Source organism: Sorghum bicolor, chromosome 10, assembly GCF_000003195.3.
Source record: "Sorghum bicolor cultivar BTx623 chromosome 10, Sorghum_bicolor_NCBIv3, whole genome shotgun sequence".
In the NCBI taxonomy this organism is placed as follows: domain Eukaryota; kingdom Viridiplantae; phylum Streptophyta; class Magnoliopsida; order Poales; family Poaceae; genus Sorghum; species Sorghum bicolor.
The window spans coordinates 44,735,538-44,807,626 of NC_012879.2; the positions used below are offsets into that span (position 1 = coordinate 44,735,538).

Consider the following 72,089-nt stretch of genomic DNA (forward strand, 5'->3'; position numbering starts at 1 on the left):
GCATTACATAAAATCATGAAGACCCAAATCATATGTAGAATTTAATATGCGCAACTCAATCAAGTTATTTAGGTTCTGCGTGTGCAACTACAAGGGTGGTTTCCTAGTATATGTCACTCACCATACAAGGGTTTTGTTTCAGAAAAATTCCAGGTGTGATTTTTGGTGTTTGCGAATTTTTAGGGTTATTACAAGTAGTAGATGGAAAAAGAGGATAAACAGAGTAGTAGATGTGTTTTTTTGAAGATGAGGCGTTGGATCTCTTAATCGGCCAATCCTCTCATTTATATATCATTTACATAGGAGTGATTTTATTTTAGTAAAAAAACATCTCTCGGACATGATCTTCAAGTTTCCAACGGCCAAAAATAGGTCTAGACTGAGTTAGACACAACTGGGTGTTGAAATAAATAGGAAATCCAACCTCACTGGTTTTCTCGTAACAAAGCAGCCGTGCAATACGGCGCATAGAAAACCGGTTTGAGCAGATCAAGCCCGGCCGAATCTTCCTTTTCTTTATTGAACTCTAATTTTGTTGTTCCAAATATTCTTCCTTTTAATCTTGACGTTAGGAACTTGAGATGATAGAACCCACTCTTGTTGGCACACTTTTGCTTGTCAACACATCCTATTTTCATTTCAAATCATAGGCGATTCTAAATTTATGTGTCCCTACCCTACATATAGTAGTTGCAAAAGAAGCCAACAACATCGCCACCGCCGCTCCTACCTCCATCATCATTGGTCCCCTTCCCTCCTTGCTCCTCCGGTGATAATCATCGGAGGCTGAAAGGAGCGGGGATCCATCATTTTTAATAAGTTTTTTACTAGATCGAGTCTTTAGGGTTAGGGTCTCTCCATGTCAAGTTTTTTGGTTTTGGGATATATTTTCTCTTCCTCTTCTTTGGCGACGGTGAGATGGTAGGATGAAATCGTTTTCTCTATGGCGGCTCCGTTGAAGATGTGGGTAACAACTACGGCGTCGACATCATCACCGATTCGACAACATAGAGACTTTTATTTTTAGATGGCGACATCAAGACAAAGATGATGTCGCCAACATAGAATAGTTTTCTGCGGTCTCCTCTCCGTTTTATTGTAGTTAGATCTAGCCACGATGAAGGACTAGGAAGAATAAGTTTTAGATTAGTCTTTCTCATTCTTTGGAGGCAGAAAGAAGAAGAAGACACCACCAGAAAGAAGTTTCTCAACTCCGCCTACATGAACGTTGGCCGTCGTTGGTTGGGCATCAGCTCTTAGGCCTTTTTGCCGAGTATTTGTTGTGCGGTCATCCAATCTGGAGCTATTTACAGCTTAGGTATAATTTAGATGATTTTTTTAGATATTTATCTAATAAAAAATGCTTATAATTAATGTATTTATATATCTAACTATTATCTAATATAATCTTCTTTCATTGTAAAAGAAAATAGGCGATACTTACGTATCAACGTATGGGCCTCTCTGTATTATATAATAAATAAATACTTGCATTGGGATATGAGAAGATATATGGGATCCTGTCATTTTAGACGGCCACGTTTTACTTGCCTTGCTTGACAACCGATGCAAAACCCTGAGATGATTTTCAACGTGATGGTCCTCTTCGGATCCCATAAACTTTGGACAACTTTAACTCCTGAGACTTCAAAAAAGAGGTCTCAAATGGTATCTAAAGTTTAGACCATTTTACAAAACTTTAGACCACACAAAGGACCTAAAGCGGTCTAAAATTTTAACCTTTAACTTTAGTAATCAATTAGGCCTTGTTTAGTTCACCCAAAAACCAAAAACTTCTCAAGATTTTCCACCATATCGAATTTTGAGACACATACATAAAGCATTAAATATAGACGAAAACAAAAACTAATTGCACAGCTTACCTGTAAATCGTGAGATGAATCTTTTGAGGGTGTCTTTGGTTGAGCTGTGGCTTTTGGAAAGCTGTTGTGGGTTGTGAGCTGTAGAAAAGCAGCTGTGAGAAAGGGGCAGGCGTACGGAGAAGGGTGCGGCGGGAGGAGAAAAGAAAATATCGAAACGTTATTTTCTCATAATCGATGGCATGGTGGGTAATTTTTTATCTCAAAAGCCAGTGAAAATAGGGGGAGAGGTATTTTTGGATTTGTACTACAGTGAAAGCTGCTTTTGGGGAAAAGCTTATCTGACTTTTGGGCCCTTTGATTGGCTTTTGGCTTTTGCAAAAGCAAAAGCAGGTTGAAAAGCCCAACCAAAGAGACTCCCGTCCATAATTAGACAATAATTATCGAATAAAAACGAAAGTGTTACAATACTCAAAATCTAAAAAAATTGGGAACTGAACTAGCTTTAGATCTGAGAATCCAAACAGATCCGTAGTCAGAGTAAAAGTACAAAAGCGCTCGCTATCAAAGCATCCTTTTTGTTCGTATATGAATTGTTCCTAAATCATGTTGGTACAAAACATTTATCCCTATTGAAAATTAGAATCTGCGGGGAACCTTTTTGAACTCAAAATACATGCTCCCTTTCCTTCAATACTGTCGCTTTTGGTTTCTATAACATAAGTTTAACTGTATTTATAGAAAATGTTGTAACATTCATATCTCCAAATAAATATATTATGAAAATAGAATGAACGATCTATCTAATGATATTAATTGTGTACTATAAATATTAATAATTTTTGTATATATTTAGTCAAAGTTGTTTCTCGGAAAACGAAAATAACATTTATTTAGGAACATAGAGAATACATAGATACTTCACATCCATCAATACAAAATTCTCTGTGTCAAGACTCAAGAGGAAAAAGAAGGTCTCGGTGTTGTTGACACTCAAGTTTGGCTCCAATAGTTCGTTTGTCTTATCAACCGTATTTTTTCTACCAGCTAGCAGTGTTTTTCTCTCGAAATAAATCAGCCAATAGTAATTTAGCCATAACTTTTCAGACCAGCGAACAGGTATAGCCGAGTTAATTAACTAATGCAAAGGACTAGACTATGTATAGCATAGCATGCGCTTGCTATCCGGCTATCAATTGTCATGAACAAATTATATTTAGAGTACAAGACCAGGACTTCAACGACTGCACGTAGAGAGAAAGGATGGAGCTATGTAGGTGGATAAAGAAACGGATGATGCATGCCGATATCAAAATTAAAGGAGTTATGCTCAGCTACGGCAGAGAAGTTGGAGTCGGATTAGTATATGGAAATAAAAGATCGGAGATGCATGTATACGTAATTGCTTTGGAAGTTCTGTCATGTGATTGGCTGAGTAGAAAGGGTCACATGTTGTTTACGAGAGTAGCATGTATTCTATTCGGACTTTGGTTTTTGGCCGAATAGAGTTTAGGAAAATATGTTTGTAAGGCTTGATGTTTATGACTCTGCCCAGGAAAGACCAGCCACCCTATAAATACAAAGGGTGACGGTTGATTGACAACACACAATCGACAATACCAATCTATTATATTATTTTTATATCTACTATTTTCTCTTTAGTTTTTGCTTCTTGTTCTCCGTTGTCGTCTACTTCGTTGCGACAGCAAGCACAAGGTCCTAGGGGTGGTCAGGCCAACCTCGGGCAGCCCATCACCATCGTTCTCCCTGACGGGGTCCCTCCCGGGAGCGTGGGGTGTCGGGTTTCAAGAGTTTTCGCCGACGTGTCTTGCGTATCGTGCTCCGACGAAACTCCTTTTGCAACGTGTCTTGCACATCGTGCTCGTCGTCGGGGGCACACGTGATGTGTTCGTGTGAGAACAGCTATCAAGAATGATTTCAGAGCTCAAAAGTGCTTCGATGGTTATGTGGTTTCCACCTTTTTTATGAAGGCTGTTAAACTGGAAGGCTACGTGTAGTACTTCAAGATGAAGCCCGAGATGCTCGCTGTAGCCTTGTTTAGTTTTAAAAAATTTTGCAAAATTTGAAATTCCCCATCACATCGAATCTTTAGACGCATGTTTGGAGTATTAAATATAGACGAAAATAAAAACTAATTGCACAGTTTGGACGGAATTGACGAGACGAATCTTTTAAGCCTAGTTAGTCTATGATTGGACAATATTTGTCAAATACAAACGAAAGTGCTACAGTGTCGATTTTCTAAAAAATTTTGGAACTAAACAAGCCCGTAGTTGAAGCCTTGTCGAGTTGAGAAACATGTAGGTGATTAGTGAAGTGTTTTGTGAAGTTCTTAAGCTAGTTAGACCCCCTATATTAGAGCTATACTTTAGGTTTAGCTTTATTGTTAGTAAAGTTTGCATACCTCTTGCGACTCGGTGCTTACTCACGTCACATTTGGCTCATTAGTCTTACGATCACACAAATCGTGCTTTTGGTATGGTTGCCTTATACCTAGGGAACATGTGGGTCTCGATGTTTTGATCAAAACATGATGGTGAACACAGTGGGGAACAACCTAGGACAAGGTCTAGTGAAGACCCATATATGTGTGGGGAAGACTCGTGAATTTTATGGAGTTACCTGACCGGGACCTTAGCCATTGCGAGGGGCTCCAATAAGAGCTAGGGAAAGAGTGAGCTTCTCAATACCTCAGGTAAAATACAGTCATCAGTGAGATTTTACATCTTTATCTCATTTAAGATTCTGCACTTTGCGAACTGATCATAGATTAGTTGATTAGGTTCTGTGTGGTCAAACCTGCCCACCCATGTTCAAGTCCTTGACTTGACACAAGTACTCGTATTTTCCTAGATTTATTTCAGTATTTAACAACACTACACTTTTACTAGTAAGCGACGTCCCCATTAATATCGAGACACCTATGTTGACTTTGTGATTTTTAAGATCTACCTGCGTAGTCTTTTGAAGACGCTTATAGGGGTAGAGTTTGTGTGCATATTTTCATAGGGTGAATGTGTGTGCGTGTTGAGCATCTGCTTATACTGTGTAATTAAAAAAATATTCTACACCTTATATGTTTTCATATAAGTTGTGTGCTTACTTGACTAGTTTAGCTCCCAATATTTCCTTGTCAACGATTTGTCAAACTGAATGATTGCTTTGTATTCCCTCTATCGAAGAAAAGATACAACTATGAGTTACATGCCAAATAAATTTGATCATGTTTATAGTTAAATTGTATTCATATTTATGGCTCGAAATTAGGTTATCATGAAAATATATTTCATAGTTATTTTAATAGTATTTATTTGATAGTATAAGTATTTATGTCTTTAATCAATTGGTTGCTGATCTTATGAAGGTCGATGTGAAGATTAATGATGAAGACAAGGCTATTATTCTTTTGTGTTCGTTGTCGAGGTCTTATGAGCACTTGGTTACTACACTGACGTATGGGAAGGAAGACATCAAGGTGGAGGACATTGTTGTTGCATTACTTGCTCATGATCAAAGGAGGAAGAATAATGCAACGGAAGAGTCTTTTGGTGATGCTTACCTAGTCAAGGGTGATCGTAGTGTGGAAGATAAGAGGGGCAACAAGAAGAAGGGGCCATGGTGTTATAAGTGCAAGGGTTGCGGACATGTAAAGAGAGACTGTCCAGAACTAAAGAAGGATGGAGGATCCATAAGTGTTGTGATTGCCAACAAGAAGAAATATGACTCGGATAGTGATGGTGACATTCTCATGGTGTCAAGTGAAAAGTCTTGTGAAGCGTGGTTGTTAGATTCAGCTAGCTTGTTCCATGCAACATCTAATAAGGAGTTATTCTCGTCATACACTGAGAAGGAAAATGGTTTGCTTACTTGGGAGATGGTTCAGGCTATCTTGCTGTTGGAGTGGGTGACATCAAGTTCAAGTTGTATGATGGTGAAGAGATACTGCTTAAGGGTGTGAAGCATATGCCGGGGCTAACAAGAAATCTGATTTAGCTTGGTTTACTGCATGAAGAAGGTTGGTTGTATCAGGCTGTTCCTGATAAGAAGACCTTGAGAGTCCTACATGGAGGCAAGACAGTCATGATTGGTAAAAAGTCAAGTGCACACCAATACAAGCTTAAAGGAAGTGTTTGAAAGGTCCAAATGGCTAGAGGGGGGCGAATAGTCAATTTAAATTTTCTACAAATTTCAACTAGAAAAGTTGATTAGTAAAACAAAAGGCGAAGCTATTCTAGCACTAGCACAACTAAGCTATGCAAGCCACCTACACAAGTCTAGCAAGAAAGCTAAACACTAGTTACAACAAGAAAGCACAACTAGAAGCTTGATACACTCCTAAACAAGATAGCTAAGCTAAACAAGCTACACAACTAGCAAGGTATGCACTTAAGTAAAGGAGAGAGGAGAGATTGTTATACCAACGTCGTGGAGTATAAATGTAGCCAATCAATCAATCATAATTACAAGAGACTCCTCGGCAAGAGATGACACAAGATTTTTTACCGAGGTTCACTTGCTTCTCGGCAAGCTAGTCCTCGTTGTGGTGATACACCCACTTGATGGATCACGAGCTAATTGGCAATCCAAAGCCAAACCCTCAGCGGGTGCCGCACATCCACTCACAAGATGGGGATCCTCCAAGCCACGAGCAATCCACTAGAGTAGCCAATTGCGATCTCCCGCGGGGAAGGCTCAAGAACCCCTCACAAATCACTTGGTGAAGCTCGAAACAATCTCCAATCACGAGCTCAACACCACCGCTTCTCCAAGCCGTCTAGGGCGTCAGGAAACACCCAGAAGTAACAAGAAATCCGTAGCAAACTCAAGAATCAAGTGCCACTAAATGCAACTCTCAAAGCAATGCACTTGAATCTCACTCAATCTCACTAGGATTAGCAATCAAGCAAGGAGATGAGTGTAGGAGGTGTTCTCTAGCTCAAAGTATGCCTCAAGTATTCAATTGTGCAAGAGAGAGCCTCCCAAAGCCGGCCACCATCTATTTATAAGATCCCTTAAAGAACTAGCCGTTGGCCACTTTCACTCGGCTGAAAACGGGGGCACCGGACGCTACCAAGTGAGCACCGGACGCTCGACCCCCTGCGTCCGGTGCTCTGGGGTTGGCCACATGTCCTTCTTTGAATCTCACGCGTCAGTCTCTAACGGCTATCTACGAACCACCAGACATGGTCAAGTGAGCACCGGACGCGTCCGGTACTCACCGGACCCATCACAGAGAGTTCTGCAAACTGTGACCTCACCGGACTTGGAGCACCGGACGGTCCGGTGCTCACCGGACTTAAGCGCAGAGAGGGTTGCAAAACCCCCTCACACTGGACGCACACCACCGGACGCACCCAGAGCGCCTGGTGCTCTCAAACAGACACCCTCTGTTAAGACAGGCCTCACCGGACCCATGAACAAGGAACACCCTGCGTCCGGTGCAGTGCGTCTGGTGCTCAACCCTAGCAGGGTCAAGCACTGACAGCACACCGGATGCTAAGGCCAGCGTCCGGTGCCTCCGTACTTTGCGTCTGGTGAGTGTTTCTTAGTGAGAAATACTCCCGCGACTTCTCTAAATTTCCCACCGGCGCAATAGAAAATATACACTTATTTTTCTCAAAAGCGCCGAATCCCGCCTCGCAAGCTCAGCGGGAGGGAGAGAGGAACCCACACCCCTCTCAACCCTAGGAACTCCACCTCCTTTGAAAATGTGCTAACACCAACAAGTGTTCACCACCAAAGTGCATGTGTGTTAGCTTTTCACAAACATTTTACCAAAGGAGTTAGGTTAGCACTTTACTAGATCCTAATGCATATGCTCAAGATAAGGACCTAGTAGCACTTGATTTGAGAGATGACCGTGATTTCCCCTCTTGATAGTCGGCTATCTATCCTAAATCCGATCAATCACTTCTCTACTCAACTTAGACCGGCAAAAGCAAAACCCTATGTTTATACCTTTGCCTTGTTCACTTTACTCTTTGCCTATCACCATGATCTTCACTTCATGCTTCATCTCTTTTGTGATCATGTGGCCACCTATCCATGGCACTATGCACCTTCATCACATGTGTTGCTATGCCTAACTCATATCACTTAAACACAAGGCATTAGCAACTTGGTGTCATTAATTAACAAAATCAAACTTGGGCTTTCAATCTCCCCCTTTTTGGTAATTGATGACAACCATCACAAAGATATGAAATGAAATCATAATGAACTTGAATTGCTTGTCCAAGGCATTTTAATCATGAGATAAGGTTGGACAAACATTTCAATTTTGGTTTTGGTAGTACTAGCTCCCCCTACATATGTGCTTCCATGAGTTTGGTTCAAGTTTTCACATATGCATAAATTGGAATTTTGGGAAATTTATTACTTCCAAAATGATGCTAAGGTATATAGAATGGACCTTTGAAGCGTGATACCAATCGGAGTTGCCAATATACCATCCTTAGCACCAATGTAGCTAGACATACATCAAAAACTCAAGATACCTCGTGAGATCACATTATATGTCTAGATACCACATGAAACTAAAAACTCTATGCTAGAATTCAAAGCATCATTCAAGTTCTATTTCTAGCAAGCACCAATAAAAAAAGAGTAGTAAATTTAAAATTACAATGCAACACCTCATTATGTTAGTGCACATTCAAATGCAACAAATGGTTCATGAGCTTGCTCCCCTATTTGTGTGCTCAAGTTTTAATTTAAGTTATCTCTCCCCCTTAAGCACTTTCCTCCCCCTTTATGACTTTATCTTTGTTTCTCTCCCCCTTTGTCATCAATGACCACAAAGGTTCAAATTTTAATGAGAATTAAGTCAATCAAAGGAGGGGCAAATTATGGTTCAATCTAGATCACTTGCCTAGAATATGTAATTCGGTTTAATCCAAGGACAAGCTTTTTCGCACCTCATAAAGTATAAGGGTTATCTTGACCATGTTGAATTACACATCATAAGCTCACATTCTAGATCCAACACTAGGCTTACAAGCTCACAAACATGTCATATGTTACCACTAGATCAATCAAACATAGAGGCAATAGTGGTACCATACATACATCAAAATCTTTTGATTTTCATGAATGAGCCTATTTGTCATGCAAACATGTCTATATGTTCTAATCATGTCCTTAGCAAAGTATGAATGCTATGTCAACCAACTTTACCTTGCTTTGTTGGAGGAGAGGCATGTCATATGTAAATGTGGGGGGTGCACTCATCTCAAGTTGGAGAAGTCAAGTATGTTCAATTCATTCCTCAACTTGCAAAATCTCTTCTCATCAAGTGGCTTTCTAAAGATGTCGGCTAGTTGATCTTCGGTGCCAATGCTTTCAATGCTAATATCACCCTTTTGTTGATGATCTTTTATGAAATGGTGCCTTATGTCAATGTGCTTGGTTCTTGAATGTTGAACCGGATTTTGTGTCATCTTAATTGCACTCTCATTGTCACATAGCAAAGGCACATTCTTGAATTTGATTCCAAAGTCATTCATGGTAGCTTTCATCCAAAGCAATTGTGCACAACAACTACCGGCACTAATGTATTCGGCCTCAGCAGTTGATAGTGCAACACTATTTTGTTTCTTTGATGACCATGAAACTAGAGACCTTCCTAGCAATTGACAAGTGCCACTTGTGCTCATTCTATCAATCTTGCATCCACCATATTCGGAGTCCGAATATCCAATCAACTCAAAGTTAGACCCCTTAGGATACCATAATCCATCATCATGAGTGCCCTTGAGATATCTCAATGTTCTTTTGGTTGCCTTCAAGTGACTCTCTCTAGGTGAAGCTTGGTATCTTGCACATTTGCACACACTAAACATCACATTCGGCCTTGATGCGGTGACATAGAGCAAACTTCCAATCATGGACCAGTACAGCTTTTGATCTACCATGTTGCCACTTGCATCACTGCCTAATTGATCATTTGTGCCCATAGGTGTGCTCATTGGTTTAGCTTCTTGCAACCCAATCTTCTTGATCATGTCCTTGATGTACTTGCCATGACTTATAAAAGTGTCATCCTTCATTTGCTTGATTTGAAGACCAAGAAAGTAACTAAGCTCTCCTATCATGGACATCTCAAACTCATTGGCCATCATTCTTCCAAACTCTTCACAAAAGTCTTGATTGGTTGATCCAAAAATGATATCATCAACATAGATTTGCAACACAAACAAGTCATTGGCTAGTTTCTTGGTGAAGAGGGTAGTGTCAACCTTTCCCATTTTGAATCCTTTAGAGAGAAGGAAATCTCTCATACAATGCTCTAGGTGCTTGCTTTAAACCATACAATGCCTTCTTGAGCTTGTAAACATGGTTGGGTTTCTTGTCATCTTCAAAACCGGGAGGTTGTTCAACATAAACCAACTCATTGATGTATCCATTGAGAAATGCACTCTTCACATCCATTTGATAGAGCTTGATGTTGCGGGCACAAGCATAGGCTAATAATATTCTAATTGCCTCCAATCTTGCAACCGGTGCATAAGTTTCTCCAAAGTCAAGACCTTCAACTTGAGTGTAACCTTGTACTACTAATTTTGCTTTGTTTCTTACAACTACACCATCTTGATCTTGCTTGTTTCTAAAGACCCACTTGGTATCAATCACATTGTAGTTCTTTGGCCTCTCAACAAACTCCAACACTTGATTTCTTGTGAAGTTGTTCAATTCTTCATGCATGGCATTTACCCAATCAGAATCTTTCAATGCATCTTCTATCTTCTTTGGTTCTTCAAATGAGACAAATGAATAATACTCACAAAAGGATGCTAGTCTTGATCTTGTTTGTACACAACTTTGAATGCCACCAATGACTTGATCCAATGGATGATCCCTTGCTATGCTTGTCGGTTGGAGTATTGGGAGTTGATTGCTTCCACTTGCTTGATTTTGATTTTGATTAATATCATGAGAGCCGCTAGTACTAGCTTGATTTGTATCAATTTGCACTTCTTGATTGATCATGTGAATGTCACCATCATCATCAACTTGCCTTGGCCTTATGTCACCTACATCCATGTTCTTCTTGCATTTGCCAATTGATCTCCTCTCACATCATCAAGATTTTGAGCTTCATTTTGAGATCCCTCGGTTTCATCAAACTCCACATCATGGACTGTCACAGAACCGACCAAATTATAAGAGTTCAAGTGTAGAAATGATCGATCTAGCAATCAAGTTTCTAGACTTGAGCCATATAATCCCGGTAGTCAACCGAAATCACGAAGGACTTCAAACCAACTTGCAACAAACCAAGATCGTAATAGTTCAACATAACACAGCGAATGTTACATAGTCATTCATTGCCATCGAAGCGGCATCACATCGGAGTACTTAGTTTTTACAACATAAGTTTGAAGTAGCGGAAGCAAAATAGTTTATACACACATTCCAAAGTTCTTGTTAATGCCAGAGTCTCATCACGTCCATCAAAAGCAACGGGGTATGAAGTCGTTAGAGAACCGTGCCCAACGGTTTAGTCTTCATCCCCAGCAAGATGGAGACAGGTCTTGCAGAAACCATCATAAAAGATATCACCTGCAACAGGTGGGAATAAACCTTGAGTACGAGGATGTACTCAGCTAGACTTACCCATCTAGTAAAACATAAAAGACACCAAGGATCATGCAAGGCTGAATAAGAAGTATAGCGGGCTTGACTCAACAGTTGCAAAAAGCTTGAATGATAACTACACCATTGTAAAAGCATCATATTAATCCTCATTAGCCTACCACTAGATTAGCACCTAGACTAAGCACATCACTTGATTATTACAAACAATAATAACCATATAAAGTTTCATCATATGTTCTTCCTTACTATCCTCAACATCATTATCAAGAACCATTGTACTTAGTGAATGCTACGTTTGCCGCTGCTCTGCCAAGTTCTCACTATCCGGGAGAGACGGCGATTCGAATCGGTTCCTATCCAGCTGAAGGGTTATTCCTAGCACTCACCCAAGCATCCCCCGTCGGAGAGCAAGCGGGTCACCTTTGGTACGACTCAGGAATCGCGGCATCGATCAGCGCCGCACTCCTAGGGCTACCACTCTGCCAGGGAGGTCAGGACTTTTAACTCACCTCCCTTTGGTCTTACGCCAATGGTCCCCCGCACACCGCACTTCCTCCGGTAGTGCGCACTTTATACTTGCCGGTCTTCCGACTTGAGTCATACTACTAGGCTTCGCGGTCAGAATGAGTTATCCGGCCAACTAAGTGTCAGGCATGCGTTCAACATGACAAGAGGACGTACAACGATCGGTCCTTAGCTGCCACAGACAGAGTTACTACGACCTTGCAAAACTCCGCTCGGCTTAAGTCATTTTAATCAGGTTCTTTTTCACGATAGCACATATAGCAAATCGTGATCCGACACAACCCTATTTCGCGCAGGTGACAGGATATCACCCGACTTCTACCGGTTTAAAGCATGGCTAAGCAGCTACTCGATCCTAACTCTACAACCAGGTAGTAGAAGGATATCTGGACAAGGAAAAGGATATAATGCAGCAAGGGTTTCATCACAATTCCTATACGTAATGCATCAATAGATTTAACATAATCAAGTAAGCTTTCGAAATTAAAGTGGGAGACTTAAGATGCTCCGAGGCTTGCCTTTCACAAATAAGGCTGGCTCGTGATTAGGGCACTCGACTTCCTCTTCAGGCTCCTCTTGTCCGGCTGGCTGGACCTCCACTTCCGGATTGACCTCCTGACCTTCGGGGTTCACCTGGAGCTCGAACGAAGCTGTCGTTTCCGGTGCACCTATTGCATGCACGACGAGTGAGACATGTGTGCATACTAGATGAGGATGAATGCTTGGTAACATGATTAGAACTTCACTGGAGACTCATTTACGGAGTAACTCCCATTACAAGCTCACAAAAGATGACTAACTAACTTAGCAAGATTCACTAAGTTAAACCACAAACAGCAATCATCACATAACAGGGCAGCTCACGGAATAAACCATAACTAATGCTTTACAGATCCAACACACATGAATGAGGACATTCTGGAAAGCTTATGAAATTGTTTACATTTCATCTTTAACCATCACAGCAAGATTCACAAATTAAATAGGTCAATTAAACAAAGTTCCAGGTTCTATCCCAGAAAAACAGAGAACACCTACTTCTGGAACCCAACTTGGAAGAGCCATAACTTTTACACTATTGAACCAATTGATCCCAAAATTAAACCACAGCTAGTCCATAAAGTTTACAACATCTTTGATTTAGACAAGTCTTTCAGAAAATCAAGTTATCATCAAGCAAAGGTCAGATTACTCACTTGCTGTCCAGAACAGCTATAAATCTTTAATTAATTATTTAATGACATAACCAAAACATATTTAGTGCCAACCAAATGGCTTACAAGCACAAGCATAACCTAAGATCACCAGAACATCATATGTTGACCACTAAACATTTAATAACATGGCATTTATTAATTTAATTCCATAAAGGGCATGATTACAAGATACTAGCAAAAGTACTCAGAAAAATCTACAAAAATTACAGAAGCACAGGCATAGCATCTTGACATTACCATAAAATTTTCAGAGCAATTGCACATGCCAAACTTAAGATAAATAATCAACATGTAACAAGGTGCTTATTTTATAAATTAAGAAGCATGGCTTAGATAGTGTCAAACAACAGATTTCAGATTATTTACATGTTACTATTACTATAAACAAGCTTGACACCAAAATAGAACACCAGCATAAGCATCAAACATTTATTATGATTTAAATATGAAAACAAGCCATAGCACCAACATAAATTATATATCAGAGACACAGCACTCCAAAAATCATAAAATATTTATCAGAGCATTCTAATATCACTCAGAGCATACGATAAAAATTTCACAGCAAAAGGAGCAGTATCTCAAAAGATATGAATTTACACTCAAATAACAAGATTAAATCATAACAATTATTTTTCACAGCAAACATGGTGCATGTTATATTTTTATTAAAAACTAGCCATCCCATGGATTATCACAAAACTGGAGATATGATTTTTGCAAGATTGCAAGAAATCTGGATTTTCAATAAAAGAGAGGAGGGAAACGATGTGTCACTGACAGCGGGGCCCGCATGTCAGGTTCGTCTTCCTCTCGACCGAGGCGACGTTCACCGACGATTTCTCCACGACGGCGAGGTCTCCGGCCCAACCAAGGGCACTAACGTGATCCCAGACACTTGCGAACCGATAGACCCCCTTTTCCCCACGACGGAGCCATCGGAAGGGGCTTGTCGTCGACCATGCTGGCTCGGCGGAGATGCTCGGCGATACGCTGGAGCTCTCAGGCCGGTAGAGCGTGACCTAGGGTTTCCTACAGCACCAGTGAACTACGGCGAAGCTTCCTAGGTAGGTGGCTAGGCTTGAAACGGTGTGGATCGGGTTGGCCACGAGAGGACCGAAGTCCGGCGGAAACACGGCGGCGCTGCGCGTCGTGTCCGGCGACGGTGAGTGCGGTAGAGCGTCCCCTAAGTGGCGCAAACGCTAGCTAAGAACCTAAGCTACCTCTAGAACCTAACCAGAGGAGATGAGATGCTCCGAGGAGCTCAGCATTGAGTTCGCCGGAGAAAACGGTCACGACGACCCGATTTGGGGGAAGTTGGAAATGTCGGCTCACCGGAGGGTTTCACGGCGAGTTTGCGGTTGGAGGTTGGAGAGCAGGTCACGGCGGAGCTTTGGACGAGTTTTGTTGGGCAGCGATGCGGCGAGGAGCGCGCTCGAGCTCGCCGGAGTGAGCTCGCGACGGCGACTCCGCTGCGGCCGCGTTTCTAGCGTGAGAGAGGGAGGAAGGAGGAAATGGACGCGTCCACTTCGTCCAGGGCGTCGCCGTGGAGGTCATGCGTGCGCTCGAAGCTGACGAGCGGGGCCAGAGACGACGTACGGGAGCCAAATGTCGCCGTGGTGCTGACGCCGGTCGGCCACGTCGATGAGCTCGGTGTTCAATCAGACATGGCGATGATTGACTGACAGAGCTACTTTGACGGTGATTATCTCCCAAACCATGGCGAATTAGGAGATGGTGTAGTTGACAAAGTTGGAGTACTAAACGAGTTCTACAAGATTGTCAACTGGAGCAAGAGCCAGATCGGCCTGGATCAAGAGATATGAAGCTCCCAAAACCGATCGAGCAAACTGGTGGCGCCAGGACTTAGCCGATTTTGGGTAAGTGCCAAAACAGCCCCCAAAACTGCCTTGCAAACACTTTTTGAGCATGATGTGATCATTTTCATGAGATGGCCATAAAACAACTTTTGTTCCTTATAAAATTTGCTACAACTTTGCTGTAGAAAGTTTTGACATGCAAACATTTTATAAAGCACTTTTTAAAAGCCTAAGCAAAAGAGGTTTTTAGGGCCTAAAGATGAAAGTATGACTTAGGTACCTAATTTGGAGATATGACCAACATGAATATTGTTCCAAAAGTTGAGTTAAGCATAGATAAACTACTTACCAAGGCATAGAACGCAAACATGAGCATGGTACAAGGAAACACAAGCATAGGAAACATATTTAAGCAAGTTAAATCACATTTTTGCATAAAATGACATGACCCAAGGTGAATGATGATCATGATATGCTTATGAAGATGATGATGCTCATGTTATGCAAGTGAATGATGCAACCATAACACTGGGGTGTTACATGGACCTCTTCCGATGTGCCATTTGTCAAGTTCCAAACTCTATGCTTTGCTTGTGGTGGAGTAACCAAGTAAGAACCATTCATCACATTTCTTCTCAAATTTTCTCAATCTAGTGCCTTTCTTGAGAATGTAGCATTTTCAACCAAACACTCTAAAGTATGCAATGTTGGGCTTTCTTCCATTCAATAGCTCATATGGTGTCTTCCCAAGCTTCCCATGGAAATAGAGAGGTTGCTACAATAGCAAGCCGTGTTGATGGTTTCACTCCAAATGAATGACTAACATTGTATTCACTAAGCAATGATCTAGCCATATCAATCAAGGTTCTATTCTTTCTTTCAACTACACCATTGGATTGAGGAGTGTATGTTGGAGAGAATTGATGTCCAATGCCAAGATCATCACACACTTCCTCAATTCTTGTGTTCTTGAATTCACTACCATTGTCACTTCTAATCTTCTTGATAGTGGTTCCAACTCATTTTGCACCCTCTTGACAAAAGACTTGAATAAATCACAAACATCACTCTTGTCATAGAGGAAGAACACCCAAGTGTATCTAGTGTAGTCATCTACTATCACAAATCCATACTTGTTGCCACCAATGCTAGTGTATGTTGTTGGCCCAAACAAATCCATGTGCAATAGCTCAAATGTCTTTGATGTGCTCATTTCACTTTTCTTAGGATGGGCATTTCCAACTTGCTTTCCAGCTTGACAAGCACTACATGGTTTATCCTTCTCAAAGGTGACATCCTTCAAGCCTCTAACTAAGTCATGCCTCAATAGTTTGTTCAATTGTTTCATTCCAACATGACCAAGCCTTCTATGCCACAACCAACCCAAACTTGATTTGCTAACGAGGCAAGATGTTAATTGAGTGTCACTATCATTGAAATCAACCAAGTATAAGCTACCATGCCTAAATCCTTTGAATATCAAGTTTGATCCATCAACACTAACCACCTCAACATCATCACTACCAAAGATGCACTTGAAACCAAGGTCACAAAGTTGTGCAATTGACAAGAGATTGAAATCAAGGCTCTCAACTAGCAACACATTTGATATGCTCATGTCATTTGAGATAGCAATTTTACCAAACCCCTTGACCTTGCCTTTCTTGTTGTTGCCTAAGGTGATTGAATCAAAGCCACCATTTTGACTAGTATCAATTGATTTGAACATACAAGACTCCCCGGTCATATGTTGAGTGCACCCACTATCAAGCACCCAATGCCTTCCTTCGGCTTTGTAATTGACCTACAAGACAAGATCAATTCCTTTTAGGTACCCAAACTTGATTGGGTCCTCCAAGGTTAGCAACTAAGCTCTTTAGTACCCAAATGGCTTTCTTCTTTGAGCCCATCCATGGTGCACCAATGAACTTAGTATGAACACCATTTGTATCCTTGGTAAGCACATAGAAAGAATTGAGCTTAATTGAGGATACATGAGCTTTGGATTTCTTGTTCATGCATTGTTGCTCTAGGTGACCAACTTGCTTGCAAGCTTTGCAATACCAGCCATTGTTCTTCACAAAACTAGTCTTGTAAGGAGCAAAGGCGGCCTTGCCTTTCTTGGGGTTATAGCCCAATCCCTCTTTATAGAGAGAAGCTCTTTGGCTACCCAAGCACATAAGCAAGCGGTCCTCACCATCATAAGCCTTGGCTAATGTGTGATTGAGCTCTTTCACCTCCTTCTTGAGAATTTCATTCTCAACTTTTAGTGTGGTGTCACAAGTGAAACCATCACTACTAGATGAGGATGATGTAGATGTGCTACATGAAGGGTTAGTAGAAGCAATAACAATAGGCTTACTCAAGATATCACATGTTATGCCTATGTTGCAAGTTTGAGCTTTTTCAATTTTAGTTGGCTCATTTTCACATTTGTTAACTAGAGAGGAATGAGCTTCTTCAAGCTTAGTGTGGGCCTTTTGAAGCTTCTTATGGTCTTCCTTTAGACTCTCAAAAGATGCTCTAAGCTCATCAAGTTCTTGCTCAAGGGTTTTCTTATCCTTAAGCAAGGCCTTGCACTCCTTTCTAGTTTCTTTATAGTGATGAGTGCAATCTTCTAGCATAGTGATTAGTTCATCTTTAGTTGGTTCATCATCATCACTATCACTATCACTAGCATGGTCACTATCATAATCGGATGATACCTTAGTGGCCTTAGCCATGAAGCATGATGGAGTGTCGAAGATGGAGCTTTTTCCTTGAATTGCAATGCTAGCATGCGCCTTCTTCTTAGTGCTCTCATCATCACTTGAGGAGTCATCACTATCCCAAGTTGCAACATGGGCATCACCCTTCTTCTTGTTTGAGCCTTCCTTCTTTTCTTGCTTCTTCTTTTGCTTCTTTCTTTCCTTCTTGATAGCATCTTCATCATCACTATCATAAGGACACTTGGCGATGAGATGATTCTTGCTATGGCATCTAAAGTACCTCATGGAATGGTCATTCTTCTTGAAGGAGCTCTTCTTCCTTCTTGCCTGATAGCCCTTCTTCTTCATAAACTTGCCAAATCTTTTGACAAGAAGAGCCATCTCCTCATCTTCATCACTATCACAAGAGCTTGCTTCTTCTTCACTTGATGACTCTATCTTGGCTTTGCCCTTGGATGAGGAGGCCTTGAATGCCACACTTTTCTTCTTCTCATCATCCTTCTTCTCACCATCCTTCTTCTTCTTTTTGATCAACTCATCCTTCTCATCATCTTCTCTATAAGCATCATCGGTCATCACTTCTTGGAACACTTGTTGAGGAGTTGATTCACTAAGTGTTGTCTTGACTACCACGGTGATCAATGTGTCAAATCTCTTGGGCAAGCTTCTTAAGAACTTCATAGAGAATTGACTATCCTTCACTTCTTCCCCAAGTGCCTTGAGCTCATTCACAATAACTTGCAACCGGTGAAACATCTCTGGCACACTTTCATCTTCTTGCATCTTGAAGCTTGAGAACTTTTCTTGGAGGATGTATGCCTTGGCGGTCTTGGTTCCCTTAGTGCCCTCAAATGTTTCTTCTAGTTTTGCCCATGCATCATGAGCAATCTCAATGTTCTTGATTTGCTCAAAGGTCTTGTCATCAAGAGCTTCGTGAAGAGCACTTATTGCAATGTCATTGCATTAAAGCTTCTTTTCTTCAACCGGTGTAGGTGCATTCTCATTTGCAACCTCAAACTTTGTTTCGGACACCTTCCAAACTTCTCTATTGATTGACTTGAGATGGGCGGTCATCTTGACCTTCCAATAAGCATAATTGGTGCCATCAAAGTAAGGTGCCTTCTTGGTGTTGTTGATATGCAAACTAAGAGCCATTTCTTCACCATAGGTTGTTAAGCCTCAAATAAATGGTACTTCGGCTCCGATACCACTTGAAAAGTCCAAATGGCTAGAGGGAGGGGGTGAATAGCCTATTTAAATTTTGTACAAATTTCAACCAGACAAGTTGATTAGTAAAACAAAAGGCGAAGCTATTCTAGCACTAGCACAACTAAGCTATACAAGCCACCTACACAAGTCTAGCAAGAAAGCTAAACACTAGTTACAACAAGAAAGCACAACTAGAAGCTTGCTACACTCTTAAACAAGATAGCTAAGCTAAATAAGCTACACAACTAGCAAGGTATGCACTTAAGTAAAGGAGAGAGGAGAGATTGTTATACCAACGTTGTGGAGTAGAAATGTAGCCAATCAATCAATCATAATTATAAGAGAATCCTCGGCAAGAGATGACACAAGATTTTTTATCGAGGTACACATGCTTCCCGGCAAACTAGTCCTCGTTGTGGCGATACACCCACTTGATGGATCACGAGCTAATTGGCAATCCAAAGCTAAACCCTCAGGGGGTGCCGCACATCCACTCACAGGATGGGGATCCTCCAAGCCACGAGCAATCCACTAGAGTAGCCAATTGCGATCTCCCACGGGAAGGCTCAAGAACCCCTCACAAATCACTTGGTGAGGCTCGAAACAATCTCCAATCACAAGCTCAACACCACCGCTGCTCCAAGCCGTCTAGAGTGTCGGGAAACACCCAAGAGTAACAAGAAATCCATAGCAAACTCAAGAATCAAGTGCCACTAAATGCAACTCTCAAAGCAATGCACTTGAATCTCACTCAATCTCACTAGGATTAGCAATCAAGCAAGGAGATGAGTGGAGGAGGTGTTCTCTAGCTCAAAGTATGCCTCAAGTACTCAATGTGCAAGAGAGAGCCTCCCAAAGCCGGCCACCTTCTATTTATAAGCTCCCTTAAAGAACTAGTCGTTGGCCACTTTCACTGAGCTGAAAACGGGGGCACCGGACGCTACCAAGTGAGCACCGGATGCTCGACCCCATGCGTCCGGTGCTCTGGGGTTGGCCACATGTCCTTCTTTGAATCTCATGCGTCAGTCTCTAACGGCTACCTACGAACCACCGGACATGGTTAAGTGAGCACCGGACGCGTCCAGTACTCACCGGACCCATCGTAGAGAGTTCTGCAAACTGTGACCTCACCGGACTCGGAGCACCAGATGGTCCGGTGCTCACCGGACTTAAGCGCAGAGAGGGTTGCAAAACCCCCTCACACCGGACGCGCCCAGAGCGCCCAGTGCTCTCAAACAGACACCCTCTGTTAAGACAGGCCTCACCGGACGCATGAACAGGGAATACCCTGCGTCCGGTGTAGTGCGTCCGGTGCTCAACCCTAGCAGGGTCAAGCACTGACAGCACACCGGACGCTAAGGCCAGTGTCCGGTGCCTCCGTACCTTGCATCCGGCGAGAAACACTCCTGCGACTTCTCCAAATTTCCCACCGACGCAATAGAAAATATACACTATTTTTCTCAAAAGCGTCGAATCCCGCCTCGCAAGCTCAGCGGGAGGGAGAGAGGAACCCACACCCCTCTCAACCCTAGGAACTCCACCTCCTTTGCAAATGTGCTAACACCACCAAGTGTTCACCACCAAAGTGCATGTGTGTTAGCTTTTCACAAACATTTTACCAAAGGAGTTAGGTTAGCACTTTACTAGATCCTAATGCATATGCTCAAGATAAGGACCTAGTAGCACTTGATTTGAGAGATGACCGTGATTTTCCCTCTTGATAGTCGGCTATCTATCTTAAATCCGGACAATCACTTCTCTACTCAACTTAGACCGGCAAAAGCAAAACCCTATGTTTATACCTTTGCCTTGTTCACTTTACTCTTTGCCTATCACCATGATCTCTACTTCATGCTTCATCTCTTTTGTGATCATGTGGCCACCTATCCATGCCACTATACACCTTCATCACATGTGTTGCTATGCCTAACTTATATCACTTAAACACAAGGCATTAGCAACTCGGTGTCATTAATTACCAAAACCAAACTTGGGCTTTCAGTGTTGTTGAAAGTGGAGTCATGGATGGCAATGCAAATGTGGCGGTGTTCTATCCAAGTGGTGATGCGGCTGTGGGATCAGCCTCATCAGGCCGTTCTAAGTGAGCGGCGGAAGAGACGGCTCAAGTCCGAGTACACGGAGGTTCGTGCATGGACGACTTCCAGATGGCGTGCATATTCGCCATGGTGAAGTTTGTTAGATATGTGTCGAATATGTGTATAATTTGGTTACATTGGATTTGAGTTGTATTAGGGGCTAGGATAGAGTTGGAGTCGAACTCCATGTCCTAGGGGGCCATAAATATAAGGTCACCCCTGTTGTAACCATAAGACGACTTGGCGGCTGGTTTGGGTGGCGGCGAGGCCGCGGGTGAAAGCCCAAGTTTGGTTTTGGTAATTAATGACACCAAGTTGCTAATGCCTTGTGTTTAAGTGATGTGAGTTAGGCATAGCAACACATGTGATGAAGGTGCATGGTGGCATGGAAAGGTGGCCACATGACTATAAAGAGATGAAGCTTGATGTGGAGATCATGATGATAGACGAGGAGCAAAGTTATCAAGGCAAAGGTATAAACATAGGGTTTTACTTTTGCCGGTCTAAGATGAGTAGAGAAGTGATTGACCGGGTTTAGGATAGATAGCCGACTATCAAGAGGGGAAATCACGGTCATCTCTCGAATCAAGTGCTACTAGGTCCATATCTTGAGCATATGCATTAGGATCTAGTAAAGTGCTAACTTAACTCCTTTGGGAAAATGTTTGTGAAAAGCTAACACACATGCACTTTGGTGGTGGACACTTGTTGGTGTTAGCACATTTGCAAAGGAGGTGGAGTTCCTAGGGTTGAGAAGGGTTTGGGTTCCTCTCTCCCTCCCGCCGAGCTTGCTTGGCGGGATTCGGCGCTTTTGAGAAAAATAAGTGTATATTTTCTATTGCGCCGGGTGGAAATTTGGAGAAGTCGCGGGAGTGTTTTCTCACTGAGAAACACTCACCGGACGCTGAGTGCGGAGGCACCGGACGCTGGCCTCAGAGTCCGGTGTGCTTGACCCTGCTAGGGTAGAGCACCGGACGCACTCTGAGAGCGTCCGGTGTGAGGGCGTTTTGCGACCCTCTCTGCGCATGGGTCCGGTGAGCACCGGACGCTACCGGTGCTTAGCGTCCGGTGACCCTGCGTTTTGCGACTCTCTCTGCGCATGCGTCCGGTGTGGACCTACAGAGCGTCCGGTGATCCGCAGGTGACCGTTAGGATTTGACACGCGAGACCCAAGAAGGACACGTGGCCAACCCCTGAGCACCGGACGCTGGGGTTCGAGCGTCCGATGACCACTTGGTAGCGTCCGGTGCCCCCGTTTTCAGCCTAGTGAAAACAGCCAACGGCTAGTTTCTTTGAGGGGGTTATAAATAGTTGGTGGACGGCTTTGGGAGGTTCTCTCTTGCATATTTGATTACTTGAGACCTACATTGAGCTAGAGAACACTCCCTCCACTCATCTCCTTGCTTGATAGCTCATCCTAGTGAGATTGAGTGAGATTCAAGTGCATTGCTTTGAGAGTTGCATTTAGTGGCACTTGATTCTTGAGTTTGCTGCGGATTTCTTGTTACTCTTGGGTGTTTCCCGACGCCCTAGACGGCTTGGAGCAGCGGTGGTGTTGAGCTCGTGATTGAAGATTGTTTCGAGCCTCACCAAGTGACTTGTGAGGGGTTCTTGAGCCTTCCCCGCGGGAGATCGCAATTGGCTACTCTAGTGGATTGCTCGTGGCTTGGAGGATCCCCATCTTATGAGTGGATGTGCGGCACCCGCTGAGAATTTGGCTTTGGATTGCCAATTAGCTCGTGATCCATCAAGTGGGTGTATCGCCACAACGAGGAGTAGCTTGCCGAGTGAACCTCGGTAAAAAATCTTGTGTCATCTCTTGCCGAGGATTATCTATTGTGATTGTGATTGTAAGTGATTGGTTGGATATATCTCTACTCTACAACGTTGGTATAACAATCACTCTCCACTTCTTTACTTACTTGTATACCTTGCTAGTTGTTTAGCTTGTTTAGTCTTCTTGTTTAGGAGTGTAGCTAGCCTTCTCTTGTTGTTGTGCTTTAGTGTTTAGCCTTGTACTAGTTTTGTATAGGTGGCTTGCATAGCTTAGTTGAGCTAGTGCTAGATTTGCTTCGCTATTTGTTTTACTAACTCACTTGCTTAGTGAAGTTTGTAGAATTTTTAAATAGGCTATTCACCCCCCCTCTAGCCATTTGGACCTTTCAGCGGGATCGCCCGGAATCCGGTGTAGCTGCTGTTTATGGAGAGGAGCGCCCGTAGTCATTTCCCCGATGATTAAGCATATCGCCGAACCTCGTTAAAAAATATCGTGCCTCGGTATCGTTCTTGTTTGCGTATTTTCTTCTATGTTGATTATGCTTCCGGTTAATAGATCCGTTTGGGTCTGGAACTAACCGTGCACTCTAACAAGTGGTATCTAGAGCCAGATTTATAGAAGAAGATCGTGGAAGATATGATAAATATGTTTCACACCGCGCAAGGCTCGCATGGGGGTGTTCAGAGAAGGACATAGCGTAAGGTGGAGCATGGCGGCGATCGATGACTCGATCGGTGGAGTTAGAAACTTCGAGCGGTGGCTCGGACCGTTCAATAGGCTGCTAGAAATTTTTTTTTTGTTGGACGGAGAGCGCAGAAGCGAGGAAGGAAAAAAAAGCAATTTATATGAAAAATATTAAAAGAACGCGTATGTCACAGTACAAAACATTCCTCATTCCTGGCGTCACCTATTTAAGGCCTCCCTCCACTCATCACCCACTCCACTCCGTTCCGGTGCATCGTCTTCGCCGATCGTTCCAAGGTGAGCGAGATGAGGATCTCGAAGCTCCCGAAGTCTTGGGGGGTGAGACGAGGATGACGGCCACACCCTTTTGCTTGTTTCTCGTTTCTCATCCTTGTGCATTGGAATTGTCAGTTTTTTCTCGCCCAACTTTTTGGGACGCCGTTCTTATTTCCGTTTCCGAAGCTGCGGCTCGCCACTCGGCCCTCTGAAAATGCCAAAATATTATCTAAAATTCGTCGGTGGAGCGCCTGTGCAATAGAAAAGGGACCTGTTCGCGTTTTCTATCTCTGCAAAGGGAATTTGCGAAAAAAAAAAGTTTCGCTGCTGAGTGCTGCCACCTCGTCTTCTTCTTCCTCTCCGGTACGGTAGGGCTGGCCTGGCCGGCTGAGTACAGGAAACAGGCTTTGCTCGCGTCGCGCCGTGGGTTCTGTTCTGCCCCTGCTCGATTTACCGCGAGGTTAATTAGCGGCGGAGCCTTGCGTGCCTCCGGATTGCTGCATCCGTCGGCGAGTTCCCAACTGATCGACGGTACTCCTTTGTAGCTCTGCCTTCCTTGCGTATCTGATTATTCCGGTCGGGGGACTGGCACGTAGCATTTTCGTTTTTATTTAACAAATATTATCTAATCATAGACTAACTAGGCTCAAAAGATTCATCTCGTGATTTACAGTCAAACTGTGTGATTAGCTTTTATTTTCGTCTATATTTAATGCTTTATGTATGTACCGCAAGATTTGATGTAACAGGAAATCTTGGAAACTTTTTGATAAACGAGGCCTTGCTGGAATTTCCGACTGTAGTTGATCGAGTGCTTGCGATTTCTTTTAGGACATGTTCATTAGTTTTTTTTTTGTATATATATATATAGTACTGGACCGGTTGGTGATTCTACGGAGTTCTTTTCTCCCCTCCTTTTTTTTTGCTATTATTAATTAATATAAAATATTCTGTTCTTGTCCACGTTCCTCTTTTTTTTACTTTTTCAGTTTGGTGCTGCTCTTACTTTTTTTGATGAACGTGCTGCTCTTACTTTATTCTATGCTATTCGTCTGGTGCAGGTGTAGCAACCTGTCACGCGTAGATAATGCTTTCCCACTGCCTATCCAGATGGCTAGCTACGAATCCTTGCTTTTTTGCTTACGTTTCGCTTTAATACGAAGCAGCAGCACTGATGATAAATGGAGAACGCCCCTGTTTGTTTTCTGCGTCTGAAATTCTGCTCTTGCCTGACTTGTATACGTTATTTGTCGACTGTCGAGCCAGAGACTGGGACCTTCAAAGAGCAATAGGACTCATGGAGGTTGGAGACGCAAGAAACGGTTCTGCAGCAGCGGCACAGACAAAGGGAAGTGCGGATGATGCCGCCCGCAAACCGCTCCCTCCTTGCTGCGTCAAGGCCAAGGCAGGCGTGCCTGAATCCGAAGCCAAGTGCCATGATACTGTGGTCTCAGGGTGGTTCACTGAACCCAGATCGCGTTTTGGTATGTTCAGAATTCAGATTGGTGCTAACGGGCTATGTGACCATCATTTGTTTGTATCTAATATATATATATATATATATTCTTTCAGCAGTTCTGATATATATATAGTACCGAATTGATGTATGTGCAGGCAAAACAAGCAAAGTGCAGTACTTCAACAACCCGATGTGGCCTGGTATTTCTCTTGTTTCTGCTAAATTAATAGAAATCTGGCATGTTTTTTTCTTCCAAACATCTTCAGGTTCACATGCTGTCGCACTACAATATTTTGTTAAATTTAATCATTTTATGATGATATAAAACTTGGTCATTCGTACCTGCCTAATTTTTATCGGTTTCATAACTTCAGAAGATTTGATATGCAAAACTGCCTAGTGGAGACTTTCAATATTGCTCTACTTGTGTATGTCAAAAATATTTGTCCCCTAAGAGCCTTTAATGGTCCATATGTCCTACCTATTCAGAAATCAGGAGTTTGATCAACATCTTTTTTTTATTTGTTTTATTCACAGGAGAGGCTCATTCACTGAAAGTGGAGAAGATTTTGTTTCAAGGGAAATCGCCTTACCAAGAAATTTTAGTTTTTGAGGTTATTTTTTATCTTTGAAATTTGCACATGAAAACCCGAACTCGTCAATCATTGTACTAAGTAGCACTTTCATTTCTGTTCGCAGTCTTCAACCTATGGAAATGTTCTTGTGCTTGATGGTATAGTTCAGTTGACTGACAAGGATGAATGCGCATACCAGGAAATGGTTACTCACCTTCCACTGTGCTCAATTCCAGCACCGAAGAATGTATGTTTCTTGACCTTTTTTCTGAATATACTGAATAAATCGAATTGAAGGATGTTCTCCCCCACCTTACGTTTTCTTATGAGTAACTTTATGGGCAGTTCACCTTATGATATAGGCTTACTAACTGATGCAGGTTTTGGTTGTTGGAGGTGGTGATGGTGGTGTACTGCGGGAAATAGCCAGACATGATTCAGTGGATACTATTGATATATGTGAGATTGATCAATTGGTTATTGATGTAAGAATGATCACTTTACCTATGCTCAAAATTCAATGAATAATAGTGTGAATATATTTTTTTTCTGATTTTTCTCTACAAACTGTGCAGGTTTGCAAAGAATTCTTTCCAAACATATCCATTGGATATAAAGATCCTCGTGTCCGACTTCATGTTGGTGATGGTATGTTGAAAAGCTGGTACCTGGTGGTATTTTATATGATTGTGATAGGCTGTAGCCTGTAGGATATGCCACTGTAGTTCATAGTATGCTTGCTTTTGTTTTGCAGCTGTTGACTTCCTGAGGAATTCTCCTGAAGGAAAATATGATGCTATTATTGTCGATTCATCAGATCCAATTGGTGGGTTCTTGCTATCACATATTTTAGTAATAAGAAGTATAGAACTCTCTTGTACATTTGTTTATCACTTCATTCACATGTCATTCTTGATAAGGTTGCTTCTTGTTGATTTCTTTTCTTATCCTGTTATCTACAATAGCTGGTTTAGTATGCATGAGCACGTTTGGAATGCAATATTTCATATGAAATTGTTTATTTACATGTGAGGGAACTTTTGGTGGTTCCAAACATAACCTCGATATACCTAGTTGATTTACACCTGTGTCTTTTTTGGAAAATTAATATGCGTTCATAAAGTTCACTTGATTGATTGATACCTTTTGTTTGCACACTGTTTTAAATTCCTTTCATACTGATTATTACAGGGCCAGCACAGGCACTCGTGGAGAAACCATTTATTCAGACAATTGCTAGAGCTTTGAAGCCTGGTGGTGTTCTTTGTAATCTTGCTGAGAGCATGTGGCTGCACACACATCTAATCCAGGATATGCTTGCTATCTGTCGACAGACATTCAAGGGTGCCGTGCACTATGCCTGGACAAGTGTTCCAACATATCCCAGGTATTATGCACTAATATTTTTTCCAATTATCTGCATGTGCATTTTTCTTCTCTTTACTAGTTTTCTGAGTTATCTTCTAAAGGCTAATTTTTTTGGCATATTTGGTTTAGAGGGCATATTGGGTTCAGAGTCACGACATTGCATATATCTTTATGCACCGCTGGACCACCAGCGAAGCACGACCAAATAAAAATATCATTTATGTTTGGGATAGGATATTGCCATGCTCGTAATCTTGTGAAGTTCATGATCTTAAGTTCTGCTCATACAACACAGAGAGTAGGCAAAACATATTGTGATTGAAATGACTAAAGATTGGACTCATTGGCAAGTATGTGGATGAATGAGCTGAATCTGTAAGGATCTGCTGTCCAACTTACCGAAGAAGTTTGTGGTGTCCTACTTTGAAAGATTTGTGGTCACATTTTTTTATCAAACACGCAAGAGAGCTGTGCATCATTATATTAATAAGAAGATTTGCTGGCCACATTATGATAGACAAAATTTCAATTAGCTGTTTCTGTTCAATGTTTGGTCAGATATTTTTGTGTCCACTTTTGCAAAAAAAAGAAAAAGAAAAAAAAGAATCAGCTAATCAAGTAGTTATTTGGATTTCCAGTGGTGTCATTGGATTTTTGCTATGTGCGAAAGAAGGTCGTGAAGTGAACTTCTTAAGTCCTGTGAATCCAATTGAGAAAATAGGAGCTGGAAAAGCTGGAAGGGAGCTCAGATTTTACAATTCAGAGGTTTGTCCAGAGTATTTCGCTATCCTTGCTGCTTGTCTTTGTGAAAGTCAGTCCACAATTACTTAGGAAATTGACCTACAGACCACAGTACCTTTTTTAAATTTCACAGGCATTTCGCCCATGCTTTTGTCACAACACCCCACAAAAATGACTACTGACTCTTCATTTCTGTTGTGCAAGCTCTGACCACATTGGAGTACTTGTGATCATAGTGGTCCTCTGTTGTTTTTTGTTTGAAGATATTCTGCCTGACATCGGATTTCTGTTTGAATTTTCCTTGTTTAACAGATTCATAGGGCTGCTTTTGTTCTGCCAACATTTGTAAGAAGAGAACTGGAATCATATGCCACTCCTAGTACTTATGCTGAAAACGTGAGCTGTTTCTTAATTACTCTGTTGATGGTGTTTATTCTTTGTGTCTATGCATTTTGTATCTTGAACAGCTTTTGCAAATGCAGTACTTTGTCTGTTTCTTTGTGTTGAAATTTTCACGATAGGGAAGAACACAACCACAGTTCGATTTAGTTGTTGCACAAAGCTTTCCATCTATGATCGTCACAATTACTGGCATACACATCCAGTACTGATACGGAAGCCACTGCTCTTTCTAAAAACATATCCAGTAGTGATAGTGAGGCCACTGTTTTTCTTTTCAATTGATGAGATGTCCAGACGTCATTACTGGAACACTGACTGGGTGCCTCTATATAGGATGAGGATCATCCTGAGGACTGTTCAACAGAGTACTTTTTCGCAATTGCTACAGCAGTACTAACCTTTGCCTCTATTTTCATATACATCATGACAGGAGAAACCGAAAGAATCAGTGTCAGAACCGCAGAAGATAAAGATATTGTCAAACAATGCCATTCTTACAGCTTCCTAGGCCTGAGCCATGCTCTATCTTGCTCGGTATAGTTGTATTCTCACAGAATAAATCAGTCACTGGATTTTGTTGACACCGCACGAGCAGCTTTGGTATAGTGACTTGAGTGATGATCGATTGAATAAGGGGTGGATATTGAACTAATGCAATGCCTGCCGGAACAATTAATATGTTCCCTATCTTGTTAGCTAGCCTGCTGTTTGTTGTGCACAATTTCACCTGTAAGTTATGACTTGTATGACCCGTTGATGTATAATAGACCTTGCAAACTGTGAAAAAATTGTCAACTGATGTGAATGATGTACAAAAAAAAAAGATGGCCAATAATGGAGGTGCTATCTGCTGTTCACTTTGCCCCTAAGACTACATGCTTTGAAATTAGGATTAGTTATTTCTTATGAGTTTTTGCTTTGACTATTTTATTGGGGGACCTATATCGTTGGAGATGCTCACCAAGAAAGAACTGTAAGACACTACCGCATATTATAACTTCTACACGAATGCAGTAGAAATAAACACTATGGTTTACTTTAACATAGACAACATGCCGTGTTAGCATATATGAATCTTCATATCTCAACATTTACTGTGAAAGTCTACACCTTTAACTTGGACTTCAGGCTTTTGGTTCGAACTCAAAAGTTGAGATTGTAGGAAGTAAAACATTAGATTAGATGATTAAAAGCACGGGGATACAATCTGTGTTCATTTAATTATTGTTCTAACAGTATAATCTCTCTGAACAGTATCCATTGGTAAAATGGTTCAAGTTTGAGTTATATGTAAGCAGCAGGTTCAGGACAACAAGATCCTGACATCCTGTTAGACTAGAGTTATATCTACTAGAGCCATGCTTAGTTAGCGACACAGGTACTTCATTGCTTACGCACTCTAATCAAATATACAGGGCGTGGCGTGTCTGATGCGGTGGCAACTCCAGCCCAACTTCCTAAATTAAGCTCTTATAAGAGTCTGTGTATGCTTATGTTTGTGAGTGTCTATATCTATAACCGAATCTCGCAAAAAGAAAAAAAAAAAGAGGCATAGGCCTATAGACCGAGCCAGCTTCAGCCATGATATCAAACTTGCCCTACATATTTATAGTCCATTTGTTTGAGTTCAAAAAATAAACTTCTTCATTGCTTTTAATTTAATGGCCAGGCGTCATCTAATTTTGCATAGGTTTAGTAGATTCAATAACTTTTTATGTTTGGCTTTTACGTTCTTGGGCTAATCAATGAAATGGCGCTTACATCGGCAATGTAGGATATGTTGATATCCAGTCTGAGGTTGGCTCTGCTCTTATCTATTTTTCTCTTCTATCTTACAGTCTGTTACAAAGGAGTACTAGGAGTTTTAAGCGCAGTCAAAAAGGAGATAAGCTCTGTGGCTATTATGATCACTTAGAAATGAACCAGCCGCTCTAGCAAAAAGAAAGCGGCTAAACATCAACATGTTTGGAAATTAACTTAGGCTAGTCTGACAGAGTAGGTTCTAAGCTGAATCTGTTGAATATAATGGGCTTTTAGCCCATAATTATATTCGATGATTAATTCAAAGGCCCATAATAAATGCTATAATGAAAACGGTTTAGTACCGTATTGATGATTGAACATGTGTTAAATCAACTTAAATAGGTGACCTTTGTTAGCTTCTATGGAGAAGTTGAAGAAGAGAAAAGGAGTGCCACACGCGCGCCGCCGCCGCCGAGCCGAGACGTGCTTGTCGAGACATGACACACGAAGACCAGACCAGACGTGACGTGGCACACACGTGGTGAATAAGGAAAGGGAGGAAGACTCGTTAATGGCAATTAATTGTGATTGATTGTCATTAACCAGACGTTTCCTCCTGGGGGGTTTTTGGGGAGCGTCTTCCGCGACTGCTCGACGAGATCGTCTTCTTCCTTGTGGCGCCAAGTGGTCGGCTTCATCTTCTTCTTGGTGGACGTTCGCGGGACTGCACTGCGAACATCTTCCTGCATCGACTGTGGTCCGCTACTTCACGCAACACACTATGTCAACTAGTGTGAATGGAGCCGTCGGTGCCTTCGGCACTGGTCCCACATCAGGGTACAATCTTAAACGATTGTTTTTTGTTTTCAGTATGTCTGCTCTAGTTGCAGTAGTTCTTGCAATGTTTATCTCTAATCTGAGTAGTGAAAAAATTGCACACGTGCACATATATGCCACCACAATATTATGCGTAATTTTCTGGATTAAATCAAACATTAAAATGTCTAATTTTCTAACAATCCAAAAACATGATGGTAGGCATTTTTCTGTTAGTGGTTTTGCTGCTGCGTTAAAACCGGATCTGTTTGATGGTTCAAACTATAAGCGGTGGCGCGCGAGAATGATATTGTGGTTAACTGCTATGAGTTGTTATCACGCCGCGAAGGGGAAGCCGGAACAGTTTACTCCTGAGAAGGAGCAAACGTTCATGGCAGCCGATAACCTCTTCAGAGGCGCCGTGATTAGTGCGCTCGATAAAAAGTATGTTGACAACTATATCATTTGCACCACTGCTAAGGAATTATAGGATGCGCCTGAGACCAAGTTCGGAGTTTCTGATGCTGTACCTCATGGAGCAACTGTGTGATTACAAAATGGTGGATAACCGTTCTGTGATTGAACAAGCACATGAGATACAGGCACTAGCTAAGGAACTAGAACAATTCCTTGTGTGTTGCCTGAAAAGTTTGTGGCTGGCGGTCGCTAAGTTGCCACCTTTTTGGAAGGATTTTGCTACTTCTCTAAAACATCAGAGAAAAGAGTTTGGTCTTGCCGAACTCATGGAAACTCTTGATGTTGAGAAGAAGGCGAGAGCAAAAGATACACATTGAAAAGGCGTTGAGTCTTCTAGTGCCAATGTGGTGCAAAAGAAAAAGCAATTTGCATTCCGTAATAAGAAAAAGAACAAGCAAGAGAACAAGCAAGGAACAAATCCGAAGCCAAAGTAAACTGCAACCTTTAAGAAAAAAAGGCAGATGGAGGCTGCTTTGTTTGCGGTAGCGATGACCACTGGGCAAGTGCTTGTCCAGACCGCAAATTCAAAGAGAAGAGAAAAAGTCAGCGAACATAGTCGTTAGCGAGGCTGAAGGAGGAACATCTGGGTATGGTAATTATTTACCCACTGTTCTTTCAGTCTGTCATTCACCTGAGTGGTGGATGGATACTGGGGCTAATGTTCATGTATGTGCTGACATCTCTTTGTTTTCTTCTTATCAGGCCGGCGACACTGAAGCCTTACTGATGGGGAACGGCTCTCATGCGCGTGTTCTTGGTGTTGGTACGGTCATTCTCAAATTCACTTCGGGAAAGACGGTGCTGATGAAGAACGTGCAGCATGTCCCCTTCATAAAAAAGAATCTAGTTAGCGGCTCACAGCTTTGCAGAGATGGCTACAAAATAGTCTTTGAGGCCAATAAAGTTATACTTTCAAAGTTTAGAACTTTTATTGGTAAAGGTTATGATTGCGGAGGCTTGTTCCGCTTATCTATGCATGATGTGTGTAATAAAATCGTGAACCATACTGTTATTTCGAATGAGTCGAATTTTTGGCATTCGCGATTTTGCTATGTTAATTATGGTTGTTTAACGGGGCTAGCAAATACGAATTTAATCCCGAAATTTAATTTAGTCAAAGGTTCTAAGTGCCATGTATGCGTGCAATCCAAGTAACCTCGCAAGCCTCACAAGGCTGCGGAGGCGAGGAACTTGGCACCATTAGAACTAATCCATTCCGATCTATGCGAGATGAAAGGTGAATTGACTAAAGGTGGTAAACGATACTTCATTATATTTATAGATGATTGTACTAGATTTTGTCATGTGTACTTGCTTAAAACAAAGGATGAAGCACTACAATATTTTAAAGCCTATAAAGCTGAAGTAGAAAATCAACTGGAGAGGAAAATTAAACGCTTAAGGTCTGATCGTGGTGGAGAATATTTTTCAAGTGATTTTTCTCATTTCTGCGTAGAACATGGTATTATTCATGAGAGGACACCGTCATATTCACCACAGTCCAATGGGATTGCTGAAAGAAAGAACCGTACTCTAACTGAGATGGTTAACACCATGTTAGAGACTTCGGGACTATCTATGGAATGGTGGGGTGAGGCGATATTGACAACATGTCATGTCCTGAATAGAGTTTCTACAAAGAATAACGAAATCACACCATTTGAGGAATAGGAAAAGAAAAGAATAAATGTCTCCTATTTGTGTACTTGGGGTTGTCTGGCTAAAGTGAATGTGCCAATAAACAAAAAATGCAAACTCGGACCTAAGACAGTTGATTGTATTTTCCTTGATTATGCTACTCACAGCGTAGGGTATAGGTTTTTAATTATAAATTCTGGAGTATCAGATATGAATGTTGGTACTATAATGGAATCCAGAGATGCAACATTCTTTGAAAGTGAGTTCTCTATAAAAAGTACACCTAATATTTCTAGTCGTGAGTCTATAAATTCCTATGAGCAATTTATTCTGATAGAACAATCTGAGGAACCCCATGTTCATTATCCTAAGGAGGATGATAATGTAGTCACTCGAACGAGCAAAAGACAAAGAAAAGTGAAGTATTTTGGAGATGACTATATTGTGTACCTCGTGGATGATACCCCAACAACCATTAAAGAGGCATTTTCCTCTCCTGATGCTGACTTGTGGAAGGAAGCAATAAGGAATGAGGTGGATTCAATAATGTCTAATGGAACTTGGGAAGTGGTTGAACGGCCTTATGGGTGTAAACCTATAGGGTGTAAATGGGTGTTCAAGAAAAAGCTTAGGCCTGATGGTACAATTGAGAGGTACAAGGCTAGGCTTGTGGCTAAGGGTTATACCCAAAGAGAAGGGGAAGATTTCTTTGATACTTATTCACCAGTTGCCCGTTTGACAACAATTCGAGTGTTACTATCCTTGGCTGCCTCTCATGATCTTCTCATTCATCAGATGGATGTGAAGACAACTTTCTTAAATGGAGAGTTAGAGGAAAAGATCTATATGGATCAGCCTAATGGATTTATAACAAGTGGTCAAAAGGGCAAGGTGTGTAAGTTATTAAAATCCCTATATAGCCTAAAACAAGCTCCAAAACAATGGCATGAGAAGTTTGACAGAACTTTAACTTCTGCCGGCTTTGCTGTTAATGAAGCTGATAAATGTGTGTACTATCGGTTTGGTGGGGGTGAAGGTGTGATCCTTTGTCTGTACGTGGATGACATACTGATCATTGGGACAAGCCTTGATGTGATCAAGGAAGTTAAAGACTTTTTGTCTAATAACTTTGAAATGAAAGATTTGGGAGAAGCTGATGTTATTCTAAACATTAAGCTTTCAAGAGAAGGCAATGGTGGGATTACACTTGTGCAATCTCACTATGTGGAAAAGATTTTAAGTCGCTTTGGGTACAGTGACTGTCAATCTGCTCCTACGCCTTATGATCCTAGTGTGCTATTGAGGAAAAATCGAAGAATAGCAAGGGATCAACTAAGATTCTCCCAAATTATAGGCTCATTGATGTACCTTGCAAGTGCCACGAGGCCTGATATCTCGTTTGCAGTGAGCAAACTTAGCCGGTTTGTGTCAAATCCGGGAGATATTCATTGGCAAGCTCTTGAGAGAGTGATGCGCTATCTGAAAGGTACTGTGAGCTATGGCATTCACTATACCGGATACCCGAAGGTATTAGAGGGTTATTGTGATGCAAATTGGATATCTGATGCTGATGTGTTAAAGGCCACAAGTAGATATGTGTTTCTGCTTGGAGGTGGCGCTGTTTCATGGATGTCTTGCAAGCAGACTATCTTAACGAAGTCAACCATAGAAGCAGAACTCACAGCATTAGACACCGCCGGCGCTGAGGCCAAGTGGCTTTGTGAACTCCTGATGGATCTACCGGTGGTTGAAAAACCTGTGCCGGCTATTTCCATGAACTGTGACAATCAAACGGTGATCACAAAAGTCAACAGTTCTAAGGACAACATGAAGTCTACTAGGCATATCAAACGACGTTTGAAGACTATCAGAAAATTAAGAAACTCTGGAGTTATAGCATTGGACTATGTTCATACGTCTAAGAATCTGGCTGATCAATTCACAAAGGGACTATCATGTAATGTGATAGATAGTGCATCGAGTGAGATGGGTTTGAGACCCACGTGAGGTCTACCATGGTGGCAACCTATTCTATATGATCGGAGATCCCGTGAAGTAGAATGGTGAAACAAGCCAGAAGTAGATTGTGAGGAAAGACCTTTTACTTAACTCATCTCAATTGCATTTCTTTCCTAAGTCTATAAGGAAGGCTAGTTATATACCTTAATGTATTCCAAAGCGGCTTGTGAAGCGATAGATGTTGTCCTACAGAACATCTTTAAGGAATACACCTATATGAGTTTGACTGCTAGTCACAGTCTATGAGATTTGGGTGATCTCTAGATACTCATGAATGGGCTAGAAGTATGACTTATATGCTTCAACCAGAGGGGATGTTCATGCAACCCGGTATCAGTTATGAGTTTAGATGAAACTTATATCACACAAAACTTGCAATTCAAGGCATAGTCCATTGTTCAAGTTGTGACTAAGTGTAGTCTGTACTCTAAGTGGAAGTTCAACTTAACAGTCTCCACTGAAACGACTGGTATATGAAACGACATGGAAATTCGAGAGCTTTTCTTATGTGCCCTAGAAATAGGTGGGGATTGTTGAATATAATGGGCCTTTAGCCCATAATTATATTCGATGATTAATTCAAGGGCCCATAATAAATGCCATAATGAAAACGGTTTAGTACCGTATTGATGATTGAACATGTGTTAACTCAACTTAAATAGGTGGTCTTTGTTAGCTCCTATGGAGAAGTTGAGAAAGGAAAAAGGGGTGCCACACGCGCGCGCCGCCGCCGCCGCCGTGCTTGCTTGCTTACTTGCTTGTCTTGTCTGAATAAGGAAAGGAAGGAAAAACGGGATCTAACCGTTGTGCAATTAATGATAATTAATTGCTAATTGATTGACTCGTTAATGGTAATTAATTGTGATTGATTGCCATTAACCAGACGTTTCCTCCTGGGGCCTATATATTCCATACGCAGAGTCACCTTCCATCCCTGCGAGACACAATCAGTCTTCTCTCATCCCGTACAATCAGTCTTCTCTCATCCCGTCGAGCTGCTCTCTGTTCATCCCCGTTCCGAACCTCTGCGCGCACAGAGATCGGGAGAGCATCGAGACACCTGCTCGGGTGTGCGGGCAATCAGGTTTTTGGGGAGCGTCTTCCGCGACTGCTCGACGAGATCGTCTTCTTCCTCTCCGGCGGATCGAGATCATCTTCGTCTTCTTCCTTGTGGCGCCAAGTGGTCGGCTTCGTCTTCTTTCTGGTGGACGTTCACGGAACTGCACTGCGAACATCTTTCTGCATCGACTGTGGTCCGCTACTTCACGCAACACACTATGTCAACTAGTGTGAATGGAGCCACCGGTGCCTTCGGCACTGGTCCCTCCTCAGGGTACAATCTTAAACGATTGTGTAGTGATAAAATTGCACACGTGCACATATATGCCACCACAATATTATGCGTAATTTTCTGGATTAAATCAAACATTAAAATGTTTAATTTTGTAACAGAATCTAGTAGTCGAACAGTTGTTTTACTGTGATTTTTATTTATTTACGCACATAATTACTATATGCATAGAGTTATCTTAGAGAATTATTATAGGTAATAAATTTCAGTTAGAAAATTACTTCTCGTAAAACCAGCTTTCAAAGAAAATTTAAAGGAGAGAAAAACTCTTGTCAAAGTGGCTCTTAAAATCACAGGTCATAGTACGTTTTTTTATCGAATCTATCAACTATACAATAATATTTTTTTGTTGCAATAAAACAGCCGGCTAGGGAATAAGCTCGCGGTGGCTCTGGGCTCGGCACTCGTCACTCGCCGCCGGCGAGGCCTGTGTGTGGTGTGGAGACCGCAGCCTGGTGACTGATTACCTCCCCGGCACGCGCGCATGTCGTATCGCCGTGGCGGGAAACCAAAAGTGGCGCGTCCCGTTTCCCTCGAAAACACCCGGACATCGCTACGTGCACTCAAGTATTGCCACCGACACCGGGCCCCATGTCGTACCCACCGGCCCGTCCCCACTTTTCAGTCAGGCAGAAGAACTTCAATCTGGGCCCCTCTCTTTCTCTCTCCCCTGATTCTCTCTCAACCTGCTCCTCCCTCCTCAGCTTCCATTCTCTCTCCCCATTAAATCCCTCCCCGCTCTCCAGTTCTGCTGGCTCCATTCTCATCTCCCAAGGCATCCCCTCTCCGCAATCCAATCCAACTCAATCGCGCGTGCGCACACGCAACGCAAGCCCCAGGTCCCTCGCCTCCTCCTCCTCGCCAAACCCTAACCCTAACTCACAAGGGTCCCGGCCGCGGCGGCAGGAGATATGGCGGACTCGGCGGGCGATGCCTTCCCGGACGAGGCGGAGACCTCGTTCACCCTCCACGAGTACATCGAGGGCATGGAGGCCGTGGAGCTGGTTACCTCTTGCTCTTCCTCCTCTGATAGCTAGATTCGATTAGTTCATTGAGGTGGATTTTTGCGTGACGCTCAGCTTACTGTACTGATAAGGCGGGTTTTGGGAACCGGAACACTGCAGGAGGCGGATTTGGTGCTGGGCGGGGACGATGGCAAGGACTGCACCTACGCCGGCGGGTACCTCAAGCGCCAGGCCGTCTTCTCCTGCCTCACCTGCGTGCCTGATGGAGTCGCCGGGGTCTGCACGGCCTGCAGCCTCGCCTGCCACGACGGGCATGAGGTGACCCACCTCACCCCCCTTTTCTTCCAAAGTACTATTGGGTCTGTTTGGTTGCCAGCATTAGCCTATATCCAGGTTTGTGCAGTGGAGTCTGCCCATGTTTGGTTGCCTGTGGAGGCTCTTTGAGCAACTCCAACCAAGATCTTACTTGAGCCATTCATCCCATTTTGAGAGTTCAAACACACACAGAAAAGCTCTTCAATCAAGCTCCTATTCAGCCCCTGATGGATGAGGAGCTCTCATTCCTCTCTCTTGACCGATGTAGGAGCCCCTCATCCTCCCCCTACTCGGCTACTCTTTTCTCTTCCTACAAAGCTGACAAGTGGGGCTGGTGAACAGGGTCCATGGCAATAAAAAGTGTAAAGTAGGGAAGATTTTGGAGATGGATTGGAGTGCGCTGAGAAGTCGAGGTTGAAACATGGATGAGAGGCTCTCATTTGAGGGAATAGAGGCAAAATAGGGCTTGGTTGGAGTTGCTCTTATGCAGGCTTGCTTAAAGCAGGCTAATGAAGCATTAGCTAGTACGCCAGATTTTTGCATATTAGACAATGCAGATTTACACAGCTGATGGCACACAAATGTAAAATATTTTCTGATTCTCCACCATTACTAGAAACATGAGACCTCTAATAGAACATGTAAGGTATATGCAATAAAATGTAAACAAACAAACACAATTTTATCGGATGCGGCTTAGCTTGTGCTGCATAAGGTCTTATGCAACCTCAGCCTAGTACAGGCAACCAATCAGACCCATTATTTCTTCTCCAGTGGTGGTAGGAGAGAACAATACAACGATATGTGGATTGTTTTGGGGGCAGTTTTAGATCTGGAATAGATGAATAACTTTGGACCCACAGTATATGTGCCTACTGTAGAATTGTACCACACTCTATTTCTGACAAGCAGTAGCTTTTTCACTTTATGAATTACTCCCTCCAGGTTCCTAAAAGAAGTCCTTTTGGACAAGGCTTGGGTCAAACATTGGGAATATAAATCGCGAATAACTTTTAAGTTGTTGAGTTTGGAAATGTGAAAACCATATGAATAGATTTGTCTTGGAAAATACTTTCATAAAAATATACATATATCACTTTTCAATAAATATTTTTATAAAAATAAGAAGTCAATGTTATGTTTTGGAGACCATGTCACTGTCCAAAATGACTTCTTTTAAGAACCTGGAGGGAGTAATTTTCCAATCTTGTTCCACAATCTCCCCAGCTGCTTCTTCAGCAGCTAGGAATTTGGAGAATAGCTTGTGATTAGTCTATGGTCTTTTGTGGATGGATGATGGAGGCATGGAGCTGAATCATGCTTATTTAGTCATCAATGCATGCTACTTGTGAAAGCAAACGTTCAACGCTCATCGAGAATGATGTTCAATATGACATGGGCTTTTATGATACTACTAGTCTGCTGAAGATGAGATTATTCTTTTATGGTGGCTGATTGATATTGATCTGGGCCTTGTTTAGTTCCAAAAAAATTTGCAAAATTTTTCACATTTTCCGTCACATCGAATTTTACGCTACATGCATGGAGCATTAAATATAGATAAAAGAAATAACTAATTGCACAGTTCACCTGTAATTTGTGAGACGAATCTTTTGAACCTAGTTAGTTTATGATCGGGTAATATTTGTCAAATACAAACGAAAGTGCTATAGTGTCTATTTTGCAAAAAGTTTTTGAACTAAACAAGGCCCTGGAGATGGTCATATGTTTTTGACATCAAGCAATGTTTTCTGGTCGGCTGGTCGATCCTGGTCGACCTGGGACCGACCAGGCGATTAATCGCGATTAATCAGCGACCAGGTCGATTAATCAACCCTGGTCATCCCCCTGGTCGTCCATGCATATCAGCTGGTCGACCTATATATATACCTCTATATATACACTATATTATACTCAATAAAGGAAGCATCAAGACTGCATTACTGTAAACCAACATTCCTCTTCATCTTCAACTTGTGCTGGCGCCTCTAGAACAGTCCTTGAACTCTTTTTGATGTAAACCAACATCTCTTTCTTAACTATTTCTGGAGAACTGGGACAACCAACAGCATCTCCATACCCCCCACATATCTGCCGAGTCAAAAAAGCCCCAAAACAGAGCATACAACCTGGTTGTCCATGTCCTAATCGGACGATTAATCGTGATAAGTGGACGACTAATCGGACGACCAGGTTTCTGGTCGACCTGGTCGGGTCGGACCTCCTAATCGAGCACTTTTGACCGACCAGGACGATTAATCGCGAGTAATCGGACGACCTGAAAACATTGACACCAAGTAGGAACTGTGCTTTGATTTATCTGTGATCCTTCTGCTCAACAATTACCATTCATAGGATCATTTTGTTAAACAAACAGAATAAGTTGATCATTTGATAGAAATGTGCGTTGTTTTTTATTGAACAAGCAGGAAAACTGCACATCATTATATGAACAAGAATAAGCGGGAGGGAAGAAACCCTGGAGAACAGTTTACGATGGCCCCTTACCTAGGAAAACGTACATTGTTAGCATTTCACTTGGCATTAGGAGGCCAGAAGATTATGAAATCATTGATACACCACAACATTTAGCTAAGTTATCCTACAAAAGCTGTATCCATGCCTGTTCGAAATGTGAACTCTGGTATTTTTTTTCTTGTAGGAATGGAAATGAAAAACACGAGATACTTTTTCTAGAAATATGGACGAATCGAAGTTTAACTCCTAAGCGCTTTATGAAGTTTCTTGTAATTTTATTTATTTCTAACTTCTCTACATGCAAAGGGAGAGGGCACTGGTTTCGAAGAAAATAAAAACTGGTTTACTCCACCCCTTTTAACCTTACAAAAAAGATTTACTGATCTGAAGAAAAACAAAAAGAAATTCCATTGAATTGTATTTTACTTTCAGTTAGAATTTTCTTGGAGAACATATAATTGTTTCAAAAGGATCAATATACATACACTATTAGACCTTTTGAGTGTTTATGAGTTGAAAAGAAATTTTGTGTTATTCTATGCTTTCATGTCTGCAGTACTAGATACCATGCCATATGGTCTTTTGGCAACATACATAGTTTTTGTGCAAAATATTAGATAGATACCTTGTTTAGGAACTTAGGCAGATTTGTTTATATGAAAAGTACCACATATCCGTCAATAATGTTATGGAGCAGAATGTAATTGCATGATGTTGAAAAGAAAGCAGAACATCTCGTTTGTATACATGGTTTCATGAGCCAATTTATGACACAGCGAATATCATGTGTAAAAGATTTCTTGTATAGGATTTTCATAGCTTTTCGTTAAGCACAATTAGAAATACTTGTAAATTCAAACTAATTTGCAAGCAGTTGCATTGAAATTGGGATTCTTTTAATCATTGTACATTTTTTTCCAATTTTTTGTTTTTTGTTATCTATTATTTTTAGTACATATCTATTTGATTATATATATTTCATTACTCCTAATGCATGTATGGCAATATGTTTATTGAGTAGGCTATGCATGTCCGTATCAAACTGAATATAGTGGTATACAATTAGCAGTAGCTGTATAAATCCCCCCCCCCACCACACACACACACAAAAAAAACTTCTACAAGCAAAAAAAAAAAAAAAGGCAAACATACCTTTTTGATGGGCTTGCTTGTTTCTCACTCAGTGCATCTCTACATTTTAGTTCTAATACTCGGCCTGCGCGGGGGGGGGGGGGGGGGGGTGAAGACAGCCCTCGGGGGTTGCATTAAGAAGACCTCATAAATGTTGAGAAAACCGCCGATCCCATGCCCCACCCATATAGAGCAGCACCGTAGCCCGTGAGAGTGACCCCAACTAGGGCCAGGCCTTACACCTGTGGTTTGGTGGGACATACAGGGTGATTTTCTTAACCCCAGCCTGAAATTCGCTCTCACAGGGAGTCGAACTCAAGACCTTTTTTTTTGGAACGTCAAACTAACCAACTCACCTAGAGGCCCTTTCACCTACTTTTTAGTTCTAATAATGGTACTTTACATAACTATAGGAGATGTATTTAAGAACAAATTGCACTTTGGGTACCAAAACTTGTGTGGTGGGTGTAATCTTGTTACATAACTTGAAAACGGTGTGAACTTGTCACTAATCTTGTTATGGGATGCAATTAGGCCATCATTGCATCGGCTTGAGCAATCAGATACACAAGGTGCTGACTGCATTGTTAACATGGTTGGTGGCATGTTGTCAGAAGTGTTGGTCCCATGATTTTCATTGTAGAACACCCTTGCAAGTTGCATGCTAATTACATTCTAGCAGAATGATCCCTTTAATTTGTTGTATCCTTTGTTTGCTAGTTTGAGAACAAGCATGGCTAGATAGGGATAAGAAGGCTGCCAGTGCAGTGAAAATAAGGATGGAAACAGTGTTTTGGATACAACTTCTGTTTCACTGTATTTATCCGCATCACACGCTGCACATACCGCATTGACCAAGAAAGTACTAGTTCCAAGAGAAAAACCAATGTGAAATCACAATGCAACTATATTTCCCTTCCATTGGAGCATTTAATTAGGGTATGTAGTGGAAATATTGCAATAACTAGAGCGTTGATATCCTTAGTGGACAAACACTGTGAAGCATTTTTCTATCGATGCCATGGACAAATATACAGAAATGGAGAGAGCATTGGACAAGAGAACAAGTATGGTTAGTGAAACAAGTGGTTACAGGGTAGACAGGTGATTAGGGGCCAGGGCACATCCATCCCTCAGTTTTTTATTTTTTTCCTACATTCAGCAAAATTGAAGAGGCATGTGTGTTGTATAAGAAACTGTGCATCAGTTGCAGTTTGGGCTGTTTAAACTCCTCTAAGCCTCTAGAATCTACATCTAACAGTACATTTACTGGGATGAGGCCATGCCTCCTCTTTCTTACTGATTACAAGAAACATCACATCAATATGGTGAGCAACATTGTCATGTGGGGCTGCACATACGCACGGCAACGCTGTGCCTGCGACGTCTGCAGGGCTGCAGAGCACGCGCGGGGATCAGCATGCAGGGGCGAGCGAGGTTGAGTCCCAACCGGAAAGGGGCTAAAAGGCAGGCAAATATCAGATTGTTTCCCTTAATTATAGGAGTTGATTGTTTCCATTTTCTACAAGCCGTATGGCTATATTATCCTTGTAATCAGATACGTTGAAGGTAAGCAATATATTACCAATCTATTTCCCTTCTTCTCCAAACAAGCCGACGACAGAGGGGCAAAACCTCGCCGGCGACGACGGACCAAGGCTACGAGCTCCGTAGCCGAGGGCCAGGTACCCTAGGTCCCGATGCCTTTGACAACCATAGACCTGGTTTAAGTATGTAAACTTGTATAGTGAACTACATGTACATGTGAGTGAGGCCATTTAAACATTTCATCTAACTATACCTGCTCAGCTAGAAGACATGAGGGATTGAACAGCTACAGAAGGGGCTTATAAGCAACATCAGTATCATGCAGCAACACTGCAGCATTCTCGGCTGGCAGCCCTATCCTACCCATTGTTGTAAACCCCTGGTTCTAGTTTCTTGTTCCAGCCTGCTGTGAAGCCCTATGGTTACACTCTACTTTTTCATCGATGGGTTGCTTTCTTTGCCTGTCCCTTCAACGACTGCTTGATGATGAATAGAATGGAAGCTTTTTGTTTAGCAGTAACCAGCACAAGAAACCCACATGCAGTCCATGCCTTTCACTGCAATGCTGGCTGCCTGGTCAGCACCATATGGACTTGATTGGCTTGAACTGGTGTGTTAAAAGACCTAATTGCACCAAAGAAACAATATTAGCGACTGTTTTGCACCATTTTCAAGACTTGTGATAAAATTGCACTTACCCTGCGAGTTTTGGCACCCATGATGCAATTGTCTTTATTTAAGGAGGGAAATTGTGTTTAATATACGCGTGCTTTAGACAATTTGTTCTATAGCTTTATACATCATACTGTGAAGGATGGTTGCAGGGTCATAACTCTCCTTAGTGATATCTGGTATGTGGTAGATAGTGTAGTATATTGGAGTTGCTGAATTGGTACATGCATCTGACTACGTAAAATTTATTAGCACATCCGGACATGTGGCAAAGTGACACAATCGCTTGGTGGATGTAATTCATGTGATTGTTTGTCAGTTGTCACTATTTGTTTCAATTTTGTTTTAGCATTTCATTCTATTCAGATTCAGATTGGCTAACTCATTTACATCAAAAGAATATCTAAAATGTATTATCATATGTACTCTTTGCTACCTCCCAATCTTCTCTATTTTATTGTTTTTTGTTTGTGCGTGCACACTGCTGATATTTGACTTTTTCTTTTCTTTTAAGATGGTTGAACTTTGGACAAAGAGGAAGTTTCGTTGTGATTGTGGCAACTCAAAGTTTGGTGGTCACCTTTGCAAACTTTGCCCTGAGAAAGATTCTGAGAATTCAGCAAATGCTTATAACCAAAACTTCAAAGGTTCCTATTGCACATGTGGGCGGCCTTATCCTGACCCAGAAGCTAAGGAGCAAGTTGAAATGATACAATGCAGTATATGTGAGGATTGGTTTCATGAGGATCATATTGGGCTTAACTCTATTGAAGAGGTATTCTACTTTCCAGTACCTTAAATGGAATCATATCTGTTAAAAGTGCTTTTCGTGTTCTGATTCTTGTGTGTTTGCCTGGTCGCGTCACCTGTATCTGCAATACTGATATCTTGCTACTTGCTAGTAGTGTTCATAATTTTTTCTTATGCTATGCCATTTCTTCTTTTAGATTTTTATTCTGGCCTTAGTCTTAAGGAATTACATTACTCTGGTGCAAGGTACTATTGTTGTAGTCCATTATTACTGTCCTTTTGCAATACTTATACCAATGCTAGTAGTATTCATATATTTTTTCTTATGTCCATACTTTTCTTCTAGATTGTTTATTGACCTTAGACTTGAGGAATTACATCATTGTGATGCAATGTACTATTGTTGTAGTCCATTATTACTCTGTCCTTTCGCTTGGTGAAACTAGAAGCAAATGCATTGCTTAGCTAGAGCTTTTGGTTGTTAGGTTTTACCTTGTCTTCCTCAAAAAGGCAATTGCTCATGAATAGCTGTGCTTTTGGGGACCAAGAATCTCTTAGGGCTTGTTTGGATCCCATTAATTGAAACAAATGTCTAGAAAGTGCTTCTTATTTCATTATAAGATTACTAACAAATTTCTCTCAATTCTTTGGAACCAAACAGGGCCTATGATTAGCCAAACTACTAACTACTAAGCTTATACGTTGATTCAACCGTGTTTAACTGACTATACCTTATCAGAGGGCCCGTAAAATTGGAAAATTGCTCTTTCAATACTTATGCTATTTGGACTAAGAATCTCTTACTGATCAGCGCTGCTCAGCTTACACATTGATTTAACAATGTATAACTTCTATACCTTGTCAGCTGCTGCAAAATTGGAAAGTTACAGTAATTATGCTGACGAAGAATCTCTTACTGATCAGCACTACTAAGTTGACACATTAACTCAACAATGTTTTATTTTATTACTTCATTTTTTCTTTCTGCAACACTCAGGAGAGCTGTACGTCATTTCATTAATATAATTACTTCTATGCTTTATCCGGCTGCAACTACAAATTGCATGCATCTTTATCGTATTCCTTTGTTCGGTCAGTAGAGGCCTTTTTAGATGTCCACATGATATTTTTTTTGAACACGTACGAGAGTCATATCTTTCTTGAATAGAGTCCTCAGGATAAAATGTAGCATCTTCTGTTTAGTTTCCTAGCACATACAGAATGTTAGTGTGCTTAATGACTTCCTTGTGTTGCAGATACCAAGAGATGAGGAAGGGGAGCCACTCTACGAGGAATTTATATGCCACAAATGCTCACCTGTTTGCCATTTCTTGAAATTGTATCCAGATACAATTTGGGCTTCTGGTAAGCAGAATCTGGCATTGCAAACTGATGCAAGTGATCCAAATGTGATGGAAAAACCTTCACGTCATGGTAACACTGAGAAACATGAAAATGGTGCTCTTGATCATACGGTTGGTGAGAAGACCTCCATTGGGAATGATTCTACAAAAGCTATTGTAGTTCCTGAGGAGGCCAATTTGGGTAGCAGTTCTGGCAGCAGCTGCAAGCTAGGAATGGATGTAAATACAATGCCAGCTATTACAGATAAAAGTGAGCCTTTTTTCATGTCTAAAGGTTGGAGGGAAACACTATGCAGGTGTGAAACATGCAGCAACTTCTATGCACAACGAGGTATTGCATATCTTACTGACAAGGAGGATTCTATTGAGGAATATGAGAGAATTGCCAAGCAGAAGAGGGAGAAGAAACTGGAGCAGCAGCAAGGAGCTGCAACAAATTTTCTGAATTCACTTGATCATGTTCAGAAAATAGAGATGTTGAGTGGCATCAATGACTTGAAGAATGAGTTCCAGTCCTTTCTGGTAACAATCTTTTATTTGATTGATAGAGTAGCTGAAAAATTTTTGGTAGTTGGATGAGATTGGAGAAAATTGTTACTCAATGCTTCTTGCTAAAACACAGGAAATCATTTGAAGAAGTAAACATGTTTTGACAACTGTATGAGATCTGAGAAAATTGTTACCTGACACTTCTTAAAACACATGATAACCATTCAAAGAAGTGAACCTGCATGTTTTAAAACCCTACTCAGAGGTACTCCAAACACCTGGCAAGCACTCTGCAATGTGACAATACCACCTGCCTTGAACATAAGAGCTAATTTGTGCATGCTTTGCTTCACCTTATAACATTACAGATAATTAATGATTACGAAGCTAGGTTGCCCTGCTGCGATTATTGGGTAATTGTTCATGTGTAAAATGTATTGGAACATGGAAATGATGCATGTTCCTGTTGGTCAGCATTAGATAAATGAGGCCTAAGACAGCATAAGAGGTTGTTTGTGGCCTTCATTCTGTTTTCATGTTTTCCTAGTGTGTTAGGACTGTATGCAGCTTGATTTTGTTTGCTGAATTTACTTTTCAATTTAACAATATATTTGTCTTGTGCATTTTGTCCTGTCCGTGTTTTTCAATTCAGAAAAGAGGAATGCCATTTGATTTTGTTGACACATTTGCTTCCATGTTTCGTTTTAACATGTTTTGTTGGCATATGATGTTATTCAGTCATCTCATTGGTGTTTTTGCTTTGTCTGATACTTTGAGCAGGAGTCCTGTGATACATCGAAACCAATAACATCTGAAGATATACGCTCTGTTTTCGAGAATCTAGCTAAGAAGAAGAAACAGAGGTTATCTTAGCTTGTGCCGCATCAGACCCCACATGAGGCAATCGTTCTGCTGGACAGAGGTCCTAGTTGTTGGGTATCTTTAGGCATCCTGAGTAAACCTAATGTTATCTTAGGTGGTACTAGAGTTGCCAGTAATGTGGAATTCTAGCAGGAACACTGTAATGTTTAATGCACCGAAGTCGCTTGCAGTAGATTCTGATGGCCCAAGCTGCCAATAACCCGTTTGCTTCCTGAATCTCAATCCTGTTAGGTGATAATATACATTGTGTTACAACCGTGCTTTTATCCTTACGAGTCTAATGCTGTTGCAACTTGTATTAGGGCTGAACTAGGTTCTGCTAGAGTATGATGGTTGTCCATTCGCGTTGCTATGCTATGCTAGTTATCCCTGAATGCTAGCAGTCTCGTGCTTCTCGGTCGATAGAACTATAACTGCATGGCCACCGGCTTCGCCGTCCTCCGACGTCTTGCAATGAACATTCAGTTGTGGTTAGGCAGGTTTGCTGATACCCGGCCACCCGGTAAGATCTTTTTTCAGGCGAACTAATAACTCAGAAAAAAAAAATGGACTTGGAATAGCCAAATGGCGTTGGATCCGCCATCTGTGCGCGTGTGCTGGCCTGCTCGGTAGGGATGAAAATGGTACAGATATTTTCTGATTGTATTTAAGACCGAATTTGTTTAGAGAAATTTAGATCTGTTTGTATTCGAGTCCGAATATTCAACATCCAATACTTATCCATATTCGAATATTTAAATCGTATATTTATGATGTTCACATCTAATCCTATCTTACCTGATATGGTTGACACTATCCGTATTCGAATCCGAATTCGACCAGAAATATGAAATCGTATATTTATGATGTTCACATCTAATCCTATCTTATCTGATATGGTTGACACTATCCATATTCGAATCCGAATCCGACCAGAAAACCAATATGATATCGGTGATATCCATTTGTATCCGATCCGTTTTCATCCCTATTGCCCGAGAGCAGCATATCTTGCAAGGGACGCCAGATGGTCTCGATGTTTTTTAATAAAGATAATTATGTTAATTCAACATGATTTTATCGAATTAATTAATACAATAATATTGAACCTATTTTGGTCTTTGCAAAAGCAAACAGTCTAGAAAAAGAAAACTTTTAATGACAATTGGTCCTAAGACTAGATCCGTAGATCGTCACCTGTCTAAAAAGAAAAGAAAATACCTTGCTACCTTCAACCATTGCGATGCCATTTCCTAAAAAAAATGTTGCAATGCCATTGTAACTAAATCATGTGAGTAAACTTCCGAGGATAGTCCATACCCGCAGCTAGTGTATAAACAACCGTATATAAAATGCGCAAAGGAGAATATTGTTTTTCTCCCTAAAAACTAAATTATTTCTGCATAACCAAAGTGACAACAACTAGTTGCTGTCCCAAGCGAAACCAGAGGTTTTCCCAAACCCCGTAGCCAACTCCCAAAAATATGGGACACCACGAGATTAAGGGAGGCGAAAAGTGATATGTATGTAACACCAAATCACATAGGCAAAATGACAATATGTATGTAACAGTTTTGACTGCCTTGCCAATTGTATCCAGCTAAATTGTCTTTAGTTAAGATGACACCTCAAAGAAGGTGCCAAACAAAAATATTATCTTTAATGGTGCTTTTACTAGCCAAAGCACTTCATTTAAATTGGGAACTTCCATACATATTAGTGCAGAGTAATGTGACTTCCATGCAAACTGGTTCTTCAAGTCCAATCTCCAATGAAACATATTCCCTCCATCCCTAAATAACTGTCGTCATTGGTGTACGTGCTACAAGACTCGATAGAGATCATAGAAACTAGAATTGTTGGATAGATGACTTGCAATACTTATAGAGCTAGAGCAAAATTGCATTTTGCTATTTGTTATACTAATCCGTTGCTCTAGTGCTTTATAAAATTTTTAAATAGGCTATTCATCTCTCTCTAGCTATATTATGACCTTTCGTCGAGCCCATCCATGGGCCGCCGTCACACCATAGGGATCTAGCCGACTGCCCCGGATTTGGAGGTGGAGGTGGAGGGCAAGCGACCCACTGGTTGGATCTGGCCACCCACCACCACAACAGCTGCATCTAGAGGTGGAGGGCGACAAGAAGTGGTGTAAGTGCATCTAGCCCTTTAGTGGGTTTTGGTGAATTGAATGACAACACAATTAAAGGTCTAACAAGTTTGCTAAGTGTATCAAAGGTTCAACGAGAAAACAAACTTGATGGTATTTCACATAATGTTCAAATGAAGACCAAAGTTGTGTATAGTTATAAACAGAAGTTTGATTGATATCAACACTCATATCAAGAAGATATTGAAGCAAGGATCACAATATTGAAGAAATTGTTTTTCAATGGATGCTTAACATGATGTGACTTGAGTATGGCTCGATAGAGTGAAGATAGCAAGGAAAGGGCTTTGAGGGACTAAGCGAAGGTGAAGGTCAAACAATGGCTTGTAGATCGAGGTACCATGGCTAAGGTGAAGAAGAAAGTACTTGCATTGAGTCAAGGTACTAATCGAGCTATGAGGAGTCATATTGTGTTGAGGATCAAATCATTAATAAAAGTGACTTGAAGCCATGGATTGAACTCACATGTGTTGAAATGATTCAAGTCACATGCTCAAGCTATATCTACTCAAAGAGAGGAGACAAAGTTAATTGCATCCCTGATGAAGTGATATTGAGAAGAAGTGGCATATGAAGACATTAAAGACTCAAGTGATAAAAATGGTTATATACTTTTGACCTTGAGTTTAGGATTTACCATACTATAAAGAGGGGATACAACTTTAGTTGGTCTGAGGAAGATAGAGTGCTCCAGTATTTAAACTAAATCAAAAGAGTGACACTCTAGCACTTCATGAGCACGTAGAATAGTTTTTTGAGACTTTGGGTGTCGGAAGTCCCGACGTGCATCGGAACTGATGACATGTGTCGGAAGTGATGACATACGTCAGAACTGATGATGTATGTCGGAAGTGATGACGTTCGTCGGAAGTCCTGACACCTGGCCCTCTTGCTACCTCTGCTCGCGCTTGCGCTGGAAGTGATGACATACATCGGAACTAATGATGTGTCAGAAGTGATGACGTGCGCTAGAACTGATGACACGTCAGACGTGGTGACGTGCGTCGGAACTAATGATGTTGACTGGTTTTGTGTATACTTCTAACTAAGGTGAACAATTTTTTTAGTGTATGTCAGAAGTCCCGAGATCTACATCGGAACTTTTGACATAGATGTAAACGGTTAGTTTAGCTTCATATAAATAGCTCTCCTCTCACTTCTAATGGTTGGCTCACTTTTTCACTTGACCAAACCTTCAGGCAAGGCTCCACTCTAGCTCCCAAAAGCTCTTCTATTCTATCCCCTTGGCTCCTAACTTCAAATCTTGCAAGGGGATTGAGTGAGAGAAGTATTCTTGGTGAGAGAAACATCAAAGTAAAGCTTGAGTACTTGATTTCTTTGTCAAGGCGGTTGGATTTATGTTTTTACTCTTGGAGCAAGGCTCCTAGCTGTCTAGGCGTTGCCTGTGGAGATTACAACTTATGTGGTAGCCCTAGGAGGTTTGTAATCACTCAAATCATCTAGTGAAATCACCTCTCATCTCAAGAGATTGCTCTCTTGAATTGAGAACAAGGATAGGGTTGAAAGAGACCCGAAAAGCATGTGTGGCTTCCTCAACAACGTAGACATAGGCAAACCTTGGTGGCAAGCTGAACCACGAGATAAACACCTTGTCTCTTTGTGTTCTTGCTATTTGTGTTGCTCTCTACTTGTTTATTTGTGATTCTAGGGTTTGGTCCTGATCTACAAATTGGTGGCTCTCTAAGGTAAAGAAAGCACTTAGACTACTTCATCTTACCACTAGGAAGTGGGGTTGTAAGTTATTGCCTTCACAAAGTTCATTTGAGCACTTGTAGTTCATTTCCTATAGGCGTCAGAACTTCTGACAGTTTGCGTTGGAACTTCTGACGATGTCGGAAGTTCTGACCTAAACTATCATAACTTCTGACAGTTGCTGACAAGTGGCTTTGAGTTGTGTAGGAATTTTTAGATACGCCTATTCACCCCCCTCTAGGCGACATCAAGGTCCTTACAAGTGGTTGTCGGTCCACCACCACATATAGATCCCACCACCTAGCCACTGCAAGCACCATGCCTATCTCCACATCCCGCAATCGCAACCGCCATGCCCCCGCTGCATTTGGATCCTGCCACCTCAGCGACTGCAACCGCCATGCCCACTGCCGCATATGGATCCCACCACTATAACCGCCATGCCCCCGTGCCACCACCGGGTGGCCCCGCACTTGTCGCCCCCGTGTGCACATGAAGGAGAGGGGGCGAGGAGCACATGGGAGAGGGTAGGGAGGGAGGAGCGCGTGGAGGAGAGGGAGGTAAGCACTCGCCACCCCCTCGGTCATGTGGTGGAGATGGATTTTGGGGCTATGACTGAGGAGGTGAGGGAGAGACTCAGAGAGTGTTTTTAAGGTTTCTGATTGTTGACGATAGTTATTGTTTATTATAAACCGTGAACTTTGTATATATAAATAATCACCAATAGAAACTTAGGGGTTTAAACTGATAATTTCCATATATTTTAGTGAATTATATTTTTCTGTAGGGTTATTCTAGAATATGAAAGGAGGATTAAAACATCAAAACTAAATTGTGACGAGAATTATCAAAGAATGCTCTAGAAGGCACTAGAAGACTCCACACTGAGGCGGGCCATGGAAGAGCTCTAGGTGGGGCCGGCCTGTCCCACCCTTGTGTCGACCGGCCTCCCATGAGGACAATCGTCTCCTCCTTCCAGAAGCTTCCTCCATCGTCTCTTAGGATGCATCTCCACCGTTCCTTAAGTCGGTTTGATCCAACAGTTGACGTTCTCTCCACCGGGATATATAACCAGACCCTGACCCCCTGAGGCATGATGCATTAGATCCAATCAGTCCAGGAATTAGGATTTCTAGAGATTAGATAGAGAGCTCTATTTCTTTAATTTCTTATTAGTAGAGGCTTTCTAGCAAGGTTCAAGCAGAGTAGAGCAAGATTGCTTGGTGAAATGATCAAGATGCCCAAGAGGGAGGGGGGGGGGGTGAATTGAGCTTCTCTAAAATATTTAAGCAACCTATAAGCCTCAATTCAACCCTTGTGCCTAATTATGTTCTAGAGAGCTACCGGACAAAAGTTTTGCAACCTAATTCCAATCCTATTCTAGTATGACAATTCTAGTAATGTAAAGTGCCGAATTTAAATGCTAGAATGTAAATGGTGAGAGGAAGATGAACGCCGTGATGTTTTGCCGAGGTATTGGAGATTGTCCACTCCCCACTAGTCCTCGTTGGAGCACCCGTGCAAGGGTATTGCTCCCCCTTAATCCATGCAAGGACCAAGTGCTCTCTACGGGTTGATTCTTTGACACTCCGTCGCAGTGAATCACCCACAACCACTCACAAGCTTGGCAGAAGCCACCCACAAGAACATCGGGTAATCTTCGTGCCTCTAATCACCACCGAACCGTCTAGGTGATGACGATCACTAAGAGTAACAAGCAATGAACTCTTACTTGACCCAAACAAGGCTAAGGAGAGTGGTGGATGCACACTTGAACTCCTGATCTCACTAGAGAAGGATCTCTCAAGAAATCACTCAAATCTCAATCCTCTCTAGGCTCTTGCTTCTCCCTTGCACCAAAAGGTGTTTCTCAGATGAACAAATGGGCAAGAAAGCTTTCTTGGGCGTGGTGGTGAAGTATAAATACCCCCCATTAAGTCCAAGAGCCGGCCAGTTATGCTATAAGTGAGAATATATAGTCTTGAGTGTGCATAAGACTTAATATTTAGGAATGACTTAGGAATCCTTCACTCTAACCAAATCTCGAGCTTAGCCTTACTAAATTTAAATGAGTCTCTACTTTCTATCTCTGAAATACCATTGTCATGATGCATTTGTCATATTTATCTCATATATATATATATATATATATATATATATATATATATATATATATATATATATATATATATAAAACTTATCCCTGCTAAGAGTGGTTGGTTTAATCATAGGTTTGCATAGTGAAAATATAGATCCAATATTAGTTTGAATTGAGTGATAGTAGAAATACCATTTCTGACTTGTCATTCATCGCTAAATACATAATATTAATAGGACAACACCCACCAATCATCTGAATTAGCATATATATAACATGAATGCCTACCTCCTCTTCTGAAAGGCAGAGATGCATTTTTTTCTCCATGCTTCACCATAAAGTCATGGTCATGGTATATCTGTTGACTGTTGCTTAGGAAGGTCATGGTATATTTGTGCTTCCAGTATAATGAATAGTAATGATACATCTTTGAAATGTCATATTTCTAATGGCATGTATAAAATTAACTCTAAATATAAAAAGGTAATGGTGGATTGACGACACTACCACTATAATCATGTGTACTTTCTTCTACTTTTCGCATCTAGGTCAATAGTTACTAGTTTCTCGCAAACAAGCCACGAGCTCTGGCGGCATTGGAGTAAGTACCATCCTTTTGTTGTTCTCGCTCGTAAAGCATAACTGGTTCGACTCTTCGCCATAATCGAAGAAATTATCTCTTTACTATTTTTCACAAAAATTAGTCATGTGCGCTTCTATGAAAGTGAAGCAATCTAGTCGTTGACAACTCTTATGTGTTGATTTTTTTTGTATCAACGCCTCTTAACAAGTTTAGGGGTGTTGCTCATGCATTTAACAGCTTTTTTTTTATTGACGTGAAGATGGTGTTGGAAGGAAAACAAGTGTGTGTCCGGTTGGTTATGTTGCCATAGAACATATGTCGTTCTCATTATTTTTAGATAAGCAATCCAAAGCCTGATCTGAACAGCCTCTGTGTCCTATTGTGGGCACTCCCATCTTTCAGACGAGAAGGCAGGAGGCAACAGATGCGATGGACCTCTGGATCATGACATCCCATTTGGAACAGGAGGAATCTATCGCAAATCATAACACCACTTCCTTACCCTGTTCATGGACTGCTGCAGTGCATCCATTTGCCATGATCCCACGGCGATTGCGATATGGTGATGTCGATGCCCCAGCTGCAGTTCATGCCGTCAGTCGTCACTGGCAGCAGATGCTAAGGGCTGCAGGCAAATCGGATTGAATCGATGAGATGGGATGCAGATGGTCCCCAACAATCGACCTACTACGAGCTAAGCTAAGTGGATGACACTTGTTCACCGTTATCTGTTCCTCTATGCTGGCAATAGATAGGCCTCACTTTTAGTTTGTGATTTTCGTCTCTTGTATATCGTACTGTTGTAGGAGATGTCCTGGACACATCAATCATATCTAGGTCTATCTCAATCCTCGTGTATGGGATGACGACAAAGCAGCACTGACTTTCATTGATAACCTCCGTTTGAAATTAATCTCTCTCTCTGAAGCACTGGTTTAAATTTTCAGGTTAGTTGAAAGCATGTTTGCAGGCAACGCTTACAATAGCATAGTGCGCTAGTGCAGCATCACATAACCACCACAAACCTGATGAAGTAAAAGATGCTGTACCTGTAGTCTGCAGATGCTAACTGCCGGTGCCTGCACGTACCTGAACTCTGCTTTGTCTTGTACAGCGGCGGCAGTGATGTCTCGTGTCACTGTTTTTTAAGGGCCATTTGGCAGGTAGGATATCTAAACTGTTCACAGAAGAATACAACTATAGGATCTATGTCTATCAAATTAGTTCAAATTCGATAAAGTTTCACAAGAAAATATAAAAGTTCTCTTAGCAATGTAGGGTTCTCCTATTTAGCATTTAATATTTAGTATAAACTTTTATCTATCAAGTGTCTCTTGATGAGGATTTCCATGTGCTATAACTGGTAATAGTGTTATTATTACTACTTAAAAACACTAGAAAAACTCTACCATTTTGGTAGTGTTTAGAGAGAATAGTATTCACATTTACGTCTTCAAATCAATGTACTAGAAAATAGATTCATAAGTAATTTAATGATACATATTTTTATATGATACTTGTTAATATTCTTTCATAAAAGTTTGGTCAAATTTGAAAGCATTAGAATCCTCAAAAATCAAGAATTGCATCATTTTCTGGACGGAGAAAGTAAGAGAAACGTAGGATTATATATAGTTGCGTATCATTTACAATCCTATAAGAATTAGACACCTAGAAAAATTTCTAGTACCATTTGAATACGACACATGAGAAACACATGAATCAACAGAGAGATAGAGACAAAGGAAACATTTCAGAGGTTGGCCTTACGTTAGATTACCTCTAAATTAAATTCACATGGATTCAGCCATTCTATATGAATTTTGTAGGGTTTCAAGATAAATCCTTTGTTCCAAAGGACCATACATGAAAAATTCCTATAGATTCAGGATCCTACAAAATTCCTATAGAGTTCCATATTCTAAAGAAGGCCTTATCTTTGTTGGAAGTGAATTTCATAGAAATCAGTTTATATTTATAAAAATTGCAAAAAGAATAAACAGTAAAATAATTCCCGCATTCCAGATGGGAACCAATTCGTCACCATCTTGCTTATCATTGAGATTAACAAAGTCACTATATAAGTGACTCAATAGTGAATTTGTCTATCATTAATAGAACATTTTTATTAGTAACGATAAAACCATATAAATATGGTGCCACGTCGCCTCTAGAAAGAGAGTACATTGTTAATATTGTCTCTCGCATCTAGAAAGAAAGGCCTTGTTTAGTTCCGAAACTTTTTTAGTTTTCGGGACTGTAGTATTTTCGTTTTTATTTGTCCGATTATGGAGTAACTAGGCTTAAAAGATTCATCTTGCGATTTACAGGTAAACTGTGAATTAGTTTTTATTTTCGTCTATATTTAGTGCTCCATACATGTGCCGTAAGATTCGATGTGACGGAGAATCTTGAAAAGTTTTTGTTTTTGAGGTGAACTAAACAAGGCCAAAGTATATTGTTACTATTGTCTCCTCGTCGTGTGTAGACCTTGATGATCAGTTTATTTGCAGAAGATATCCAACTATCCAAGCCAATCAACGGATGGAAGCTGCAGGGGATCAACATAGGTCAAGGTACTAGTCGCAGACGGACGTGATTATTTACAATGTTGGTTCATGATAAGGTCAGTTTCAGTGAAAAGTTTCATAATAGTGTTTTTAAAGCTGTTATGTTATATAAAATAAAATAAAATATCCACTTTCAATGAAAAGTTTCATTTTATAGTTTTATAGACATTTAATTTCATGAGTCATAAAGAGTTAGTAATTGTGAAAACAGAGTTTCACCTAGTAAAGCTATCATGTTATATAAAATAAAATGAAATATCCACTCTTCTCTCTTAGACTAGTCTTAGTGGGGAGTTTCATAAAGTTGTTTTCAAGAATGCCACGACAAATAAAATGCAATAAAATTTGAATGAAACAACCACTTGCTAGCTTCATTGTATAATTTCATAAATATTTAATTCCATGATTCATTGCGGGTTGGTAGCTATGCCAGAAGAGTTTTGTCTCAAGAAACTCATTTCTTCTCTCTTCTTAAATATGGTGCTACATTATCAAAAATGCCTAGTATGTGGCAACTTATTAAATACGAATGAGACTTAGATAAATCTCCCCCCTGAGACTAGGCTTACCAACATTGCTATGCTATAAAACATTCCTATGCAGCAGTGTGTTAAATGCAAATGAATTACTCAATATTAATGAGGGTTTCACAGGATTTTTATCCCCATTAAATAGCATGACACCTCAACAATTTGCTTACATGATTTATGAGGAAAGAGAGAAAAATAGTTTCATCAGGGTGAATCTCGATCATCATGGCTACCTAGGTGATGAAACCCGCGTTGAGGGCGACGAGTTTCAATCTCTGTGCTCGTGCGGATCCACTGCGTCACACGCGTCTTCTGCTATCCTTTCTTGCGCTGCAGTTCACGCGTACTCCTTACGTGCTCGAAAATGAAGTAATATTTTGGACAAAATTTTAGTCAAACATTGAAAGTATAAATTATGGATAACATTCAAGTTGTTGAGTTTGGAAATGTGGAAACTATATGAATATATTTATTTTAAAAAATATTTTTATAAAAGTATACATATATTATGTTTTGATAAATACTTTTATAAAAATAAGAAGTTAATATTGTGTTTTGGAGACTATATCTTTGTCCAAAATAACTTTATTTTTTTAGTATAAACTCTATACTATAGAGGGAAACGCATCGGAGCAGTAGTTTTTTGCTTTCCTTTCTGCCACCGCTGTTCACGCGTACGTATTGGAGTATTACTTGAAGGAACGTGTATGTGCATGCTTGTGGAACATAAGGTCAGTCTCAATGGACAGTGTTATTGCACGATTTCACATACCAACACGTCATCAAGATTGAAATGAAACCATCTATGGAATAACTCCAATAATGAAGCATTTCACTTTGCTGTTTCCAAGGCTAAACAAAGCATTTAATTACTACAAAATGATTGGATCACATGCAAGATGCTGAAACGATTTAGCCCTCAGTGGGGATTTCATCCCATTTCACCGCGTGGGAAACAACGCCCGCGGAGTTTCACCATGGTGAAACTACTTCCTTCCCTCTCCTCTTCGTTTCATGCAAAAAGTGCAGTTTTGCTGATATGGCGCTCTAATAAATATGCATGAGATCCTGATGAAACCCCACTGAGACTGGCCTAATTGGAACTTGTTTTGACGTCGTCGAATTATATCTTGAGTTTTTTTTATCTTAATTATATCTGAGTTTGAGGTGTCCGAAAACCTCTTGAATTTTACATGTAATCATTTTAGTATATACGTATACACTTATGAATATTGACTTAATTTAAATTTATTCTATATGATTATTTGTCTGCATAGTTAACAAAGTGATCACGTTTAGTTTTGATATACAGTACTTTCAAATGGCTATATAGTTTATATGACACATAGGATCACAACATCACGCATATATTAATTGTTGCAGTTTGTCTTGGAAACTATGAAATAAAACCACTGACAGAGCCAGTTTCATTTCTCATTGGCATTAGCAGTTTTGGAAACTGCGAAATCAAACCACCAATAAGACGGCCCTTCCAATGAGACTTGACTAATGAAGACTTTTAAGGGTTCCTAGAGTGTTTCATGGATATTAAATATGCTGATGTGACATTGTATTTAATAAAGAGAGGGGTGATAAGAGTTTTATGAGAGTAGAAAGAGTTTCATAGGATGAAACTCTTCTACCCTATTTCTAAAATATATAGTTGTGTTGAAAAATGGATCATGAAACCCCTACTAAGGATGGCCTTAGGGCACTCTCAATGCAAGACTCTATCATAGAGTCCAAGACAATTAATTACATATTATTTATGGTATTTTGCTGATGTGGCACCATATCTATTGAGGAAAGAGGTAGAAAAAAAAAGACTTCAAGTCTTATTTAGACTCCAAGTCCACATTGTTCGAGGTAATAAATGACTTTAGACTCCAAGATAGAGTATGCATTGTGAGTGCCCTTATTGGCATTCTCACTTTTATTATTATTCATGGTGTACAGTAATGGGGGAGGAGTATTTAGTTTATAAATAGGGTTTTTGACCCATACAAGTGCTCTTTACCTTTTTACCTCTTTGTTTTTTGAGCCTGCATACAGCTGTCACGATCCAAGACCTTTGTACGGGATTCAGGGTTTTGGACAGACGCCGGGGCCCGGCCGGGGAGCTTAGCGTTATCGGTGCATCGACTTGATAACTTTAAGTTATCATAAAACACCACTAGTGTGCATCACATAATCGAGATTTTTTTAACGACAATGATGATGCGCGAAGCCTTCCTCATCCCCTTCGTAGGAAGCTCCTTTTTCTTCCAAAAGTGTGGGTACAATTCCGGGGTCGTCCAGATGAACTAACGGAGTTTCCAATTATTTGGGCAGTGGGCTCTATATTGGGTCATACTCGGATGGTTGACATGAAATTTACTAAACAACATGATATTGCTCTGCCCTAAACTCGGATTTGATCCCGGACCTTGTGGATATAGTCATTGGTGATTTTGTCCACGAGTTATAATTTCAGGTTGAAACTGAGGAAACTAGTGCTGATCCAGTGCCTATTGACATGGACTTAGACCCATCGGATGGTGGAAATGAGGATCTAGAGGTAGCCAAAGAAAATGATGACGATTTGTCAAAGAAGGATGCAAATAAAAATGAAAATACAAGTAGCTCAAGCAAACAACGCATCGACACTCAACCTGGTCAGACATCTACCGGCAAACAGAGGTTGCAGAGCTAGTGTGAACTCTAGACTCGACCCAGTGCAAGCGTTGTTCATGTTCCACCAAGCAGGCCTAGCCTCGGATCAGCTAGTTGTTTCGCCAATCCAGCAACATACACATTCTGATCAGAGACTGAATGTTGTAAAAAAGCCTTCTGCCAATCTAAAAATGACTGAGAATTCTAGTTCACCATCTCGCTCAAGCAAGCGAATCTCAGAGACCAAGATTCTCTGGAGAGGGCGTCAAAGCTGGAAGCTAAAAATAATCTGGACTTCGACAATGCGAAAGGTAATCCACATTTATTAGTTCCTTTATGTCTTTTGATGATAGTGCTGTTGTAAAAATATTAGTGGTGTTGGTATTTTGCTTGGCTCTTCAAGTGTCTCTCCAAGTAGTGTGGCTGCTTCTTTAAAAAAATTAGAAAGAGATAGACTAAACATAGTGATTAATGAGGAGGATCTTTGTAGAACCCAAAATTTACTTTTCTTCAATTAGGTTCAAAATTGATTTATATATGTATTCTTTGGTGCATATTTAAACCTAGAGATAATAATTTTCAGTGAAATTAAAATTTATCATAAGAATAGAAACATGCCTATACATTTATGCTGGTCATTTGTGTTTTTGTTGCTGAGTGGTTTTGTCTCAAATTCAAAACTGATTTAAACTTTCTTTTGAAAACCGCTTTGAAAATAGAAAAAAAAAGAATAAGAAGAAAACCTTCTCCTTCCTCTATTTGGCCCAAGGCCGAACCTGGCCTATCTCCTCGAGAACCTAGACCTAGAGAGCCGGGCCTGCTCGCGCACCCTCCCCTTCGCACCCCGCACTGGCTGGCACAGGAGCAACGGGCCAGCCCAAGTCATGCGGCCACCGTCTTCCCTTCTCTTCTCTCACTATCATCTGGGCATCCAATCCTGAATCCTCTGGGATTTCTTGCATAAAGAGCAAGCCGAGCACTCCTATAAGAGACTTGACGCCTCCTCTGTGTATTCTTTCACATCTATGAGCTCGAGTTGCCCTATTTAGCATCTGCCCTCGACCGGATCACACCATCGTGCTTGAGCCACCCATTGTCGCCATTGACGTTGGCAACTGCTTCGCGGTCGCCAAAAATCATCTGCCAAGCTCCACATTGAGGTTGCAAACCTCCTAGCACCACCATGCCTTGTTTTCTCCCTCTCTATATTGCCCTAACCTCCGTAGATCTTCTCAGGAAGCATTCGTCTGCCATATCGATGCCGGCTATCCTTGAGCTTTCCTCACCCTTGGACTCCTTTGCGTCCCCATGCTCTTAGTTCTTAGTGATCTCCAGTGAGATAGGACCTTTTCCGGCCATGGCGCCACCACCTGAGCAGGTCGTCGGCCGCCCAAGCCCCTGGATCGAATCTACACCGTTGGATCTGAGATCAATGGTCCAGAATAGAACTTACCACTTCGGTGTAAGTTTTGCTTAAGACACCCTCAATTTCCTAGTATTCAATCCGCGGTCCAAAGCGTCTCCCAGGAATACGCCTTCCTCTTTTTAAGACGTAAAACCTCTCGGTTTTATTCAATAAAAATGCCACTGATTTTCATGTGGTCATAAAATGCTTATTTTAACTCCGATTTGATCCATTCAAATTTTGTTAGATTCATATTCATGTTTAACTAGTTTACAACTATTTAATTTTGAGGTTCTGTTTAATTTAATATTTTACTTATGGAATTCTTAGTACCTCTTTCGTTTTAATTTTGATTTTTATGATCTTTATGTTTGTATGATCGTAGCGATGCGTATAATGATTTTATAAACTTCTGAACATGTTTTTCAACTCTTGGTGCACTGTCCTAATTATAGTTTTTGTTTGCTATGCATGATTATCTCCGATTGCTTGTGTATTGCTAATTGATGATCGAGTATAGACGGTGAGCAAGACCAATACTTTGACTACTAGCAGGAGCAGCAGGAAAACTTTGATCAAGGCAAATATAGCTTGGGACATCATTGATTACCTATTCACTTTATACAATGAAATACATGTGCATGTGTCTTTTGATATCCGTTTCAAGGGTGACTTAGTTTTGAATTACCCTGTACCTTGATGGCCTTGGGATATGTGCATGTGGGTAGTAATTGCTAGTGCTGAATCTGTGGGCCTTTTCCCTGTGTGCCATTATAAAAGATGCTCAATTCTCCTGTGCCATTAAAAAGTTCGCTCGTCCCGGTGTGACCAGACACTAATTTCTTTTGCCCTGTGTGCCATTCCGTTGCCTTTTGCCTCTAACGGTGGATAACGGCTGAACCATTTGACACTGATGCCCATAGGAAATGAAATTGCTTGACTTCCTCTGTGCCATCTCACGGACAGCAGCTGGCCAAGCGTTTTGGCGGGAACAGACAGTGGTGTTGGCGCCAAGAGCTGGGTAGTTGGCCCCAACTTAATACCCTGCCCTCCTCTGCTATATAAATGACCTGAGCCCTCACTCAAGTCCACCACAAGCCACATAACAATGTCTCAAGCATCTAGCAGCTATGGTGGTAGGGCTAGGGTTAGGAGGGTGATGTGCCCCAACTGCCATGTTCTTGCCAATAGGTTCATCTCCACCACCGTGAACAACAACAACCGGGTGTTTCACAAGTGCCCCTATTTTGCTGTTTGTGCTTCTTCTCCACTACTCACTGCTTTTTCCTTTGCCTTTTTTTTCTTTTCTCCTCACTGGTCTTCTCTTTTGTTTTTAGGTTGCAGGCTGCCAATATTATCAGTGGGAGGATGAGATGGATCAAGTTGCAGCACCTGCTCCATTGCATGCAGTTCCACTACAGGCAGTGCCACCACCTGCTGCAATCAGCACTGCAGCTCCTGTTGCCCTCATCTAGGATGGTTCCCAGGCTGCTGGTCATGGAGCCAATGCACAAGACTACAGTAGGGTGATGCAGCAGCTTAAGTGGATGGAAAAGATGATCTTTGTGTGCATTTTCCTTGCTCTGTATGCTATTTTCAAGAAGTAGTTTGTGTATGTGTGTGAGTGGGAGTATGAGTGGTCCCTCTGTAAGATTGTCTCATTGAATCAAAGAATGAATGAAGCAGCTAGTAGTACTTGTGGTTCTTCACTAGTATAAAATGCATTAACATGTGAAAATAAATACTGCGACATCATAACAGCACCTCATTCATCACATACATGATATAGCATCACATAACATGTTATATCATCATGATATAGCATCACATAACATGTTGTCCATCACATAGAAGCTAACTTAATTGTTTTCATGGCATCCATGATGTCCATCACATACCAGCAACAATACATCACAAAAGGCAGTGTTTTTGGATCAATATAACAACACCAAAAGAAAATCATGTCCACATGACCAAAAGACCAAACACATGTCACCTTTCACTGCAGCTGCAATTTCTTCTTGCTTCTGGTGTTCCCAGCTGGGCTGACAGGGCAAGGGCTGGGGCTGGCTGCTGCAACTTGGGGCCTCCTCGGTGTCAACTTCTTCTGTATTCCCACCCTCCTCCTTCTTGGTGTATGCTGGGGTGGCACTACCTCCAGGGGATCAGTCTGCACTGTCATGCAGTCTTCATTCATTGGGGGCGCCAACACCATCTCTGTAGCAAGAGGAATTGGATCATTTGATCCAGTTCCAGACCTGTGCCACATTTGATTAGTATCATGTTTCAAATGTTGTGATGAAGACAGTCTAGAGTTTTGTGGTAGTCCTACCTGCTGTTAGACCCTGATGCTGCAGTCCTCCTGGAAGCAGATGAACTTGGACCTGCCTCACTGATCTTCTTGGTAGCTGACCTTTTCTTCCTCTTGTTGTGTGTAGCATTTTGGACAGCCTCATTGAATGGCCACACCATCTTTGTAGGTGTTGGAGTTAGAACAGCAACAACTAGGCTCATCTCTGTATTGGCTGCCTGAGCCTTCTTCAGTCTTTTCTTAGGTGGACCCCTGCATACACAGTCTGATTAGTATTTGTTTGCAACAAGTGAAGGCAGTAGGTATACAACAATGGCATAAAGTTTTTACCTTGCAGCTTCCATTGCAGCAATATCAGCTGGGTCCCCATTCTTGCAAGTGTACCAATGATGTCCTAGCTATTGACAAATGGAACACTTGTGTTTCTTTCCTGCTTTTTTCTTGTTCCTGCTGCCTCCCTCTAGAGCTCCTTTGAACCTATTTTTCCTCCTTCCTCCTCCTGTGGGTCTAAGCAATGGAGGGTACAAGAAAAATCCATGAGTTCCTTTGGGCCACATGCTTTTGTCAGGAATGCAAGGTATGGAGCCCTCATAAGCAGCCTTGAATCTAGCAACTGAAAAGTAGTCATCAACATGATCTTCAAGCTTCTCTCCAGGTTTTGAAGTAATGTATGCTATGGCATGTTTGCAGGGGATTCCTGAACACTGCCAAACCCTACAAGAGCAAGTTCTGTCAGGCAAGCTGACCGCAAACCTAAAACCATCCTCTCTTCCCTTTGCCACCAATTCTACCACACCATCAGGGCTGTCTGTGATAATCTGCATGTCTAGGTTGTAGCTTTCCTCCCTTAGCCTCTGCATGATGTGTGGCAAAATCTTTCCATTGAACTTCATAGCTACCTTCTTCCTATGGTTCCATTTGATCAAGATCATCTGTCTTATTGTGTCCAGCAGGTCATCCAGATGTTTCCCCTTCTCAGGCTTGATCCAATTGTTGAAAGTTTCTGCTAAGTTATTAGTCACATAATCCACCTTGGAGAGTAAACCATACTGGCTCCTAGTCCAAAGCTTCTTATGTGTCTCTTGCAGGTACTTCATTGCCTCAGGTTTTGCTTCAGCCATGGCATGACAATGCTTCTGGAACATGTACTCAGTCCAGGCATAAGAGGAAGCCCACAAGTGATCATCAAAAACCTTACCACTGTACCTCTTCTTGAAGTTTTGCACTAAATGATACATACATTCCCTATGTTCAGCATTGGGAAACACTTCACTAACCCCATTCATGACTGCCTGTCCACAATCTGTACTGAATGTCATGCCTTCAGGGGTGCCTATAGCTTCTTTCAAATTTTCCATGAACCATACCCAGTTCTCATTGGTTTCAGAGTCAATAACCCCAATAGCTACTGGGTACATCCAATTGTGCCCATCTACTGCACATGCAATGCACAATTGTCCTCTATATCTACCATTCAAAAATGTGCTATCTACTACAAAGTATGGCCTACAACCTCTAAGAAAACCCTCAACACATGGCTTCAATGCAAAGAACAGCCTATTAAACCTTGCTTTGTTATTGATGATTATGTGATCAATGTTCAGCCAAGAACCAGGACTAGCAAGTTCTAGCTGGGCCTTTAATTTGTATAGATTATCAAAACTTTCATCCCAAGGACCATAAATCTTATCCATTGCCAGGTTTTTACCTTTGAACACCCTCTTGTATGGCACTTCAATTTTGAAAGCATCAAATAACTTTTGCTGCAACTGAGTTGGACCCAAAGTAGCATCCTGCTTCAGCCAATCAAGAACATGACTGCACACCCACCACTGAGTGACCCCAACACAAATTCCTTGCCTCCTTGTGCTCTGACAGTTTTCATGCTTGTGTGGATTCTTTATGACCTACAAAACAATTCCAGCAATGCACATGTTAGACCTACAAAATAATTGGCATCAGTCTGTCCATCCTTCACAGTTAGCACAAGTTATACAGCTAAAACAAAATACCTTAACAGTATGTCCATCCTTCACAGTTCCTGCATGCAGTCTCCAAGGGCACCCATAAATCTTCTGGGAACAGTTCACCCTATACCTCCCTGGATCACTCTTCTCAATGTCATAATTGAACTCATGAACAAAAGCATGTGTAGCTAAAGCAATTTTAAAAGCCTCCATGTTGGAGTACAAGGTTCCTACAGCCATTGGAGGGTTCATCTTGTCATAATTGGCATCAGGCTTGCCTTCAGGCAGCCTATCTTCAACCATAACATCATCAGAAGACTCATCACTAGAATATTCCTCCTCAGAGTCTGAGGAAATGTTAGCAGCTGCATCACTTTGTTTTCTGCCAACAGGCCTCTGAAGATTGCTAGGAGCAGGGGCAGGGGCAGGGACAGGGGTAGGACCAATGTCTATATACAAAGATTCATCATTAACACCAACATGCTCATACTCAGGGTTTGGGTTAGCAAGGTACTTAGGATTATCATCTTGGTTTGCCTCCTCACTCGCACTTTCACTATTTGTGGCAGCAGATTTACTGTAATGGCTTGGTCCAGCGGTTGTAGAGTGAGTGGGTAAGCCTGGGCAAGCAACAGAGGGTGTGAATGGGGGTTCAACTGAGGGCTCAACTGACGCAACATTGCTAGGACTATCCCAATCAGGTAGGCATGGGTCAGTATCGGGGCTGTGGTATGCAACAGTGATCAAGCAGGTTTTCGAAGCAATAGTTCTTGCAAACATTTGCAACAAATCATGATCACCTCGGAGGGGAATGTGAGCTTTAGTCTCTGTACACAAGTAGAACAAACTAGTAACGTGACCGTAGTCGTGAGGATACTTGTCCACCACCTCATCGCGCAGCCCAGTGAAACAAGTGCGGTCAGCATCCACCACCATATTCAATGCAAACCACCTCGCACGCGAATTCGGAGCAACAATCCGTATTTCTAAATAGTAGCTACTGTCAGGGTCCATCCTACAGATGAACAAGGAGCACGGAATCAATATAGCACTCTAATTAGTAACCCTAACACGGATCGGCAATAACACCTAATGTCGCCAAATCGATACACTAATACCCAATCAAAGGGCGCCCCGAATCAGATGAGGGGAATGAACTCACCCGTCTTGAAACCACGTAGGTGGCTCGCCGCCGTTCCACGCCATGGCGGCTTTGTGCCGTCCTTCTTGATCCACCGGGGCCAAATCCAAGCACACATCCTCCAGCACCGCTTCGTTCTCCACCGCTGCACCTCGCTCCGCCACCGGATCCGCCGCCGCTAGGGTTGCGCCACCACCGCTAGGGTATCGCCTCAGCAGAGATGGCTGCGAGCGAGGAGAGAGTGGAAGCCCAAGTGACTGGGAGACTGGGGGCGGCGGCGGTCAGCATCGGTCAACCAAACATACTTAACCAACGAAAGGGCAGTGTGGTCTTTTTCTCAGCCCGGTCCCACACGTCAGAGCACCCAAATGGCCAAAACAAATAGAAAGGCAACGGAATGGCACACAGGGCAAAAGAAATTAGCGTTTGGTCACATAGGGACGAGCGAACTTTTTAATGGCACAGGGGAATTGAGCATCTTTTATAATGGCACACAGGGAAAAGGCCCTGAATCTGTAACCACGACCTTGTAACATGAACATGGAATATTGCAATAAACATTAAAAGATGATTTTTAGCAACATGAACTAAAATTGTGAGAAGAGCACTAGCTTTTGTTTGATGTTCATGGCCCTCTATAAGGACTTATCCATTAACAAATGCTGGGACAAATCATACAGCTGTGAGGGCTACATAGCTCTGGCTCTAGTTGCTTAAGAGACCTTTTCTAATTTGTAGCTTGTTAGCGGTTACCTTAAATGACATAAGAATGACCTGACACGTTGGGTATAGTGTGGCCTCTGTCCTTGTGTATGTGGGCTGTGTGGTATGTGCCTTGAGAAGGGGAGCCCTATATTTGCCCGTCGAGTGAATCTAATGGCCCTAACTTGTTAGACGAACCTTTGAGTGTCCATATATGGTTTCGAGTGTTATGTTCCATGCAAACCCATGCATTTGGAAATCATAACTCATAGTAAAAGTGTACACTCTGTGTAGAGTTTAATAATCTAGTATACTAGCCATGCCCACGGATATGGGTGACCCGCAAAACTGAGCGAATAGATGATCTCTGTTGAATGATGTTGATGAATAGTGATGATGAATGATGACTAACGATGTTGTTTATGTATTATTCTCTATTCTTGTATACATGTGGTTATGGGAATGAATATTGCCTTGAATGCTATATAATGCTAAACATGTTACATACATAGAAGCTAAATGAAATTAAACTAGTGTCAGTTTTTTGAGCCTCATGAACCCTGAGTTATACATGTTGAGTATGACATGTGCTCACTCTTGCTATTTCACAATACCTCAGGATGTGCTATAGAAGATGATTGGAGTGATGGATACTATAATGAGTATTAGGCTTGGTGTCAACTAGTCAACATTTGTCCCTGTGTGGAGTTGCTTATGAGATAGTTATTATTAATTTGCTACAGTTATTGTTTAAGACTATGTGTTGAATATTCATTTGCTATGTAATAAACACCATGATGATACTTTTGAGACTGACTGATTCTAGGACACATATGAGTCTTTTATACATCATATTTCGTTCTTGAAAATTAGGTGTGACAAATTGGTATTAGATCCAAGCTGACTGTATGACACAAGACTAGTTAGAAATTGGTGTTTTTAGCTTCCTTGCTTCACTTGTTTGCTTCTTTAATCTCATTCTATTGTGAAAATTAAATTGTTTCTATCTAATCTATGTCTAAATTTTTGCAAATGCCTCCCAGTCCTTGCAATGTCGCTCGTATAATCGCTATAGAGTATCGTGCTTTGTACAATCCTATGGAGCAATGCACAAATGACATCATAGAGATTTCAGATGAAGAGTCAAGAGTGGGGAACACCAAGAAGGAAGACACACCACAATAAGAAGAGGTCGAACTCCTACCACCAACCCGCCTGTTCTGGTAGTTACTCTACGCATGGACTGGATCGAAAAGCTCTACTTCATGGAGTACTGCAGCATGGAGCACAGGCATCCTCAGAGGAGCCCATATTGGGATACTGAGTTGTGGGTCAAATACATAGATGTTAACAAGAAGGCTCACAAGGTGGAGTTGATTCACACCGCCCGGGTTAGTTGGGCTTCTGCAGGAAAGAGCATCGCAGATGCTGCCTACAATGCATTGGTCTACTACCATGGTAGATGCTATGATGCTATGCAATATGGTGGGTTGATATACTATCCTCTCTACTTGCTAGATGAAAGTACTGAGATCATAGAGGTTGCTGATGCAACATCACCAATACTCCAAGCGCAAGTTGAGCTAACCTGTGAGCTAGTGAACAAAGTGTCCTTAGAAGATGAAGTGCTCAATGAAAGGAAGCTCAATGAGCAAGAGCGCATGGTGTCCGATGGTCTCCGAGCTGAGCTAGACCATCCCAAGCTTCATGAGATGATTCTCACACCCTTCATCAAGAAAGACTGCCCCATAAGAATATGGAACCCTTATGTAATAGGAACGATATTAGTACTGTGAGTCATGTCGAGTTTTAAGTGTGGCGTGAACATTTATGTGCTTGCTTGGATTATTATTGTGTTAATGTGTGATTTGGATCTTTGTGATGAGTGCTGAAACTTTGTGGGCATGTCTACAAGTTCCCTAGCTAAGAATATTAAGTTAAGAACATGAATAAATAGTTGGGTTTGGTTATATCATGTTTCTGTTCTTGCTGCTTTCTGGAGTAGTCTGCGATATTTCTGTTATATCTCAAATTCTGTATGTGCAAAATTCATGAAACTTTCCTGAGAACAAGTAGACTTCCGTATCTTTCCAATGATACAAGAATGACATTATTATCTGTTCGGTGCTGGGAGTTATAACCGTTTATAAGGTTTCTGTGCAGTCTGGAATTCTAGAACAGTTTCAGTTGTGCTCTGTTTTGACTAATCTAATGATAGAATCTGCTAAAATGATCTAAAATAAAGTTGTAGAAAATTTCTTAATCTTTCCAACCATATAAGGAACGCCCCTATTAGACATTTGGAGCTCAATATATGACTGTTTTTCAGAACTGCTGATGTTGGAATTCGCTCAGGAAAAAAATTCAGATTTCGAGGCAGAGACATGTAGAGGTGTTAATCCACTAATCTCAGTGGAGGTACTTATGCAGATATTCATGCAGCACCTTCCTTCAAAACCAGTCTGCAGGAGTACCACCGCCTGTCCATGTGAGGGACAAGCGTGGTGAATTCATGAAAGGACAACCTCCAGTTTTCTCCCATTCTGCCGATCCTTTGGACGCAGAAGATTGGCTACATGCTGTGGAAAAGTAGTTGAACATAGCTCAATGTAATGACCTAGAGAAGGTGCTTTATGCATTTGGACAGCTACAGGAAGCATCATAGACTTGGTGGGAGTCTTACTAGGTTGCTCGTCCTAACAATGCTCCCGCCATCACTTGGTAGCTTTTTTTGCAGAGATTTCAAGGCACGCCATATTCGTGATGGACTGATAAAGCTTAAGCAAGAAGAATTCAGATCACTTAGAATGGGATCCATGTCTGTTGATGAGTATCATGATAACTTTGAACAATTAGCTTGTTATGCTCCAAATGAGGTCAGCGAAGATGCTAATAAGCAACGTCTATTTTTGAAGGGCCTTAGGATGCAATTGGCTAGTAATACCTATGCTAACTTCCAAGCTTTGGTGAATCACGCTATTGTGCTTGACGATATGCGCAAGGAGCAAGATAGAAAGAGGCGAATGCAAGGACAAGGCTCTAGGAATAACAACTACAAGCGTTTCAACTCATAGCATGTTTATCAGCAAAGGTACCAGGGACTGGTTAGCTAGTGGAACCACTGGCAGTACCCGCAACGCTCTTAGAACTAGCAATAGAATGGGAATTAGCGCTCACATTTCTAGCAACATAACATTTATTAGCAGCAGGGTGGTTAGCAGACACCCCGTTCAGGGAATTCAAATGCCACTCCAGTAAAGACTAGTGCTTCCAACGCTCTAAGAAAATGTTTCCGTTGTGTAAAAGAGGGACACATGTCTTACAATTTCCTAGAGCAACCAAGTCAGCTAAACCTCAAGGGCTAGAATAGTAACCAGAAAGGATATTGGACATCCAACACTAGAAGAGTAAACCATGTGTCTATAGAGACAACTTTTGAGGAACCGAAAGTCATGCTCAGTACGTTCGATGTCTATTCCACTCCCGCTACCATTCTTTTTTATTCTAGAGCTTCACATACATTCATTTCACAAGCGTTATTGGATCACATAGCATATTTGTATGCCCATAATAGTAAATTCACCGAGAGGGACTATACTAGCTTCATACTATTGTCTCCTAGTTAGTCTGTCTTTAAGGGGGTAGACTTTAAAGTGAGCCCCATGGTGCTAAGGATAGCTAGAATTGATCTCATATTAGGTATGGATTGGATGATGCAACAAAAGGTAATGATTTAGTGTAAAGGGAAGGTAACTGAACTAACATCCCTAATTAGAGACCGACTCAAGGTGAGGTTATTGTGTAGAAACAATACACAACCACAGTGAACCAGCTGCATGATGATGCCAATTGTTAGGACCATGTCGTGGATGAATTTCCAGATGTATTTCTAGATGATTTGCCAGGTATGCCACCTGATTGTGACATTGATCGAGTTTATAATTGAATTATTACATGTACTGCACCCATAGCTAAGCATCCATATAGAATGGGGGTTAATGAGTTAGAGGAACTTAGAAACAATTAAAAGAGTTGCAAGAGAGGTTTTATTCATCCTAGTTCTTCACATTGGGGTGCACTGATTATTTTTGTTGATAAGGAGGATGGAAGTTAGAGAATGTGTGTTGATTATCGGTCACTCAATGAGGTAACAATTAAGAGTAAGTACCCTTTACCTAGGATTGATGATCCATTTGACCAGTTAAGAGGTGCTTGTGTGTTCTCTTAAATTGATTTGTGCTCTTCCTATCATCACTTAAAGATTCAGAATTCAAATATACCAAAAACAACATTCACAACAAGGTATGGGTTGTATGAGTACATAGTTATTTCTTTTGGTTTGACCAATGCACAAGCTTACTTTATGTACATGATGAATGAAGTATTTATGGAGTATCTTGATAAGTTTGTGGTGGTATTCATTAATGACATACTGGTATTCTCTAAGACAAAAGAAGAACATACTGAGCATCTGATGTGGGTCTTGCAGAAACTTAGAGAGCATAAATTGTATGCTAAGCAAAGTAAGTGTGAGTTTGGTCAAAAGAAGTCTCTTTTCTTGGTCATGTTGTCTATAATGGTGGAATAGCAGTGGATCCAAGCAAGGTCAAGGATGTGCTAAATTGGAACCCACCTATTGATGTAAGTGAGATCCATAGCTTTCTTGGTTTAGCTGGTTACTTTGGCGATTCATTGAAGGATTTGCAAAACCTGCTAAACCTATGACTACTTTGTTAGAGAAGAATGCTAAGTTCGTGTGGTCTGATAAATGTCAAACTAATTTCGAAGAGTTGACAAAGAGATTAACCACTGCACCTATGTTGATATTGCTAGACCTGAGTATGAGTTTCTCTATCTACTATGATGCATCTCGTCAAGGCTTGGGATGTGTTTCATGTGTCACAACTTAAGAAATGTTTGTGGGTACCTAAGGAGCAAATACCTCTAGAAGAGGTTACTAATAAAGAGGATCTTACATATGAGGATTTTCTGATTAAGATTTTAGAGACAACCGAAAGAGTTATGGGGAGTTGGAATTAAGATTTGTAAAGTTTAGTGGAATCAATATTCAGAAGTAGAGGCAACTTGAGAAAGAGAGGATGATCTGAGAAAGTCGTACCCGCAACTATTTGAGTAAGCATAGTCTAATCTCAAGGATGAGATTCTTTTAAGGGGATAGAATTTGTAACAACCAAAACTTACTTTCTATAATTAGGTTCAAAATTGATTTATTTATGTATTCTTTGGTGCATATTTAAAACTATAGGTAATAATTTTTAGTGAAATTAAAATTTAGCATAAGAATAGAAACAAGTTTATGCATTCGTGCTGG

At 41.3% G+C, this 72,089-nt stretch overlaps 2 protein-coding genes across 5 annotated transcripts; both read left to right on the forward strand.

The window, feature by feature from the left end:
* Positions 23,738 to 29,164, forward strand: LOC8058858 (spermine synthase). 4 transcript variants are annotated; one of them, XM_021449556.1, is made up of 12 exons: positions 23,738 to 23,771; positions 25,017 to 25,234; positions 25,365 to 25,409; positions 25,747 to 25,823; positions 25,909 to 26,031; positions 26,165 to 26,269; positions 26,360 to 26,432; positions 26,539 to 26,610; positions 26,976 to 27,171; positions 27,791 to 27,917; positions 28,206 to 28,289; positions 28,726 to 29,164. In XM_021449556.1, the coding sequence occupies exons 2-12, from the start codon at positions 25,048 to 25,050 to the stop codon at positions 28,801 to 28,803; spliced, it is 1,167 nt and encodes a 388-aa protein (XP_021305231.1). In that variant the 5' UTR covers positions 23,738 to 23,771; positions 25,017 to 25,047; the 3' UTR covers positions 28,804 to 29,164. The 4 variants fall into 4 exon arrangements, with proteins under 4 accessions (XP_021305231.1, XP_021305230.1, XP_021305229.1 ...); XM_021449555.1 differs by having other exon boundaries at positions 23,742 to 23,813; XM_021449554.1 differs by lacking the exon at positions 23,738 to 23,771 and adding an exon at positions 23,958 to 24,281.
* LOC8072631 (putative E3 ubiquitin-protein ligase UBR7) lies at positions 36,994 to 47,225 on the forward strand. The gene is made up of 5 exons (XM_002437021.2): positions 36,994 to 37,343; positions 37,464 to 37,622; positions 43,963 to 44,223; positions 45,455 to 46,084; positions 46,832 to 47,225. The coding sequence occupies exons 1-5, from the start codon at positions 37,251 to 37,253 to the stop codon at positions 46,922 to 46,924; spliced, it is 1,236 nt and encodes a 411-aa protein (XP_002437066.1). The 5' UTR covers positions 36,994 to 37,250; the 3' UTR covers positions 46,925 to 47,225.

What these genes read in the sequence shown, in the direction of transcription:
- LOC8058858 (XM_002437020.2), top strand. Translation starts at nt 24,925, where the DNA reads ATGATAAATGGAGAACGCCCCTGTTTGTTTTCTGCGTCTGAAATTCTG. An exon ending in AAGAAATTTTAGTTTTTGAG is followed by an intron (nt 25,824 to 25,908) that starts GTTATTTTTTAT and finishes TTCTGTTCGCAG; the next exon opens with TCTTCAACCTATGGAAATGT. An exon ending in CTAGTACTTATGCTGAAAAC is followed by an intron (nt 28,290 to 28,725) that starts GTGAGCTGTTTC and finishes ACATCATGACAG; the next exon opens with GAGAAACCGAAAGAATCAGT.
- LOC8072631 (XM_002437021.2), top strand. Translation starts at nt 37,251, where the DNA reads ATGGCGGACTCGGCGGGCGATGCCTTCCCGGACGAGGCGGAGACCTCG. An exon ending in CCTGCCACGACGGGCATGAG is followed by an intron (nt 37,623 to 43,962) that starts GTGACCCACCTC and finishes TTTTCTTTTAAG; the next exon opens with ATGGTTGAACTTTGGACAAA. An exon ending in GGCTTAACTCTATTGAAGAG is followed by an intron (nt 44,224 to 45,454) that starts GTATTCTACTTT and finishes CTTGTGTTGCAG; the next exon opens with ATACCAAGAGATGAGGAAGG.